Source organism: Pomacea canaliculata, linkage group LG7 (genome assembly GCF_003073045.1).
Source record: "Pomacea canaliculata isolate SZHN2017 linkage group LG7, ASM307304v1, whole genome shotgun sequence".
Classification (NCBI taxonomy): Eukaryota; Metazoa; Mollusca; class Gastropoda; order Architaenioglossa; family Ampullariidae; genus Pomacea; species Pomacea canaliculata.
Window position 1 is genome coordinate 26,223,351 of NC_037596.1, and position 54,302 is coordinate 26,277,652.

Below are 54,302 nucleotides of genomic sequence, written 5' to 3' on the forward strand. Positions count from 1 at the left end.
GGCGTCTTGGCAGAATTGTTTGTCCACTTTTACATGCATAGTGTTTATCAAACGACGTGACAAAAAGATTTTTTTTGAGTCTATCATCCGAATTAAAAAGGGTTATAGGGATGGTAGGAGAAGGTATCCTCTCGGAAAGATACGCCCTGACTAAAATGATATTGGGAGTTATATTCCACGACAAAGCCATAGATGAAACCAGCGAGGAAAACGTGGACAAGGATTACCCCGAGAAAATACAGTAATCTGTTTTATGGGGAAGACAGCAGCTGGAAATTCGAAGGAACAGCTCGAAGACTTCTGCAGGACGCTTCCTTCATCGAGTGTTGCACTCCAAGTTCTAAGATAGAAAAGCTGAGAAACAAGAAAAATCTCACGGAATAATTATTTTATTTTCTATATCTTACAATCAATAAAAGAAGCTTGGAGGAAATGTCTGCTAAAAGGAAAACAGGGAAAGAAGCGAGAACGACGATTGGCTGGATGATAATGTGAAGGAGACAGAGAAATAATAAAAAAAATAAAATAAGAGACCTTTTCGAACTTTCAGAAAGGATGGAGATTATGTGAAGGACAAGGTTGACCAGACAATTCTTTAAGATAGTGATACAGGCAGAAAAATGGGACTTGGATTAAATGTGTGGAAGAACTATTCACTTTATGCAGAAGGTCCTCAAGATAATTTTACAAGCGTGTCAAGGCAATGATACTGAGACAATTCAGTCATCGGCGACAAAGACTACAACCCATTGTATGAAGAAAACAAGATCGAGGAAAGAACATTTCAAGCAGCTCCTGAACCCAGTTATAGACCATCAACCTCAGCACCTCTTCATCCCAAAAATATCCCGAACAGGAGAAACTTACCATAACCGAATTACAGACCAGATAGGCGGTGCGACATATCCCTGAGAACAAGGCGTCAGTGGATGGAATCACTTCAATGGCAGTTCTAGCCAGTAAGAGGCTTCACATGTCAGACCAAGACCTTCCAGAAGGCCTGGAGAGACAAAATGGCAGATTGTCAGTTTTCAATGGTGTTTAATCATATATTGGGACCAAATCACTACAGAAGCAAGCCTTGACCTGGACATGCTGAGAAAATTGTTCTTTTTGCGACCAGTGGCAGGTGAATGAAGACAAACACAAGTTCGAGGTCTAAATAAAGCCTGCGAGCTCAATGGCATGCCAGTCAAAAGAAAAAGATGATTGTCGCGTGATAATAAATGTTACACCAGACACTTTAGACGTCGACATCAGTACAATTAGTATTGCACATCTCAAATTTCCCAGAACCTCATTGGAATATGTTGTCCTTTCGTGACGCATTTCCGCTCTCCGTGAAAATATCAACGTTACGGTCGCAGAGTCATTCTTTTCTTCCGATGATGTGAAACCTGGCAGAAAAGAAAGAAAGAAAGAAAGAAAGAAAGAAACAAACAAAGAAACAAACAAACAAACAAACAAACAAACAAACAAACAAACAGATCCCACCAAAAAAACCACCGTTAAACTATCTTTGCCTTTCATAACTGCATTCGCCTCTCTCCATCCTGTTCACTGCGCTGACGCTATAACCGTTAATTTCCGTTGGGATCTATACGCGGCGGCCTGACCGCGCTTCTGACGTCAACAGTATGTCCCCTGTGCTCGACCGAATAGATAAAATTGTTCGAGCTTTCCGGCGTCGAAGAACTGTGACCCCTTCCTCTCCGTCACCTCCTCCTCCTCCCACTCCTACCCCACTCCATTGACTCCCCGCCACCCTGACACCCACCCCTGCTCGTGTATGTTTTTTTCCAAGGCCACGCGATACGCTGATGGAGCTGCTGAAGGTGTGTGGACAAGCGAGACCGAGGCTGACTGTGTCTGGTTCCAGTCTGTCGAAAGCGTTGCGCAATGTGATATTCCACACTTATCTCTACCATCAAAACTCTGGTAATAATACTTCGTTGACGCAATGTCTGTTTGCGAATGCCTGGATCATTTGAAGGATAATTATTCGTTATTTTCCTCCTTCTCTCTCTCTCTCACACACACACACACAAACAAAACAAAAACCAGTGGTGTAGGAAAGTAAGAGATAACGGAAAGGAGATGAAAGAGAGAGGGAGAGAAAGGTAGGAAGTGATAGAAGGTGGAGTAGCTAAATGAGATCTTTCGCGCACTACTCCCTCGTCAGCTTCAAAAGACATTTTTTTCTAACTTAACTAGGTCGAGGGAAAAAAGATAAACCAAACCAAAAAACAAAACAAAACTAAAAACAAAAACAAAAACAAAAACAAAACAAAAACAACAAAAAATAAAAAATAAAAAAATAAAAAAAGCTAAAAACTAACAAACAAAACTCTCTGTTTCAAATAACACGGAATTTTAGGACACAAGTTCGCTCGAAACTAGAACGAGGATGTTCCTAATTTTCCAGGCAGATCAGGAGGTGATCATGAACCAATTATTTTGCAGGAAGGACTTTTCTCCCAGTAGACGGCACTCTTCTTCTTTTCCTTTCTTTTGTGGAGAAAGGGGTGGGGGCTTCTCTGTTATTTGTGAAACACATGGAGATCAGATACTGGGGCTCAAAGAAGATTGTATTGCTTCTTATTCAAATTTACATTCTTCCCGTCTGTGATTAGCAGTTAAGAAGTTCAGATTCATTGTGTTTATTTGCGGGGTTTAAGCGACCTTTATTAAACTGTCGATCTAAAGGTATGTGTAGAATACAAAAGCTTAGAATCGCCGGTGTGTGTGTGTATTTGAGAGAGAGAGAGAAAGAAAGAAAAGAGACTGATTCTTTATTTCTTCATAGCTTTACCAATGTCAATAAATATTATCTTATGTCAATAAATATTATCTTAGAACTGCTATAAACATAATCCAGTACTAAACAAAGCTAGTTACAATCGACTTGTATAAACACATATACCGAGAACTCTACATATACACACTCAACACCCTCTCTCCCTCTCAACACCATCACCCTAAAGCTAATAATTAAAAAATCATTTCATCTTGAAAGAGAAAAACATCCCCACGGTCATTGACCACCCCACAATACCCTTTCCCTCACACAGACCAGAGAGAGAGAGAAAAGGACCCAGGAGCACGAGACGGAAAGAGTAGGAGACAATGCATAGCTAGAACCTCAATGACAAACACACACACACACACGCACGCGCGCACGCACACACATTTGTCACCGTTTCAAACTCTTTGCCACAGTCGACATCGCCTGTAAGTGTCGCTAAAACAAGATCATAAATAATCCCCAAAACTTTTTTCTCCTTTTTTTTTTTAAGTTCCGTAGCTCTTATGCTTCTGACGTAGATGCCCGATTCCGTTGCCTTGTCTTCCAATCGATGCGACGCCTGGCGGCGAAAGGTTGGCAATGCGCATGTCCGCGGTGACGCGTCAGGCGGGCCGCCACGAGAGCGTCAGCCCGCAGTGGCAAAAAAAAAAAAAAACTGGCGAAAACTGGCATCGATCTCCCTCCGCGCGCCAGCAAACGACGTCAGAGCTGCAGCGTAGCACCAGCTGTATGACGTAACTGGCACGCAAAACTTCACGGGTTTGTGACTCGACAACGGGCAAACTACTTACAATTAAGAAAAAAAAAAAAAAAAAAGGCCAGATCGCACGCTTTCCATAATTGCCTGAACATTCAGTCGCTAGGCAGTGGTGACAGAAGCAGCGTGGAGTTCGGGTCTCCCTTTCTACTTCTACTCTTTTGCTGGAATTTAGAAAGTTTCTCTTAGACGGGTGTGCCGAGTGACATCCACCCGGATATCCGGTTTGGGGAGGCTGTTTCTTAATTTTTGTTTTATTATTTGTGCGTGTTTTTTTTTTTTTTATAGATTCTTGCACGACGAATTTTTAACTTTGATGAATTATTGAAGAACTTTATTGTGGAATGTTCGTTTCCTTCCGTCAGGGTGAGGAGTTCTGTAGAGTCTGCTGGCTCGGTGAGTGTTTCGTGATAAGTGGTGTGTGACCAGTGAAAAAAAAAAAAAAAAAGAAAAAAAAACTTTCTGCGAGTTTGGTTCGGTCGTGGATGCCGACTGTGGTGGAATTCCTCGACCGCGTCTTCGTCGTCGTGGTGTTGGTGTTGGTGGGTGAGATGGTGGTTTCGAAATCATGGCCAGATGCTCGTACGCCTTCGTCGCTGATCGGCCAAGTTCGGAGGAAGTTGCCGCTGGGGACGATCTTCCTTGTGACCCACCTGCTGCCCTCCCACCTCTCCGCGCATGGGGCTCCATCTTCCCTGCCCTCCGTGACCTCGACATTGGCTCGCCTACACCTGCGGCGGCCTCGGCTGCCACCCCTACTACACCTGGCCGGACCTCCGAGATACGCACGTAAGTCGCATCAGTCTGGTTATTGAGTCGAAGTTGTTCATACACCTATCACGTGGAACTATCAATTGCTTGTTGTAGCTCTGATGACAAGTGCCAGTTAAAGCACTCGTAAGGTTCAAATAGTTTTCTGACTAGGTACAGCTCAGTGTCAGATTCCTTTTTCCTATAATCTAGGTAAATACTTTCCCTCACTTCCTCTGTTCTTGAGATGCACAACACAAACATCACCAGAGATCAGCAGCATAGTTACAGGAATTATACGAAGATACATTTTTTCCAAAAATTTTAAGTTCTCGTTAATGGGACCACACTTTGATAAGCGCTTCGTAAGGTAAGGAGTATGAAATCTTTATGTGCATGGTAATGTTTGTATGGCGTGTATCTTGAGAACCTTGCCAAGAGTTAGGAAGATAATATCTTGTGATGAGCTGAATCACGTGATTAAAAAATTTTTACTTCACTCGACCTTTAAGGAGAAAAAAAAAATCTCATGGAAATGCAGCATTCAGTTTTCCTATCCATAGGTAGCTTTCCGATATGAACGATAAAATAAAGCTTCTGTGCCAGCAGTTACAAAGACACACAATTGGAAATTTGTATGGATTCTCCTATTACAATGCATGGTGGGCTTAAATTCCTTGTGCATGAGGTGGCGCAGCAGACAGTGACGAAGTTGACATATTCAGTAGACGATGGACTAGACTAAGGTACACATACCACGTGATCTTGAAAAATAGAATCAATAACATATTGATCATTTATTGCTCAGCAATTACAAAAATCCACCTACAGCCATTACAAGGGAGGAAAACGAAAGAGACAAAAATGAAAGTCAAAACTTGCGCAAAGGAAGACTGGGATTTGAACTCTAACTTGCACTTTCTAGGACCTTGTATTCATATTTTGTAGTTCTCAGACTTGCAAGGTAAGCTGGCTTTGTTGCAGTGACAGTTGCTAACTGCTAGATCAAGACATCCTCGCTTCTCACAATGACGGCCACAGTCGACGGAGTCCATTGTGATTGGACACATTCATGGAGTGTTGACCATTGTAGATTAACCCTCGAGGATTTCTATTTTTTAAATATTTTTTTCATGTCACTCAAGTCTGTCTTCTCTAAAAGGAAGAGACCATTTGTTTCTAGTTTAGTTCAACATCAACTTGTAAATTATTGATTAACGAAAAACACCTCCTGTCTGACGTCACCAAACAAGGGCTGCCCAAAACAACAGGATAGAGAAGCCTAGCTGTCGGCTTACAATGGCCGGGCTGCATGCCTCACTTTCCTTTATTTCTGATGCATGTATAGTCTGTGTTGCTAAGTGAAAGGTCAGCACACCGATTCCCATCTTCGGCTTTGTTACAGGAACTTGTTTTCCCATTTCTCTCTCTCTCACAGAGATACACACACACATGGCTCTTTTATTGTTACATTCTGCCCTGGGACATCAAGTTTAAAAAAAAAAAACAACTGTCTCATTCGAGGGCTCTGCTATTCTCTTCAGCTCGTGCTTCTAACCTTTGACCATTGCAGGTCAGTGCTACAGCCAACATACATATAATACAGAAGTCTGCGCTACAACCTCAAACAGTTATGGAAATCATCTTTCAAGCAGAGATGAAGCCAGAGAGTTGCCTGTGATTGAAGTATGTCTTAACGAATCAGAGGGCGAAGCTATACGTATACGTCATCATCTGCGACTGGTGACGTCAATAATGAGACTACAAAGCTTCCGGTTTATTCCCATTTCAGATTAACTACTAAAACGAGGCACGAGACTACAAAGCTTCCGGTTTATTCCCATTTCAGATTAACTACTAAATCGAGGCATGAGACTACAAAGCTTCCGGTTTAGTCACATTGTGTGTTTAGGCTCACCGAGACTTACAGCGGAGAACTTCACAAGAGGCTAAGCGTTGGTCTTGGCAGACAGACAGCAATCCACCTATACACGTCCATGCTCGTCCTTTACTGCTGACGTCTTCAGCCAGGGGGAAATTTACCTTGGATTTTCCATCCCCACCCCTTTGCACCGAGACCCTTCTACATCTAGGAGTAGTTTACGTTTTTGTACTTGAAACGAGAAGGGATGGCAGTTTGAACCCTTTGCCCCATTCCGCTGAAGGACAGCTTGAAATCTCGTCAGCTTCTCGCTGGGTCTATCAGACCACATGGCCTCCAAATGTGGAGACAAATGGGTATACAAAAAAGAAATAGGGGTTGGGGGTTTTCGTCTATTCCCCACCCTACCTTGTGACAGATTCCTCTCCATTACCTTCCCCAATGGCAGTTAACGATTTAGGCTTGAAACCTGGACGCATGCTGTGAAAAACGAGAAGATACCAAACACGAAATACTTTGTGAATCCTGCGTCTGGACTAGATTGCAAAATATGCCTCCATCCCCCATCCTGTTCAATCAAATCCCCCCACGGCCTTGTTGATGTGTCTCATGTTCTGGCGAGAGAATATTCACTTCTGACGATATCGTGACATAGTGAGAAAAATTTATTGCTTTAAATCCTGGTATAAAAAAAATATCATGAATTTTCCTCTTTTTTTTTTTTTTTTCTCTCCCGCTGTTGGGGGATGCGATTTGCTTTGAGATCGTTTGTTTTGGCGATGATACCGCTGGTCCGAAAATGACGGCCTCGAGTCTTTGAGATGACCCCAACGTGTTACCTGCCTAAAGCCTCAGACAGTTGTCTTCTCATGTCATACGCCAAGAATTCGGGCGATGCACGACTCCAGGTATCGAGAGATCAAAGCGGTGTTTCGTCTCTCCCTGCCATCGTCATTAAAGAAAGGATCAGTCTTCACACCTGTAGTAAATCCGCTTAATAGACACGCACAGTGTGTGTGTGTAGGTGAGGGAGGGGTGAGAGGTGAGGAGAGGGGCTAGATGTCGGACAGGAAAGTAACTGGCTCATTAACTTAAAGGACTCAGTTTATCATTTGTCAGTTTTAACATAAATGTTAGGAGAGGGAGGAGGGAGAGCGAGAACCAAAAGTAGGTCGAAATGCCTGATACCAGTCACCGAGTAGTACCTATCCTAGTGTTTACACTCTTCATGGAAAACGAGAGCAAGTCGAGCAAACTTGAGCTTTAGAGGTCACCGTAAGATGAGCAGCAGGTGAAAATCATAATGAGGCCGATTAAGGCCGACTCTTCTTTCACCTCGGCATTATGTTGGCATGATGGTCTCGAGGCCGCTTTATCTTCTGCTACGGAGCTAGCGTCTCCTGAGGTGGCCATACGGCTGGGGGAAGGTGATGAAACATGCAGAAAGAAGCACGTCTAATGAATAAACTATTGAAAAAACAAGACAGAGACTTAAAATGTTTTATTTATTTATTTTTTTGTTTTGTTTTCCCCACTGCTGACGAAGCTGCGGTGTTTGTACAGTGTCAGCCGGGTAGAGGGGGCACACAACAGTAGTTAATAGGAACCTACCAAAATCACCATATCCCTCGAACGTGCACATCTTTTGTGACTGCACAGATCTCTCAGCTGATTATTTTTGCCTGTAATATGCATTCGAGATTTGTTGGGTTTTTTGCTCACTGTAGAAATAAACTGGCTGAGTAATATGAGAAAAATCATACGTAACCGAATAAAACAGGATATTCTTTTTAAGTATTGAAACGCTCTTTTGATCTGTGGGTTGTGTTCAGGATGTTTGAGTTTAGTGAATGCAGGCATATACGTTTCTATAAGTTCTGCAAGGATAAAAATCGGACAGACAGGCAGACAGACATACAGGCAGACATACAGGCAGGCAGGCAGGCAGGCAGGCAGACAGATATATAGACTTTAACTGTTAATTTTGGTAACCGAGGCTTCCAACTACTCAAGTAGACTAACATATGTATTTATCGTCTTTCACAAATATATTTTTTCTCCATATAAGAGGAGGGCGAATAATTGCATGGGACAATGAAGTACACAAACTGCATGGATAAATCTGAAAGCATTAGGTCGACTATATGCCACGCAGGCATGTGGTTTGCATGCGCTGATTATCTCACCTGCTTTTGATTTTTTTTTTAACAGGACTGTCTGGTCTCTTCGTGACCTCTAATTCACTTATCTGTTTCAGCCGTCTCAATTAATGGGTTCAGAGTTCACACTGCACGAGTGCTGTCAGTTGAGCTCTATACCTGTTGGTTGCGGTCACTACTGCAAAGACTCGAGAAATGAACGAGAAGAATGTTAATTTATTCCGCTTTGTCTTGATATGCATGCTCTTGTTTATAAAGATGAAATTAATTGTTTGTTTGTTTGTATTTGAGCATCGGGCAGTCGTAAAGTATAGTATTAACCCCGTCAATGGGCGGCTCTGGTGCAGACAACAACATCCTCTTGCGGCGAACAAAATACTCTCTACTCCACCTTAGCGCGGTTTAGAAAGTCGCACTCAAACACTAAGAAAAAACTACAAAGGACTTATAATTTACTTGAAATTTATTTAAACATAGTTTGGATGCGTTTTCAAGCCGTTGTTATTTATTTTAGCATGCTATAAATTATACACTGATTTCTGTCGAAAGTTTGACATTTTGATATCGAGGCTACAGTGTATGCGTAACGTTATAGGGGTAAACAAGATGGCTGGCAGACTGGCAGGACGCAGTCACGGAGCTCTAGGTGTTGGAGGGCCTGTGCGGGTAGGATACTACGAAATGGAGTGCACAATCGGCAAAGGAAATTTTGCTGTTGTCAAGCTGGCTACCCATATCGTCACTAAAACAAAGGTAAGTAGTTTCAGCAAAAACTTTGACACAAATTCTGTGTTCTGTGTTACTTTCGGCTTAGAACTAGTCCTAGTCCAGTGTTACGAGCTGTTACTATTAGCTAAGTGGAGTCTTCCCTCTTGGTAGTTAACGTTGTCGCCTGCCTGTGTGAAAAGTTGTACCTTTCGTTATTTACGTGGGATAATTAATAATAAATATTAACTGGCACGTCAAGACCGAAAGATGGCCATACTCATATGTCTCAAAACTGCCTGAGTGTAAGTTCCTCCCTTCTATTTCTAGAGACAAGTTTAATATCTTCCAGCCTAGTAGAATGCGTTACTAGCAATCGCATCTGCATCGGTACTCATTGTGCTGAATGGTTGCTGTGAGACCATGACGTTTTCGCTCATCTTTTATGCTTTAGGCTTGGCAAGGTATTAAATGAATAGTAAATATTTGATACTCCATCTCACCATGGTGTGTTTTCAGAAGCACATTATTGAAGCTCCTACATAATAAAAAAGTACAGCAAAGTATAGTCATATAAAATAAAAGTAAAACTGTGGAAGATCTTATGGAAGGTCATCTTTAGTTTTTTCACACAAGTATTAGAAGGTTCTGTAAGGTCTAAGTAATCCATAACTTGGTTCTTGTTTTTCTTCCGATTAAAGAAGTAGTGGAGTGGATTTATTACAGAGACTGTTAGGTCTAGGCTTTCCCCCTTTAATTTACTTTATTTTAGTTTCTGAACATGAAGTATAAATTGAACGCTGTAAGATTCCGTAGAACAGGGATAAGAAGAAAGAGTATAAAAAAATTTCAATTATTGCAATTTTACTAAATTATTTTAATTGTTTGTCAAGTGTTATGTACAAATTTATTTTCTTTTATATAAGTTGCTGAAATTTCTTCACAGCATTTAGGTGTAAACTGTCAAAGAGCCAGGACAAGTGTAGCTGAATAAAATCCCCCTCAGTTGTTTATATTCTCACCTCTATTAGGAAGGCAGGATTTAAAGTGGAAAATATTTTGTAGCAAAGGCAGAGACATAAACTGCATCACAAACACTGCACTGGTTTAACATACCCTCTTTGAGTATACCTGTTGTATTAGAATAAAGTTATGTTTTCCAAAACTAAAGGAGTAATGAAAACCCTAAAAACAGTGTAGTTCAATATTTCCACCATTTAATAAATGAGTTATATATTTATCTATACCAAGGTGCATAGAGATAAGAAAATCAACAGAGCTAATAAAATATGAAATAATGATAATAATTTTTCAATATATTTTATTTAAAAGACATAGTTACTTGTGAACATCAGAAATGCATATACTTTAGATGTAATCATGTATGGGTCATTTATTACTTAGCTTTTTAAACTTGTTTACAACAGATACAAATGTCAAATGCAACAAGAAAACAAGTTTGTGGACTAGTTAGTAGTTTTGGTATAGGAGTCTGTGTAATTTATGATGCATGACATCTAAGGAGTAGTCATTATCTGTACTTTACATTTGTAGAGGCTTGAACTGTTTAAAATTTAAGGTCAGGATGAGTTTAGAAAACTTGAGCATGCACTCATTCTGAAATAGATTCCTTTGCCTTTATTGTTCCAAAGCAGGTAGCAGAATAGTGGCCCAGACTAGATTTCAGGATAGCTATTGTATCAGTCAGGGTTGAATGCTTTCCAGACAATTACATTGTCTGTTTTTTGTTATCATATTGTGCCTTGAAAATGCTATCTTGTTAATTATTGGAAGTAATGATTGCTTACTGTACTGTGAGAAGAAAGAAAGAGCAAATGTCGTGTATAATCTCAGCCTTAGAACATTAGAGTATTGGTTAAAGTCAAAAGTATTGGGATTCATATTTTACTGATAATAACACAATTCTTTCATTTTTGTAAGCTGTTACATGTCATAATCTTAATTCTGTCAGTAATATTGAAACCACAGAATTGTTTTCTTATTCTAATGTTAGAATTTGAAATGTTTTTTGTTTTGATCAAAAGTAGTCATAGGGTAATGGCTGCACCTAGTCTGAAATGTATTAAGAATAGAAAAAGGCACAAGACTTGGTCTTCTAGAGGTAGGCAGGCCATTGCAGAACTTTGACAGTAGAAAACTCAAGAAATTGTGGCGCGTGCAGAACCAAACATTAAAGGTTTTCCTGTCACGCTCTGTATTTGTCAGGGCCCCCTCCCATCCTCGGGTTCTTCCCATCTTGCACACATGCATGCACGCACACTGTCAAAGATTAGAAAGTGTAAAGGAAGCTATTATATATCTTGCTCATAAGTGTAAGCAATATTTTTTCTGCTCTTGTATTCAAGGCTCTTTAGCATTTACTAGTTTGGTGATGTAACATCCATTTAAGCATAGCATGAAGATAATCACCTCTTTGTGGTGAGTGTTGTCAACAAGGGAAGATACAAGGTTTATCAAGGAAGTGTAGGACCTTGACCTCATTTGCTGTGTCCTCATGGCACTTTGCGTAGAATATGAATGAACAACACTACTCGGGATGACAGATTGAAATAATCTTGCCTTCTCTTCCATAGTTTATGATGCATTAAGCAGCTTGCACTTCCAGTACACATAGAGCTAGCACAAAAGAAGAGATTGGTATCTTTATATCAGAGTAAAAAGAAACTAGATGAGAGACATGCAGATAAGGGCATGTTATTTTCCAGATAACATTTTGCTCCCTAGTAAGAAAATGTGGGAAGATACAAATGCTTTGTCTTGGTACATTTATCACTATTACTGTTAACTAATTAATATTGCTAATAAGATGCACGGTTCAAGTATAATGATTGCTTTCAACACTGTTAGTCAAATGTCACTAGACAGGATAATGACAGTAAAAATAACTGCAGGAGTTTAACTAAACAATTACACTCATGAGCAAAGTTTAAAAAAAATCAGGAGACAGGAAGAATTGTTGTTAAGAAGACACCAAAGTCTACCTACATTTAAACAAAATCTCTGTCCAGCTTGTAAGCCTTTTTATTTTTTGTTTAGATTAGCTTTAAATTTTGAAAATTATGTGTGACAGGATTTATTTGGAAGTTTCACCCACTCACACCTTTTGACAGTCATTTGTTTGTGGGGAGGGGTGTAGCTAGTTTGTTAATAATCTTTTGCATGTTTGGAGCAATGATTATGAACCTGATCATGTCATAGGTGGCAATAAAAATTATTGACAAGACCCAACTGACTGAAGATAACCTGACGAAGATATTCCGTGAGATACAGATCATGAAGCTTTTGAGGCATCCACACATCATCCGTTTATATCAAGTCATGGAGACAGAAAGGATGCTTTACCTTGTTACAGAGTATGCTAGTGGTGGAGAGATATTTGGTAAGTATATATTGTAACTGTCCTCCTCTGATCAATGACCTGTGCTGCTTCAGAAATGTCTATGCCTTTGACCCAAATTGAGTGTTATTAAAGCTTGTTTTATTAAAACCACAATGTGGCTGTGGTAGGCTGTTGCAGCCCTATTTCTGGCAGTGTGAAGCACCCTAATAAATGGTTTTGCTTCCTAAAGGGCCTCGTTAACTAGAAACATTGTTGAATATGTGTGACTTTGTTAATGAGGACCTGTAGGAATCAGGAAATATTGGAGACCAAGAGCACTGTACTTACTTGCAGACATATTGTTAAACTACATTTCTTCAAAAATCTGTAATTTTTTTAATTAAGAAATGACTGATATTTGGAGAAAGCAAAAGGAAAATATCTCTGACTTTTGACACAATTTAAATACAAAAATGTTCTGAGTTCTTTCTACAGTAACAATGCATTATTAACAGACCAGTAAAAGATGTTTTAAAATGTGTATATGTTTGTGTACCATAAATTTTGGTCTATTGAGTGCTATTCGGTCTATAAGCTGCACCCACTAAAGTTTTAAAAGAAGCTGCATTGAAGGCATTTCATCTCATTTTCGGCATGATGTGCTTCAGCAACTGATCTGAATACTTCAGTAGTATGCAGCTTTGATATAAAAATGTGAACAGTCAATACTTTAACAATGTTAACAGTTAACACTTTAACATGGAGCTCATTGAAAAATTAATCAGAATTGAAATCCTGAAAAATTTGGAAAAAAGCTGCATTGCTGTTTAAGCTACAGGGTTTAAAGCTGGAGAAAAAAGTTGTGGCTTATAATTCAAAATTTATGTTAAGTGTTGTATAAGCTCAAATGAGATTGTTGCTTTTGACTTCAGTGTATCTATGTTTACTGTCTGTTTTTAGTGAAAGCAGTATCTGAAATTTAGCTACACTTGTAAAATTAAACTCTTAGTGCTGTCCTTCCATTCCAAGCATTGACTACATGCATATGTAAAACTATGATTTTAGAGAACAAATGACCTTTTCAGCTACAACAGATAGTGGACCCAGATGCAATACTGTAAAACCTTAGCAGTGATGGTCATTGGCACTGGAACTATACACAGATCACTGTCTAAAGCTAACAATTTGTTTTTAGTCTTTACCATCTTAATTGATCTTTGGTTCTTACTTTAATGTATATGATGAAAAGAAAAAAGTCATGAAATTGATCAGTAGAGCAGAAAATTTGCAGAGTTGACGTGGAGCCTCTAATTGCATATCTATTGTGTGTATTACAGGTTGTGTTGCAGTATCCTTAAAATTGAGTTTTACACTTAAGGTGACAAACTATCCGCATATGAGGCAAACGTTACATATACTCACAAAAAACTTTAAGATGAATCCCTCAGGAGGGAGACAGTGGTTAAATGTCTGAGATGACCTTCTAAAGACCTGGCTTGTGTCACTGCTAAGACAGGGATGGTAATTCCGCACATTTTAAATTCATACAGGTTATCTCTCCATGTCTGATGGCTCCTTGTGTAGTTACATGGCATTTTTCAATGTCGTATGCCTGTGGCTGGAAAATGGTGAAAACAGTGATTTATGGTTGTCTTGTTTGTTTATGCTTAAAGCAACATGAAGGTGAAAGGTGAGGAACTAGTCAGAGCAGGCTAAATTGTCAACAACACCAGCACATCAGAGGGAGATATGCTGCAACCTTACAAATGGTTAATGGTAAACAAGGGAAAGTTCTTGAGCTGATGCAGCCGTTAAGCATCTCTGCTAGAGTTTTTGGTGAAATTGTAATTGTATAGGCACAAATCCATCTATTCATGGAGTGCTGTAGAAACGAAATACCACATTTAGCAATCTCTCTTCTGAAGAACAGGCAGATTTAGCAAAAGTAATATTCTTATTGTTAATGATCAGTATATTTACTATAGACAAGGCTCTTTCAAGGACCTTGTAGTCTCTAGCATTATGCTGCTGGCTTCTTAGGTTAGGTTCATAGCATCAAATTGTTTTACACTAGTTAAGGGTTTTCACATTCCTCTTGTGAGGATTTGTAGGCAGTATATTTTCTTTTTGGCAAAGTCTTTTGTAGTTTAAGAGTAATTTTCAACTTCCTGTTTTGTACTATGGTCGCAGTGATCAAAGCACTGAGTTAAAAGTCCAAAGCCTGTAGAAGGTAGGGGGGGATGATGCTGGCAAAAGTTGATCATGTCATAGACCTTCAACATTATGCCTGTTGTCTTTCTGCCATATATGCCCTACATGACCCAAATATTGCCACAACTCCTGTACATTTAAGTTTCTTTGTAAGAAGTCAATAGATCAATTTCTGGTTCCAGTATGGCTTCCCATACCAACCTGGTGTGAATTTTAACCCTTTAGAGCATTGGTGTCACAGTGTAGAAGGCTGCTGGCAGCACATTACTTGACAACATTTTCCTCCCAGTGTGAAGGTTGGAGATCATAGACAGTTGAACTACAGCATAAATGCAAAGGTCACAGGGCTTAATCCATAGTAGAGGATGAGTGGACTCTGGTAGTGGAATAACCTGGACTTGTGTTGCAATGTTCAGTAACACGTAAAATCAATCTGCTGCAGTGTGTTGTCAGATAGTAATATAAGAAAGGCAATATGGTATGTGTGTATTCAAAACAAAAAGTGGGAGATAGGTGTAGAGGTGATTTGTCCCCTCCTAATTTTGATTCTGTAGCTGAGAATAATCTGAATATGACTTCTCTACAGTGAGTGTTTTGTGGATGAAAAGGACTTGGTTCCTCTTAATATGCACGTAGACAAAGTTTTGTCTTGGAACCGGGGTGTCTGCCAAGCATTTTTGGGTCAGGTTAACAAAGACCAAATCTTTTTGTTCTCACGCCTCAGCCCACACTCCTTTTTTTATTCTTTGACAGTACATGTATTTAAATGCTTAAATGCTAATGTGTTGTGTTTGTACATTGCATAAAGACTAGTATTTAAACAGTTTTTGGTAAATTTTATACTGTGGGGCAAAGGAGAGGCATTAAGAAAAAAATTTCAGAAGGATTATGTAAGGTGGTGAGTTCAGATGTACTTGTTGTTTACATAGTGAACTCAAAATTCACATGCACAACATAGTTGTTGTGCGAGCTGTCAGATGTAGAGGGCACGACATTTGTTCACATTTACCTGAATAAGATTGACGAGCTGGTTTACCATTTCAGCTTAGCTCACCTTGCCATTCACCGGCAGGCTTCCTATTCATAAAGCATTAATTACTGGCCTGCTCTTGCCTGTTATTGGTCTGTCAAGCTGCTGTTGTCAAGAGATCACTGCTAAGTTCTGTTCCCGAGAAAAGTGCTGGCTTAAGTGTTATTTCCCATTATCATTTTTTTTATCATCAGGTAAATGCAGACACATTGTCATTTGCATTTTATGCTAGAAGACTAGCTGTGTGCATTTCTGCATGGGTTAAGGTTCTGAGTGTGGAACATTTTTGATGCACTATGGGGGAGGGGATCTGTGTTTTCAGAAAGGCTTCTTTGTTCTCTTATGATTGCCTTAGCCATTACTTAGAGACAGACCTCACAATATGGTAGTGCAATTTCGTTAAAATAAGCGTTAATCAAATTTGAGACTTGTGGCCTTTGTTGGCAGTAGTTGATTCATGGAAAAAAGCAATGCCTTCTTAAGGAGAAAAGCCCATTTACTCTCATATCTGTTATAAAGATATAAAATTATACATTCACACAATTTTTTATAGTAATACACATAAAAATTAATTTCATAGAATGGGTAAATGGTTAACAATTAACCATGCTCCCGAATTTCTTTTTCAGTTACCAAAAAAGTGACTTTTTAGGAAACTTTGAGACCATTCAGCAGTGTTCGTGATTCAGTGTATTTATAGTTACTTCAGTCATAGCAGTACACACAAATAGTGTTATTAAAAAGTGTTTTGGCATATATGGTGTATGCTTACCTGCAGCTGCAGAAGCTGCAGGCTTTTAGTAAAAGTGCTAATATAACCATGCATAAAACAGCATACGCATTATTTTCTACACTTCATCTAGGCTCTGAAATGGATTTCAATTCACTGAAACATAAATCTTAATTTAGGAATTTATGATCCTAAAAGTTATAAATATTAAAGATTAATTTATTCAGAAATTGATTATTAATAGATGTGTAAGATTTATTTTTGTGTTTCCAATGTGAGGAGAAATTACTTCCAGCTTAATTCAATGGGGTTTTCTGTGCTCGGCAGCTTATAATGGCTAAAGCAGTAAACACTCAGGACACAGCAGCTGTATCTCAAGGTAATACTGTCATTGGATCAGCATATAAAAATGTTTTAAGTAACAAGTAAGAGAAGAATGATTTTTGGATGCAGAACACTTCTTCGAGTCTTACGTGCCAACGTTTGTCAGAACGTCAGTAGGCTTTTAACTTGGAACTGAAGGGAAAGAAAAAAAGAACATGGTGTGTTACTGTTTTTGAGGTTTTGGAGGTTAGGTGTTAAGGAGGAGGAGGTTTAGGGATAGAGGGTTGAGGACGTGGCGGCCGTTGAGGAACTCGTTGTGAGAGTAGCAGCACGGTGCGAAGACAATGCTATGGCATTATTGACGCCATGCTGTTTATGGGGGAATTTATCAGACAGGACCTGTCTGCGTAAACAAAGTTGTTGAAGCGATCTGATTCACCCAAGGCATCTTCAGACAGGTGTGCGACTTCTCCTAGAGGCCTTACTGATAAAGAGCAGTACCCGGCTGTCCAGGACGGCAGCTACGATGCGAATTGTTAATTGAAATATGTTGCCAGGAAAATATGTTCAGTATGAATGACCGAATGAGCAAATGATATGCAACCGTTTTTCAGACGAAAGATTGCTGCTTGGGAAGCCCGAGAAGTTTCGAAAGTTCGAGTGTTTCATGTTATTTCGCAAGGTCTTTGGACCAGTATCTCAGCTCCTCCTTTCTTCTACATCATCATTCTGTCTTCTCTCTCTTCCTCATCTTCCCCTATCTCTGTCTTTCCCTCTTCATATTATTTACGGAACTTATTTATTTCGAAATGTATCGGCATATACAATGTCTCAGTTGCTGACGTGCCGTAAAAGACCATTCTTCTCCCCTCGCCCACATCACCAGAATATAAAATTTACATTTTTTTTCGGAGACAATATTTTTCAAGTGGTTTGGCCAGTCTGTGTAATATATCATACACGAACATAACACTGATAATGATGTGTAGAATTATACCACAGATCCTATTTGAACATTTACTTTATTGTATGCTTGCTGTTTGGGCGCGTCGTCGGTGAGCATTGATACTGAAGAAATAATCGTTTATCGCATGCACAACGATGCTGCTCGTTTCTTGCACCTCCAGCGATAAGATCAGCTCCCACGTCACACTTATCGCCACTTCGCGTGCAGTTGGAGAACTCGCCCTAATCCTATTTTCCTTTTCACCCCTCTGCCACTTCACCACCAGTGTCTACCCCCGCATCTCGAATCCTCCCCCACCCCCGGAAAAAATTGCCTCCCACGTCCCCTTGCCTCCCCTCCCCCACGTCCCCTTGCCTACCTTCTGTTTACCTGTCTCCCTCCTTACCTTCTTGTGCGCCTGCTTTGCCCCCTGTGTAGCGTGCGTCACAGTGATCAGGTATGCTGTCGTGATTGACAGCTGGTGGGCATCAGCACCTCCCTTTGACCGGCGCGCTAGCCCTACTGACCGGTATACCGTGCTCCGGTGACCTGCTCTCCCCCAGCCTCTTTCTAGGACAGGGTCAGGGAGAAAAGGCTGTTTGCTTGGGATTTTGCCTTCTGCATTTCTTTTTGGCAGACGGGAGGATAACTAGGATGGTATTACGTGCAGTTGGTTGCCTGGTTACTGACCGCGCATTTTTTTTTTTTCATTTTAAAGTTTGTTCCCCACATCTCAACCTACTCTTCACCACCTGCAGCACCCTATCGAAAAAAAGAAAAAAGACGAGCAAAAAGGGAGTTGAAAATGGAAGTGTGAACATTGAGAGATAATATCACCAACATCATTGAATCATTTTAGACAGTTTTGCGCGTTGTACAGTTGTGAGGCTGCTTGGCGATTAAAAGTATACCTTCCAAGTGCACAAAGGTGTGTTAGGCGCAAGATAAAAAAGTAGATGTGATGCACTGAAGGAAACCTTTTTCTCAGCGAAAAGCCCACTTTTAAAGTGGGACAACACGTCCTCTTGGCCTAGATCCAGTCGTGCATTCTTTTGCGAAGGGTTCGACTTTTGTTCAGAGCGAACGCTAAAAGAAGTTTTGAATCGTGCAATGTGCACACTGACAAGTCATGGAGACATCGAGTCGCTTTAAACTTTGTCAGAGGTAAAGTGTAGTATGTGACTCCTGAGAGAGAGAGATTGGTATTTTACGTGTAGCCAGCAGCTAAGGCTACATCACAGCAAAGCAGCCAGCCCTGTAAACAGCTACCATATACAGAGAAAGAACTGGAGGTCCATGACGAGATCTGAACCCATTACAGCCAAGAGAGACTGTTTAATTTGTAACGTTAACTGAAATAAAACTCAGCGGTCGGACATATTGCTCAGTGTTGATAATTTTAAATAGCATGATTTCACAAATCGCATGGTTTTAAACGTCTCTTTTATTAGACAGAGGGCCTGGCGTCTTGCAGTAGAATCGCACCTCTTTGGCGCGTACAGTTGTTGGTAGCTTGGGCTGGCGACAGGGAAAATTCCCCCCGCTTGCTTTCTTTCCCCAAACATCCCCCGCACACCTCATCAGCTACCTGGTTTATTGTAAGGTAAAAAGATGTGAAAGCGAGGGACTGGCGTTGCTTTCACCCCACTCCCGTGTCCTAGACAAGGTAAACCACTCAATAGATCATTGCCCTCCTCCCCACCTACGGCCTTTAGGCTTTGAGGGGCCTTTACTTTTATTAAACATCAAAAGCACCCAATACATTTTGTTAAAAACCATCGCAACATGCAACTCACTTTTACGACCTTGCTGATGACGTCATTGCACCATCGCAACTCACTTTTACGACCTCGCTAATGACGTCATTGCACCACGCAACTCACTTTTAGGACCTTGCAAACGACGTCATTGCATCGCGCAAGTTGCTTTTTGAGACCCTGCCAGGGACGTCACCGCGATTGATAATATTGATTCGGTAGAGTGGACACTTCACTCGTTGATATGGATTTCGCTACACTAGAACTTGATCATTATTACTTCAGAGGTTGGCCGCTGTTGCTGCAGACACTCGAAATCGCGACTATGCAAAGGCCGAGCGGAAGGCTTGAGCATCGAAGAGTGAAAACTGTTACTCTCGACCGTCGGGCAAAGTTGGACCAAGCTTTGCCGACGTTTTGCAGAGTGTTTACTTGTCGGTTTTGCAACAACACCCACACACACAAAGTTTGGCGAAGTGTTCACGTATAGGTTCTGTAAAAACTGTCAAAGTTTGGCAAAAGTTAGTATTTGTTGGATTAAGAATGTCTTAGTCTTTTAGTCTTTATTTACTCTTAAAATTTTAGTCTTGAACTACAATATTCATTGACTTAGGGGAAGTGACGTAGGCATTACATTGTTTTATTCTGTACTTCAGACACCCATTGCGTTACCTGTAGGATTCAGACCAATGCGTCTTGATAAATATACGCACTTGAAATTTTGTTGAATATGAATCGTATTGAACTATTCAGCATATCGCTATTTATTATCAGGCCCGCAAATCGCATACAAACGCCGTGCAAAGGACAAGTATGTAAGACTGTGTGATTGCATACATGTATGTAATGTATAAGTCCACCCTTTGCGATATACGCTAATGACCTCAGGTATTGCTTCATTTGTTCGTTCTGTTTTGAGCGCTGTCGAGATGACCCTCAGGCAAAGAGGCATTAGCAGCAAACGAAATTTAGAACAGGACAAATATACGTGTGTGGGAAGAGTACTTTAGGTTCTTGAACAGGATATTATTAGCGTGTACTAGTGTCTTGAAAACGTCACACAGACAGACATAGCTGGAGGTCGCAGACTCGGCCTCGGAGTCAAGTGTCGTAGTATTGCCGGCGATCCGCATTAAAGGCCATCCCAAGGGGAAAAAAAATGTTTCGAATAAGGGGTTTTCGTTCATTAAAGGTTAATAGTTCCAGAAATGAGTGAACAACTTGTTTCCTTCGCGAGGTACATTGTAGTTTTCAGTGAGGTTTTGGAAAGAGTGAGCTTATTTCCAGTGACATTACAGATGTCTCAGTGATTGGACAACGTCCTGTTAGCACAGACCTGGGCAAACGCCGGCCCGCGGGCCGGATCCGGCCCACCTCCTGTCTCTGACCGGCCCGCCCGCTGGCCCGGCCGCCAGTATATATACTATGTATACAGTATTGGGTAAAACTGAGTTAACTATATTAGTCCGGCCCTCTAAAACCATCCCAGTTTCTCATGCGGCCCCTTGGGAAAATTAATTGCCCACCCCTGTGTTAGCATATACTCAAGCGCTTTCATTGGTTGCGACCATCAATGACGCCAAAAGTATACATGTAGGTAAATTCACTTTTTTTTAAAAAAAAAGCAATGTAGTAACTGGTTTATTTGTGAACTGTAGAGTTTCTTCGGCTTCAGAGTTCAAAGCATTGGAAGCAAGGGCTTTGAAGGTTGAAGGAAAAAAAAACTATTGAAAATTGTATACGTGTTTTTGTATCAGTCTTACAGCTGCTGAATGTTATGTTAACTTGCTAGCAACATGGCGTTTAATTTCATGTTTGGCTCTGGTTAGCCTTTAACAAGTGACTACATCCACCATGGCGCTGGGCTTGGCACAGCGGGGCTTGGCAACAACAAAGCGGTGTCAGGCAGTGCAGCCTGTCTGGTATCTGCTTCAGTGCACCGCTAGGAGAGTTGTCCAAGAAATCTCTCCCATGGTCAGGAGACAGGAATGAGCCACACTAGACGTCCTGGTTTCCCCTCCTTATAGCCAACTCATATCTTTATCCTCCTGGACCTGCTTGTTCTTCGTCCCATGTAAAATGCTAACCGGTGTTCGGTTGTCAGGCCATCTTGGGCCAGCGTCAGCAGAGAGCAGATCGGATTTTGCTCGACGTAACGTTGACGTCAGCAAACTGGCTTATCTTCTGAAGAGTTCTTCCGAGATACTGGCAGAAGAATTCAGGCAGACAAGCAGCATTTAATACATATTGCGTAGAAGAGGAAAATACGATCCAAGGGCTTATGTTGGCGGGGAGGAGAGTCATTGTAACAATCGGGTTTTCCGTGATATCGCTTCTTATCCAGGTCGTTCACTTAAAAAAAAAAAAACATCTCCCCACTAAACAAAACAAAAAACCAGACAAACTTTGAGACAATTTATTAGATTGTAGCAGTAGAGTTAAGATTTCTTCCCCATTTTAGGAGGGCCTGCAGTTCTGCAGTGCTGTGCTCCGCAGTCTGTTCTTCAGGCGAAGCATACTTGGGCGGCACGAGGTGAGGCTTCCAGTTTTGCTGGTGCCCTGCCCTGAATTGGAAAATGACCGTCTGGTCGAGTCTCGTGACAAATGTCTGATGGCTGAGTTGGTCTGAACAAAGCTTTAAGGACCATTTTATCTCTGAGACGCGAACGTTTGTCTCTTTCAGCTCAACCCACATTTTTGCCATTCTGTCCGCTTGCTCATTGCCTTCAGTGCCAAAGTGTGATGGTATCCACTGCTGAACAGGTATTTAATATTTTAGGGTGCTGCTTTCAGTTCAGGCTGACTATTATTATAAGCAACCTGCAGCATGAACAGTGCATGTTAGAAAATGGCACATATCAGGGCTTCATCATCGGCACATTTTTAATGATCATTGTGGGAAAGTTTGCCAAACGTGGTCGTATATTCAACAACGCGCTTGGTTAGGAGGGCCATTGGGTGGGTTAGAAAAATAATACTAGTAGTTCAGGTATATAGCAGTAAGAAATTATTATGTGGGTATCGAATGGAAAGAGAACACTACCGGACACAAAAATTAAGAAAGTGATTTATTGCAACTGTTTTACCCCATCTAACAAGATCAAATTGCAATTCATTTGTAAAATTTGTTGTCTTAAAAACGCCCCATGCCCGCTTTCACTCCTGAACATCTTTAGAGCAGGCTTTGTGGACGAACGTTTAACAACGTTTAGCAGAGTTTTCATGACCGTTGTGTACCAGACTCGGTCAGATTTGCTCAAAAGTTCGCCGATATGTGTCAGATTAAAAGGGGCCTTTCACCTTTGGTAAATTGTTAAAAATGTGAAAATGATCGGCTAATGTTTATGTGACAGTCATGTATAAATCAACGTTTTGGAACATGCATGTGGAAATGAGATAAGTTGTGAGTATGGCTCGGGTTAAGAAAGTCCCTTTACTTCGTCAGCAAAACGAAAACAAACAAAGAACAAAAACAAAACAGAAACAAAAAGAAAACGGGGGGTCATTTGACAGTCAAAAGCCAGAACAAGATTTGAACCGCGCTCGACTAATCATGGAAGACAAGAACTGTTGGGATCCTCAGGACACACGGGTAGGTGTCGTGAAGTCTAGCTGCACAGCGGTAAATGAACTTTGACAACACGCAGGACGTGAAGTCTTCCGCATCACGCGCTGAACTACCGTCACCCAGGTTCACGCGCATGCGCAGAGTGTACGTGCGGGCGGGCGGACACGTGACCGCCGCGATCTTCTCTCGGATCAAGTGACGCGAGGTGAAATTGCCGGTAGCATCGGGATAACTGGTAGTAAGGTTTGGGGGGGAGGCTGTCGCACGCGCGCCCTTTCGGAAAAGGTCGAGAGAAAAGTGCACAGCATGTGAAGCTAATTATACCGAGTAGCTGTCACTGTTAATTGATATTTTCCCCTACAAGTGAAACATGTCTTTTAATCTGTCATAAACTACAGAAACTGAGTAAATCGACGGAAACTCGTTATCCATTTTTCCGACCCTTTTCTCCACAGCGATACCTCCAAAAACAAAACAAAAATAAACCAACAACAAAAAGGCTAGGAAAGTCCTTTTTTTCTTTTTTTTTTTTTTTCTTAAAAGAGCTTTAATACCACGTTTTAAATCCAGGAAACGTCTGTAATACTGAGAAACGCGGTTACAGCCCCTATAAACTAAAAGTTTCTTCGTTGCAATAATCTGCTGTAAAGAAAACGGTGAACTGTCTGTTGCGTGGACGATGAAAATGTAATGGTTTGCACATCTGCAATGGTAAGGTAAAGGTATAGTGTTGGACACCTTGATGGTCGCACGGCAGTAAGCTGTGACGTGTACATTGGGATTCGCAGGTGGGAGGCAAAGCTCGTCGCTCCCCTTCCTCCGACCTGATAGACCAGACAACTCATTTACTCGTGATGAGGGAGTATTCTTCTAGTCAAAGGCCCAGGCGAGCTTTGAACTGGCTAACTTTTGTCGGAAGCAGAGAAGAATTAACAGAGGAGGAGAAGTAGTCTCGGAAGTAGCTCTTATTTCAAGTAACCTGAGAGGAAGCAGACGTCTGTTATGAGCGGAACGTGTCTTCCTCGTGAGGTAAGTAATTCTCATCGTGAGTGTGTAGTCTCCTTCGTAAACGCGCAGTAACGGTATGGTTTTAGAACGCTCACGGTGTTCACGAGCTGCATCTCCGTTGGGCAAGAGAAACCGTTAACACTTAAAGATCTACTGGCGGTTTTTTCTCCATTAATGACTGGGTAATGTTTAGTGCAAGATATTTTTTTTTCTAACTTCTATTTTCGAGATACTTGCCTACAGACATCTTGCGCAGTGACGTCAGGTTTGTGCGCAGATATGATGAAGAAACATTGTTTAATGATTTATAATAGTTTAAAAGCAGCGAGTAAGTCGACAGTTGTATCTTTTTCTATTTTATTAAGCACAGAGGACTCAAGAGTTTTGTTAAATGCAAGCTACTAAATGCTGAACAGATTTACAAAAAAGAATACACTCGAACTCGTCTGTTCAGGACCCAAACTAGAAAATAACTCAAATATTTCTCTCTCTCTCGCATACACTTCCTCTTTTTCATTGTCTCAAAGGTTTCTGCTGTCTTACTTGCCCAGCAACCCCCTCACCCCATCCCATTCACCCACCAGCAGATACTCCCCTCCCCGCCTACACCCGAACGAACGAACGAACGACGCACGCACACACACACGCACGCACGCACGCACGCTCCGAACAGACTAGAGAAAGAAGTGACGCGAATTTTGCGTAGCAGTCTACATGCCGTCGCCAAGCACGGATTGTTATCGCCTCTGTCTCGGTCACCGAGGGTTTGCCAGTCCCGTATCTGGACCACCGTCGTTTCCTCAATGCACTCGCTTCGCCGAATGACGCAAACCGAACCCCACTGAGCGGGGGCTGGGTAACCAGGCCGGTAACTAGGGCCACTTGTCTGACGTGGCAATGCGATCTGCGGCGAGTGAGCGAGAAAGGAGTCCGTCCATCTCTGTGTTGGCCCTAGCGTCCCGTAGTCAGTTTACCTGCAGTGACCTGGCCACATCAGTTTTTTTTGTCGGCATGCCGCAACCTGACTTTTTTTTTTCCCCCTTCTCCATAAATTCTCTTTTCAAATTCTTCCCATCCTGTCTCGAGAAATCAATTTTGTTGTGTGTAAGGTCAATCGCTCTCGTAAAGACTGTCCTGTCTTGCAAACGCCGACAACCACTGCGTCATCGTCTCCAGCAGGGAGTTGCTGATAGAGATCGCTGCACACTGTTTGCGTCATCGTCTCCTACCGGGAGTTGCTGCTGGAGATCGCTGTACACTGGCCAACGTACCGCTGCCTCCCCCTTTTCTGTGAAAGAAGAGCGTGAAGAGAGTAGGGTGTTGGTTCGCTTTCTTTAGAAACAGTTTGCTCGTTCATTCATTGATTTAAATTCTGCTATTGAATTGTAGAGAACTGAAATGTTGTTAGTTTAAAAATGGAACGGCGACTAGGCTTTCTGTCTCTGTGTGAGAACGAGATAGTTGGGGGAAAGAGGGGCTTGTCTACTTGTAGACTGTAGAGGCTGGTACGACAAGTCAACAAGTTAAGGTGTGTCAAGGTGAGCTAGTCCACTCTCTTCTGAAGTGGCAGGTCTGAGGCGGGATCTGAACACTAAGTCCGTGATCCTCGCAGTCTCAGTGATAAGCGCCTTACAGCGGCGCCAGTTGGCCTCCTTCAAAATAGTCAGAAAAGAAAGTTGTGAGAAAGAGGAAGAAAACAAAAAACGAACTACGGGCATACTGCTTATTTGGAACTTTCGGACCAACGACCGACCGCATATAATATAATGATCATGTAAGGTTATAATGGCACTCAACAAAGCCTATCGCCTAGTGAGGCTGGTCCTAGTAGATTATAATGGAGTCATAGACGTGTGTCAGTGGATTCCTGTCTGTCTGCCGAGACTAACGTGAAGTTCTCTGCTGTCAGTCTCGGCGAATGAATGTGACTAAACCGGAAGCTTTGTACACACCTGCCTCGTTTTAGTTGTTAACTGGAAAAAAAATCGTATGCCAGCAGTGTAGTCATACAAGTTCGTGATGGAACTGAGCAGTGCCTATTGCTCGGTGACGTGCATGTAACTATCGTGATGTCATAGCCGTTGTGACGTCCTAGCGCGAGGCCTTACACACCTGTGTGGGGGGATTCCGGGTCTGTACAAACCTACTGCACTGCAGGTCATATAAATCATAACATACAGTTATGTACAGTACATAGTAGTTGATAATGGCTGTACACTCGACGATATTTGCTTGACGACGGCATCATCTAACGACGTATTTCTCACAACTTATCTCCGTCACTAAACGATCCGCGACCGTAATCTAGGGTCACCACTCACCTTTTTTTGGTGGGGGGGGGGGAGGGGGAAGAAGCTTTTAAGTCGGTGAGAAGGTGCAATAGTTAAAAGTACTTGTCACCAATTCAGGAGGATCCGGTGTTCTGGATTCATTTCTCGCCTCAGGCATATATGATATCATTTAAATGTGTGTGTCAGGTGTCGGCTGCTTTGTCATAGTTGAAAAACCAACACCATCATTTCTCCCCACTCCTACTCCACCCCACCCTTGTCCCCTCTCGCCTAAGTTTCACGATCTCGCCACGCGCTAATTACAGTTGATGCTGTGGCAGCGATTTACTCCCAGCCTGTTTGGAACCGACGCACGTTCCTTTTCCACAGAGAGTCCGCCGCAAAATGTCACCAGTGCCCTCGCCAAAGGTCAGGGAATTGACAGTCAGTTGGCTCGGGCCGCCGACGAGAGCCACGTGGTGTGGTGGGTGGTTGTGGTGGGGTGGTGTGGGAGGGAGATGGCGACCACTGCGGCTTTGACGTAGAGACATCTAGATGCAAACCCCGCTGACCTGGTCGATAGCAGTTGTGTCACAGGCAAGCAGGATGCACTTGGAGGAAGTGTGAGTATGTTTACTGCTGGGCTTGCTGTGCGCCGGGATCCTCGGTGCTTGTGTACCCCGTCCAGGGCGCTGGGAGTAACTTTACTAATCAGCAGGTCCGCACGGCTTGTCACACAGACGGCTTCTGTCTTTTTCACCGCCACAGGTACATAATCTATATTTACACCGGCAGCGTGATAAGCGCGGTGTAGAAACAAACAAACACGTCAGGAAGTCAGTTTTATTTATTATTGTGTTCGTAAATACGCAGCGAGGACTCAAACAAGCCCTTCTTTGTTACAATAAAATCATTCAAAAACCCTTTTGTTAAAAATAGAAGCAGTTAATTTTCTGTCCTGCTCCAAAAAGACAGAAAACGTGAAACAAAAAAAAAAAAAATGGACGAAAGGGGTCTAGACGAAGGGAATTAAGAAATGGAGTGTTCTATTAACGTTGGCATTAGGCGAACCACCAAAGTAAATGTTTTGCATCCGTTGCTGCTGCGGAATTTCGCGATGATGTAACCTTGCCGGCGGTTTGATCTTGCTGACTGCTCTGTCAAAGCTTCCTGTGATAACTGTGATAGCGGGAGGCAGGAGAGCCCGTTGGTTTACCGAACAGAGAGCAGCAAAGAACTAAAAGTGTAGGAATGTACACTACACTGCAACTGCCAAGAGGCGAACACAAACAAATAAACTAAAAGGTGTCAAGTCAAAGCAGCCCAAGTTTTACAGTTCCCTGTGAAAGTCAACAAAAGGCGTTGTGGGAGGTTGGACTGCGATGGCGAGCTTGCTTCAAGTGGTTCCTTCCTTCTCTTCCTCTTCATATGACCGCGTAGGTTGGAGGATTATAGGGACCAGAGTACTTCGTGTATTCTGTGAAAATATTGTTGATGGCGATGAGGCGGCTCTGTTATACTAACAGCGGTTAGTCGTGTAATAACGGCAGGGACGTCGGACCGTTTTTCTTGCTTTACTCGGCTTGAAATAAAATGTCCCAGAGACGGTTGGTGCCGTCTGTGGCATGCAAGGTTGTCATAGCTACGGTTAGAAATGCCTGTTGCCAGGAGGTTAGCGACACGAACGCAGTGCACACGGGGTCAGATCCTGTGGGTGGAGGGCCAAGGACAGGAATGCGTGATGGGGAAAGTGTGTATGAGGTTGGGGGGAAGGAGTGAATTGCAACAGGATGCTGGATGCATGCTTCGAGACCATCGATAATGCTGGGAACGAGGACACAACAAATAAAGACGATGATCATCATCATGACCGTGACAACAAAAATAATGATCATGATGATGGTGATGCATGTTTCGGTGGCAATCAGTTCGGAGCTATCTTCATTCACTGATAGTTGAAGTTGGAAAATTGTGAAGCCTTATGAACCCGGCGTCTTATTGTGTCGAAATTCTTTATCTCATATTTGTTTAAAAAAAACAAACACTATAAAGCAAAAATTGCAATAAAACAAAAACTTGTACCTTAAAAAAAGCCAAAAGAAACCACAAGAAAACAAAAACACTTGAGAAAAATAGCAGAAAACCCGATAAACAAAATACCAATAATGCGCAGAAACAACAAAAACTGAGCAAAAAAAAAAAACAAAAAAAACCAACTAAAAAACCAAAAAAACCCAAAACAACAAAAACAAAAGAAAACTAACGAAATGATGAAACTGTGTACGGCGGATTGTTACGGGTATGTATTTGCACTCTTATGTAGCGTCAGAGAACGTAGTGTCTTTTGACCGCTGATCGTGTGTGTGAGAGAGAGAGCAAGGACACAGCTGAGGTGTCAGACTGCTGACATTTTGCTAACGACTATTCCCCACTACCACCACCTCTCCCTCCCCTATACCCACCCGTGGGGAACACGAGTCGTCACTAGCGCCACTTCTAAGGCAAGGGGACGAGGGACAGTCGTGGTGGGGACACGTTGCGTGATTATGCGACTGATGTTCCGAGTGGCCGAAATCCATTCCAAGCTGTCAACTCCCCCACCCTGTGACCTCCCACCCTTCCCCTCCCCCTTCCAGAAAAAATCCGCCTTTGAGGTCTAGACAACTGGGCGTTGGGCTAAACCGTCTGTGGGCGGTGCGCGGCGACTGTAAGCCGGTTTGCCTATGGAAAGGTGTGGCGGGTCAGAGGCAGGTAAAGGTTAGCTATGGCCAGAGGGTTAGAAGAGGGATATGGCTTTGTTTGAAGTGACTGATGATTTTTAATGAAGAGAGAAAAGGTTGGGGTGACGTAGGGGAGAGAATGTGCTAGAAGCAAGCGTTTCCGAGTGTGTGCACGCACATGCGTCTTGTGCTTGTCCTTGCGCCTCACTCCATTTGTACACCCTAAGACTTGTCAAAGACATGTCAAAGTCACGATTCAGATTGACAAGGCAGCAAGATCTGTCTGCACCTTTTTCTTTACTTCTCCTCAAGTTGGTTTATGCATCAGACCCCAAAATATTACATATAATTAATAATATTTACTAGAAAAACATTAGAAGTTATGAGATGATACATGTAAATGTACATAAGCAATCCTACCTTCTCCAATTAGTCAATTTCAAGAAATCGTTAGGAAAAGAGAATATGTTAGATTGTATTTTCTAAAGGACAAATCTTAGCTTGCACACCATTTAAAATCTGATTTCCACCTGTGTGTCCTTTACCAATCAACTTTTGTGTCTTTACTGGTTACCTGGTATGTGTGCATGTGCCCTTACAGATCACCAGTGGTTGAGTGTTTAAAGATTACCCATGTTGGTGATGACAGATGACATTTGCTTTTCAGTTGTGTGCATACCTTGCAGATCATTGATATATTTATTTATATGTTTTTTTGTGTGTGTGCACATTTACAGATCACCTTGTGGCGCATGGGCGCATGAATGAACGGGAGGCACGGCGTAAGTTCCGTCAGATTGTGTCTGCCGTGAGCTACTGCCACAGCCATCATGTTGTGCACCGTGACCTCAAGGCTGAGAACCTGCTGCTGGATGCCAATCTCAACATCAAAATTGCAGGTAAGTCCCTCTGCCACTGCCACCGGTCCATCCTTAGATGGCATGTACCATCCTTGCATGACATGTGCCATCCTCCAGTGATAGTGTGCCATCCATGACACATGCATCCTTTCTAGGTGTTAATTGACAGCATGCCTGAAAGCTGATATTAGGGTTAGGCATTTATCTTCGATGTGACAAAGACAAGAAAACTTATGAAGCAGCTTGAGAGTAACCTTACTTTCAAATAACTCATAACACGAGACCAGTGAATAACAGTTATCAGTTCTAGAAATGTGATGAAAGATAACTCCTCTGTTCATATGACACAAGTCTTTAAGAGTCACGATTCTTACCTTCAATTTTGGAAAATGGGACACAATAAACAAATACTGGAATTTTGATATGATGAGAGTTCAGAGTCCAGCTTTGCTCTGTTGATAATGATTATCCTTTTTTGACTAGTGCAGTGGCATAATCTTTGCCGTGCTCTTGCACCAACTTGGTTTAGAATTAGTGTTTGTGAAACCATTGATCTGGGAAATAAAAGAGATTAGTTTTATCAATAGTCACAGCTTGCCGCTCAAACTATCCCATTTTTTGATGATAGGGATTAAATTCCAAACCCAGAAAACCACATCCGACATGGTTTATTACCATGGCTTTTACCCGTAGAGAGTAACCAGGGATGTAGAGGGCTTAGCTGTGCAGGAGGGAAAGTTCATGTGATTAAAAAAAAAAAATAATGCTTGCATACCTTGATAATAAGCACTGCTGTGGGACAAATGATAAAACATTTTTCAAGTGAGAGATGGAGAAGTAACTCTTAAGGGTGTATTTTTGGGTGATTTAAAAAGTGAGTTCATTTAAGCCTGATTGCACAGAAATAAAATAGTTCATTCATTTTATTTTGTCCACACCTTCCTGTTTAGTATTGCATCTGTGATGTTGGTTTTTTTTTCAATTTTTGACTGGCTGCAGATTTTGGCTTCAGCAACTTCTTCACGCCAAACTCTCCTCTGAAGACATGGTGTGGCAGTCCGCCATATGCAGCCCCGGAGTTATTTGAAGGTCGGGAGTATGATGCGCCCAAAGTTGATATATGGGTAAGGTTTACTAACAACCAAGAGATATGCATTCTTCTCTCCCTTTCTGTCTCTTACTCTGCTGCACATGCAGATTCATGCACTGATGCATGTTTGCACATGTACACAGGCACTCATTTGAAGCATTTTATGTATTTACTTAATTTTACATGTCTAGAATTATAAGCAGTCTCAGACTGTTTAACATGATGTCTTTGAGATGTGGGTATGCCTGCACATGCATACATGGATGCACACATGAGCATGCCTGTGTGTGCATTTGTGTATAGAGAGTGCAGGACAGAAGAACCAGGGATGAAGAAGGGAATCTTAGCACTGCAATAATATAAGTATATACTGACATCAATTTATGATGCAGGTGTAGGGGCCAGACAGTCATGCAGTTTACAAGCTGTCTGTTCATGTCAGCTTGAACCACTTAATAAGAGAGAGAGTAAATGCACACTCATGTATACAGCAAAATACAGCATTAAACTTTGACCGACAATGATTAGACATGCTAAAAAACGTCTTTTGACATGACCTGATGTTGGATGATCACTTGTTCTCCCATTTTCTGGTACTCTGCTTCTTTCTAGCATGTTGTCTGCTATTTTTTGCCACCTTTTGTCTTTGTTTTAGAATGCTGTCAGAATGATGAAACAAGTAAAAATGTAATCAGTTATTGTCACATTCTGAATTTCTGTGGTTTAGAGCCTCGGTGTCGTGCTGTACGTGTTGGTGTGTGGTGCTCTTCCATTTGATGGCACCACGCTACAGTCTTTACGAAGCCGCGTTCTTAGTGGGAAATTTAGAATCCCATTCTTCATGTCCACAGGTGAGGACGTCACTGCTTGTGGTGTCAGTTTTATTTTCTTTCATCAACAGATTTCATCAAGGTAACCTCATTTGACATGCACAGCAAGAGGAAAGTACAAGATGTAACATGAGATTTTAGACACGACAAACGGAGACAGGGAGGCCTTGCATTATCGTGACCTGTAATAAAAAAGGCTAGGATGTGACATTGAGAAGGCAACTTCCTTTATCTGATCTCTCAACCCCCTTATTACCTTGCTGTACCTGAGCACGATAACTTCATGCATTCAATGTGTTTAACAGTTATGCATGAATTGAGTGCAGGGTCTTGAGCAGCACTTTTCCCTCTAAAAGAGTAGCAAAAAGTGCAGATTTGAAAAAAGCTTAGATTAAAAAAAAATTCAGTGTTGCACAAGAAATTGCAGAGATTAAAAAAATCTGGGCGTTTTATAATTGAAAAAAAACATCAAGAAAGAGGCATAGACACTGCGATTGAAGCTTGACATTGGGAGTGGAGAGTATAGTTTCATTGTTGGATGCATTCTTAGAATTATTTTTAAAATATACTGAAAGTACATCTGCAGCCCAAATACCCATATTTCTGGATTGGTATGTATCGGAGTTTATCATATTCTGGGGTGGGGGGGGTTAGTGAGTGTAAAAAGTCCCACTCCTTCCCTGCCTTTACCTCCCCTAGACATCAGGCATCCGTTTCTGCTGGGTAGGGGAAGGTTTCCAGGCAGAGGCTCAAACAAGCACAAAAGTTATTCCCATCCATAGATGTTCCTTATTGTTAGCTCCACTTTAGTGAAGCACTGTCACCAAATGTACTGACAACAACAAAAAGTCTCACGTGACTAGAGTGATAGTGTTCGTAAAATTTATGTTAAATAGTGTAGTTGACTCGTGTTTCCTAGTTTCCACATTATTGTTGATATTTTGTGTATCTTTTGTTGCATTTCATAAGATTTTCTCTCTTTATGTAATATACAAATTTTCATGTATCCAAAACTGTCTTGATAATACTTTAAACATGACAGCACTATCGTATGTTTGCGCTTTGTTTCATTATCTTAGCACACAAACTCATTCCACGAAAATTTGACGAAGCTAGCAATGCAGTTCATTGTTTCTGTACCATATGGTTTTTATTTTTATTTTTGTTTTGTTTTTGGCTTTTGATTGATATGCTGTACCATTTGCTTCAGAGTGTGAGGACCTAATACGTAGCATGTTGGTCGTGGATGGAAAACACCGCATCACCATGGAGCAGATCATCAACCACAAGTGGATGCACCCAGTTGGAGAGGAGGAGGAAGACCGGCAGTTTCAGGCCCTACTCCGGCAATACTGCGCTGACCCCTCCCAGTCACCGGGCGTGGGCAATGCAGAGGAGGAGGTGGAGGAGGCACTGCAAGAGCAGGTGCTGGGCTTCATGACCAACCTCGGGCTAGACAGAAAACACACCCTGGAGGTAACCTTTTTGCTACTTTGTCTGTGTTGTGAAAAAATCTTTCGTTCATCTTGAATTATTAGCTGAAATTAAGAATAGCTGATTGAGAATGTTGGGAACTGTTGGCTGGTCTGGATTTTTCTTTTCCAAACCAGCATAATTTTAATTACCATCATCACAGAACATATTTGAATTGCAATGAAAATCTTAATGACCTAAACCAGAAACTGCTTTCTAGTATGCCATTAAATGTTGTTTTTAATGCTGCCATGATCAATCTGGGTTTTTGTGGTTGGTATTGGGGCTGCTTAATTCAGTCAAGTTTTATTTGACATGCCACAGTTATTCCTCCTATGCCTGCATCATTGTCATTGCAAATCATTGTTGTCATTACAGGCACCAGATCAGAACTTTATTTAAAAGAAGCAATGTGGATATCGCTAACATTGTACTAGTATGATACCTGATTGCCCCAGCATTTTTGATTACCTGCTTTTTTTTTTTTTTTTTAGTCTGTCCAGGCAGACAAGTATGATCACCACAGCGCCACCTATCACCTTTTGTTGGACAAATGCCGGAAGCATCCACGTGCTCTCACACACAAACTGGCTACAGCTAGTATCCACCCCTTACCAGAGCTACCCCTGGTCATGCGAACAGAGAGGAGGTCTAGCATTACAACTGGTGTTGGTCAGCATTGTTTTCTTTTCATGTCTTCGTTCCCTTTGATCCTCCTGCCTTTGTTATTGTGATGAAAGCCTTGTGTCTGTGTGTGCAGAGTTGATCCTTTAAATGTGAAATTTAAAGCTGTTTTTGTGATACTCTGTTGCCAGTTACAGATAGCAGGAATTTCTGGATAGACAGATTTTGCTGATGAGGCAAAAATAAAGTTGATAGCAAATTATTTTTATTACTTTAGAATTTAACAAACTTATCTTTCTGGATGTCTAACAGGCATGTATATGTTTGAAATGCATAATTCAGTTGCAGTTAGATTAACTCAGTGATGATGCCCTGAAACATCAATAGCAGTAGCCTTTGCCTTTTGAAAATTGTCTGAATGCCACAATTAGCAGATTTTTATGCTCTAGAAAGGGATGTCATGGTTGAGATAGCAATCAAAACAATAGTTGATTTATTCAATTTTTGTGTAACAGAATGTTTAACGAAATTTGAGTGTTTCTCCAAACACAGTAGCTTAACCACAAAGAGCAAGCTTGGGCTGCCTGTGAAAAAGTTCTGTTGTTTGTGTTCAGTGGAGCGTGTCGAGGTGCCAGTGGAGATACATAATCCTTCGGCAGCCATGATGGCTGGTCACTTACCTGTCAGAAGCCAAGTCCAGTATGGAGATGCACATGCCTTGGTTAGTTTTCATGTTATACTTAATATTTGTAGAAAGCATGTTTCCAGATTTCATTGTTATTTCTGCTCGTAAGTTCTGGCATTAAAAAAAGTGAATATGTTAGAAACTGTATACATATGCATACACAGGATTCTGTTCTAGTAGCCCTGAAATGCTTGATGAAAGCATCTTGCAATCGTCAGGTTTAAAATAAGTGCTACAGAAAAAATATTTTCAAAGTAACTTGATACTTGTGTGACATGAAAGCCTGGTGGTAGCCAGCATGTGGGATGGATTTTACCTGGTTTTACATGCCTGAATTTTTTGAATGAATGCCTCAGCTGGATGTTATCATAGAAAATAACATTGTACTGGACTTCCTTAATTACAATGAAACTTCACCTAGTTAGATATGGTTCTTGATTAGTAGGTTCCTTCAAGGTAGCAGAGTGATTAAAAAAGAATGCTGCACTTAGAGTATTGATGTATATTGATATATATATTACACTTGCCACTGGTTTAGCAAGGCTGTTGTTTACTGTTATTTTGGTGTGATCAGATTGAAGACAGCAATCAGTCAGACTCTGATGAAGAGCCATCACCTGAAGCTCTAGCACGGTACCTGGCAATGCGGCGACATACTGTTGGAGTGGGTGACCCACGGCACGAGTCACCGGAAGATGCTCGTGTAAAACTTGCACATCATCAGCCCCTAATTGCCAACCCTCACCTACCCGTCCTTGGATTGCCTCCCTTCGGTCAGCTGCCTGAAACCAACCTGCCCCAGCACATTCCAGTTGCCGCAGCAGCCATACCACAATATATGATGGCCATGTATGACCAGAACCTGCTGCATCCACCAACAGCACTTGCACATTGTGAGTTCTGCAGGAGATTGGAGTGGCCAAGGAAATAAGCTGCTTGCACATTCCAGTTGCCAGTTTTCTTCTCTTGCTTATTCGTTGATTTAAAATATTTTCATTTCTTCTAGGTAAAAGATTTCTTCTAGGTAAAACTTTGGACATTCTCTTAAGTGTGGTTTAAAAAAATTTCCAAGCATTTCAGCATATATAAGCAGCATGCTTGTGTACACCTAACCCTTGCTTTAAAGAGGGGAAATACTTGAGGAAAATAAAAGAATAAATTTATGAAACATTGAGAAGGTGAAGATGTAGATGACAGTCTTGGTGCTTTTAATACCTAAATCGGAGGGGAGCAGATGTTGAGCAAGGAGTAGAGGAAATTATGGCCTTGCCCCATACTTTGGTAGTTCTAGGAATGAAGTTCAAAGGTCATTTAGGATTGCATTCTTATCAAACCTACCTGCATTTTTGTGCAATGCAGCCCTTCTATGCCCTTTCAGATTCCTATCTCGGCCGACGAGCGTCAGATGGTGGCGCTAACATCCAGCTATTTTCCCAGCACTTCCAGCGCCTCACGTATGACAGCCAACATGGTAGCTGTGAAGGATTGCACCTTAACCAGGTATATTAGCTCAATAATGTCACCTCCCTTTCAGACAAGATGTTTCCATTAGTTGCCCCATTTTGGCTGTTTTTTCAAAATATAAAATATATAAAGGTTTCAGTTGCTGTTTTTATATTTATAAATCTTAAGTAGCCAGAATGTAGTGTTTCAGGTTAAACTCTTTCAACATAATAAAATGGAAATTGAATCCTGCATGTTGGGACCACCTTCTGGCTATATACTGTATATCTTTCATCTCATCTGGCATTCTTCTTTGTTCTGTGCATCCATGTAGGTCTGTCTGAGTCTTTTTTTTCTGTAAAGCACCATGAGCCTGCCACATGACCGAGATATGTTCACTGTATTATTTCTTCTGTTTTCAGTCCAACCTGTCCCCTACAGGCATTCCACTGCCAACGCCTTCCCTCCACACTTCCATCACCGTTGAAGAGGCAGAAGATGGAAGTTCTGACCAGGAGCCTGACCCGGATGCTGTTCAAAGGTCACTAGCTTTTAATTATCAGCAGACTTTTTTTCATTTTTGTTTTTTTGCACAAGATATTGATATGCAGAACATTGCTTATGGATTTGCTATAGGATTATCCCTAACCATATGATTTAATGAGGAACACACTGATGTGAGCATTCATGTCAGGTCTGTAATGGACAACAGTGAACAATTTTTATTCACAGATATCTTACAATGCGTGGCTATGGTAAGCGGCACACCTTAGCAGTTGCTAATCCCATCTGTGAAATACCAGAAGAATTACAGCAAAAACTTTCTCTGCATCCTATCCGCAATCGCCGTGGAGGTTTGTTATCACCAGCAGAGCGTACGCCAGGTGAGAGAGAATGACAGACAGGCAGATAGAGTGTGTGTGTTAGAGAGAGAGAGAGTGTGTTCCAATGTATAAATATATATAGAGAGAAAATGAGAATATTGTTTTAATTTGTCTGCTTTCCTTTTAAAGTCATTATATAAGTCATCAGAATGCAGTCTTAGGAATATAAATAAAAGACTCCTGTGTTTACTGTTTGACTTTGTAGTAATGCTTTTAGGCACTTTGTTTGGTCTGCTTTTTAAGAGGATAGACTATTTCAAATAAGTGTTGATGTAATATTTGTTTTTAGATTTTTGCTCTTCTCCTTTAGGAAGTGAATTCAGTTTTTGTTTCATCACATTTAAAACAAAATTTCTTTTTTTTTCCCAAACAAAGCACGCGACTCTTTCAAGGACCTTCACTCTTTGCACCTCCCATCGGAGCGATTTTCTCCTGTCCGACGAGCCAGCGATGGGGTGGCAGGACTACAGAAACACCAGGCACATCTGGAGAAGATTTACAACCAAACCATTTCAAGTACTGCACCTAGTCCTGCAGGTGGCGGAGGAGGAGGAGGGCCTTCGTCACGCCACAGCAGCCACAGCAGCTTAAAACAGCTGCAGCTGGAGCACCAGGAGCTGCAGGTATATCTGACAGTAGTTGTGGTGGTAAAAATTGTGGTTGAGATGCATGCCACCAGACCATGTAAAGGGAGACAACTAGAGGCTGCTGATATCAGGGTCTTGTAAGCAGTTGGATATGCCTCTGAGTTCACACAATCTCTGATTTAGACAAAAGTAGTTTTGTGTATCTTGATGGAATTTTTGAAGTTTTCTAGAGGAAAAGCTTGTTGGAAAGTTTTGTTGGATTAATTAACTCTTTGACTGCCAGACACTAATGAGGAATGTGCACATGCCTGTGCCAGGGAATTTTGATGATTTTTCGGTCATCATTTTAAAAAAAATCTGGAGCAGGTTCATCTCAACGGTTCATGTAGTTCATTCACACGTCACAAGCATTGTCATACACAAAAGTTTGTGCGTTACATTCTGCTGCTCTGAATCCCTTGCTGGGCCATTACATTGTACTTTCTTTGAAATTAAATTACTTTCGCTGCTATCCCATTTCTGATCCAGGGAATTCTGCTGACTGTTACACAGCCATCGCTCTAGTTTCTCTTTTAAAAATAGAACATTCCACCGACCAAATATTCGGTCGGTGGGCACACAAACGCATAGGTGAGGCAGCCAGAGGGTTAATACTCCATAGAAGCTGAATTGCACTACCTTTAAAATATTTCTAGGATTGCAGGGAAATTCTAAGCAGCTGAAGTGTGACTTGAAGAATGTCTCTTACATAGTTATACATTAACACTGATTATAGTGGCTGCGCTATGTGTAATTTTTTATAGGATGGCTTGACGTCATCATAGATCTGCAGAGGGCAATGGTAAAGAGCTAAAAGTTTTAAATCTCTTTGCAGCTGTGCAGAGTAAATAATGGAATATTGAACTTAAGCAAGCCCATTAGAGGGAGTTTGATGATGGTGGTAGCTGGTTGGGGGAGAGGAGTTTAAAAAAGAAGGTTATTTAAATTTTTAGAAAATCATGTATCTGGGCAATTTACAGATGCAGGTGTCAAACATGGCAGCTGAGAGGCAGGCTGAACTTCAACAACAGCACACATTGCACCGCCTACAGACATCTTTACAGGTTAGAGACGTGTGTGTGTCTTAACTAATCTTTATTCCAGTTCAATCATCTAAGAGCAGATTCTGCAACAGTCAGATTATATCGAACTGAATTCCATTTCCTTTATACTTTTTCCTGTTTTTTTTTCTTCACATTCACTTTTCTCCTTCTTCTCTATCTAGTTTTTAATGCTTCTTTCACACACTGTTTCTCCCTCTTACATGTTGTCCTTTTGTTTGGTATCACTTCCTGTCCCCCCCCCCCCCCCCAAAAAAAAACAAAAAACCAAACAAATTCTCATTTTCTAAGAAGTTAATTTATCTTTTTAGTGCAGACTTTGATAACACAAAATTTCATGCTTATAGGTTTAGCTGATAGAGAGGCAGAAAGGAAAATTGAAATGCTAAGCTAGACTTTCATGTTAAATTATATATTGAGATATTTAGCATAAGTAACCTTTTCTAATGCTTGTACATTAGGGGATAGTAATATGTGTTATTATCCTACTTCTGCTTTTTGTTTGCTTTTTATATTTTAATAATTAACACATTTTTTTCCCGTGTTGAAAATGTTTCTCTTATTTGAGAGAGAGACAATTTGACATTTGAGTTTTTCAGCTTGTTCAGATTGCAGTGTTGGCTTAAGATATTTTAAAGAGTAGTATCGGTGTATAGTCATTTCACTAGCTGCTTTTTTGTTACCTGGATGCTTAGGCTGCTATTAGTACTAAGAATGCTTAGGCCTCATGCTTTCATTTCATTAGTCCAGATTTGATTCTCTAACACAATGCTTGGTTGCTATACTGTATTGTGTTGATAGTGACATGGCACGTGTAGCATATACCTTATTAATGAAGAAGTTAAAGCTTGATTTGTTGACTTGTGCTGTTGTTGTTGCCTTATGCATTGCAGTAAGTTGTCACTCTTTGGATTTTCCCTTCAGTCTTTTCTGGATGTAGCAGTTCGTTGTAATCAACAACTCATTTGGTGGTCTGTAGCAATTAACTGTCAGTTGTGTGTTAGGACACAGATTTATTGGAAATGGTCCGCACCGGTACATTACCTCTTGGTGGTGGCAAACTGCTCTGTACTGTCACTGTGAATATTGCATCTTTGTCAGGCATTGCATAATATGTTATGGGAAAGATAGGACTAGACATTCAGGAAGAACTTAAAATATACCACAAAATATTGCAGCACAAAAATAGGGTCACCTTTGAAGGTAACTAGGGACTTCTGTTCAAGTCAGTGAGATATTACTCTTTGGAATAATATAAGATCATATGGTAGTTGATCTAAGAAAGTTGAGGTCTGTCTTCTGTTACAATTTTTAAAAAATCTGAAAATCTGTTCTTAAAAGCATGTACCTAAGAAATTGTGGATGTCCCCAGCAGCAGAATAATTTGATAAAACTTGTTGGGTGTATGTTGTCAGGTGTCGCTAAAGCCTTTTGAGTGTCTGATGATATGTAGCAAGATGTAGTACCATCTTCTAATATGACCATTCCTAATTTACATGATTAATTTCTTGTTTCTTTATGTTGGAAATGTGCACCTGTGCGTGTGTGAGAAAAAAAAAAAAAGAGAAATAATGAGGGAGAAATTTGGGATGAAAGAGAGAAAGGAAGCAGCTTAGATAATTTATATCTTGGGAGTCCATGCTTTGTTGGGGCAAGGAAACTCATCGATGTCTTGATCATTGACACATACATTGAGTTTCTTTTTAAATAAAATGCCTCCTATGCCTTATTATGTTTGGTTAGAAACAGCCACTTACAGGCAGCTGGGTAGTGTTTATTTATTATTAGTGTTTATCGAACAGTGAATCATTATCCATTGCTTATACAGTTGGCTGCATCATCACTGCTGCTAGCTCAAGGCTAGTTGCAACGGCTGCAAGTGTTCTTTGCCCACAGCTCTTGTCTCCGGTATTCTTTTTGATGATGTTGATGTTTCTAAGGCAGCGAAGACACACTGACGTGGCTGATGGTGTTTCAGTCAAATAAGGCCGAGCCACCTCTGGCCATCTTCAGCTTCCTCCCCAGCACCACTAGCTGATTGCTGCACACCACACAACAGTGCTCACTGCTGCTCAGTGCAGGTTTTTATCTTATTCTCTCCCCTTCATGCTCTCTTCTGCTCTGCTGAGTACAGGAAAGGCCTTTAAAAAGGGTGAGGAGTCCCTTTTTCACCAAATAATTTTTCAGTATCACTTTGAGATCACAGCTGAGTGTGAGAAGATTTTTAAAAAGGTGCACTTTATCACCAAATGTATATTGCTAACTGTAATCTGCATGTAATGCGGATGCTTCCATGCAAAGTCATGGTCATAGAATTATTAAATACTGACACTAGAAATGACAAGAGTATTGCTACTATTTCTGATTTGGAGACCATAAGGATGTAGTATATTATTTTACTGTCTTTATGACTTATTTTCTACTTTGCTAATTGTAACATTTCTTGTGATCTCCCTTCCCTGCAAGAAAAGAAAACCAAGCAAAAACTGTAGAGTGTTCCACAATTATCTTTAATAAACCATTTTACAAAATCAGTTTGCATGAAAAACATATTGAAGGCCTTTCCTGCAGTTTTGTAGAAAGCCTAATGTGCATTTGATAACAACCATAATGTCAGGTACAGTGGCAGTGAACACAATTACTGACACTGTGGCAAACTGTGGCAAACATCTCTTATCTGTCCACATATACACTACCTGCTTTGGGTGCTGTAGAGCCAGAATGCTTTTGACTAGACAGAAAAAAACAAGCTTATATACAGTACAATGGGTTGACTCCTTTAACAGCAGTCATTTTGGGTTTGTTCATGTCTTGGAAGGTGTTTGAAAGTGGGCTAATTCTCTGAAAACAAGAGTTCTTCAGGTGATCTCACGTGTTTTTTTTTTTCTTTTTGTCAAAATGTGGATGGGTTGCTGATGTCTTATATTCATCTACTCATACACTGACAAGTGTAACGTAAATCTGAAGAGGGTTTCTGTCTTGTTTTTAATATCGTGAAGTATTCTGTTTCTTTACTTCACCACATTATCCTCCCCTCAGCCTTCTCAACCATCCAAGCTGTGTATCCATTTCATATAACACCATTTTTTTTCTCACTAGCTTTTCCCCATTTACCACCATAGTTAATGCATGCTCATCACTATAACTTAACCATGAAGATCATTCACATTTTACCAAAATGCACGAAGGTTCAATGGAAAAAGGCAAAATGAGATATATTGAGAATAAACTAAGAGAGAAAATGTACACGTTTTAATTTTGAGAACAGGTGTGGCTCTGTTCCACTGTTGTAAAAATATTCCTTGGGTAAGACCTACGGATCATGTCTGAGTGGACGTTGACTTGCAACTTATGCTGATATGACTGTCAGTGTTTATAATTCTTGTTATAATGAATGCTTACCAGGGGTAAGCCAACCAAGAGATTACTGGATTAATTACCATGTGAACTGTTCCTGAGTGTGGGAGAAGTCTAGACTGCTGCTGACACTATTATTGCTGTCTGCACGTGAGAGAAAATACTTTTGTGCGTGTTTGCATGCAGATAAATTATAAATTGTGTATTTTGTACACTTGTGTTTTTATTAAATATCTCAGCTGTATGAGATAAGGTACATATTCAAAGAATTCCATTAAATTCACGTTTAGACTGATAATAAAGTTGTGAATAGTGAAAGTAGTGAGTACAAAATCATATTATGCAACAGTGTGGTGAGGTAAAACCAATTTCCAAATTTATAGTTTTTCTTGCTGTTACCTTTAGTGCTATTTCCCTGTTTGCTTTTAATAACCTTTTTTTTATGAGCCAATTGTAAGGTCATTTGTAGATTATTGCTATGCTGATTTAGCTGTCACATTTGTTTTTAAAAGCCTTTTGTATGATTTATTGTTAGTTTAGATTAACAGCAGCTTATTAAATTTAATTCATTGATTATGTTTAGAACTGTGAGTATCATGCAATGTTGAAGAGACCTTTTTTTCTGTCTGCATTATCATTCAATCAAGCTGTTTATGGATGATATATCTCCAGCTTCTGAAGTTTAATTCATAGATTTGCTCAGAATTCTATTAATCAGGTTTCTTTGGTCCTGCCTTGAAGTTTTTTTATTCTCTATAATCATCTGCATTTTCCATAGCATGTAAATATGGTGTTTTTCAGTTCCCAAGAAAAAAAAGACATTCCCCCAATCCCCACCAGAAAGGGTGGTCCAGTGGCCCAACTGTTAGCGCTTGTCACCAATACATTGAGGGTTGGCTGTCCTGGGTTCAGCTCTTGTCTCAGGAACGCTGTTTTTCTTCATGTGGAATCTGTTTATAGGGCTGACTGCCCTGCTTAGTGCTGGCTTGGCATAAAACACAAATTCCCCTCCCTCCCTCCCCTTAAAAAAAAAGTGCCGCAGCAAAAATTAAGATATGGTGTATTGTGAAGTTTGTAACGCAACTGTCAAAACACTGTTTTCATTGTTCATGTTATTTTCTGACAGCAGAGATTTCACAACAGCTAGCTTAGTGTGTTTCCTGCAGTCAAACCAAAATAGAGCTGGTTATTCTTTTGAGGCATCATGTAGTTAAATGAGGGTGATACAGAGGGTGAGCTAGAGAATTACTTGACTAACATGGTCTATTGATCAATTGATTTATTCAAGGCCATTGCACCCTTGATTGCACAAAAACCAGTAATTATACCATATTTAAAGTCAATGGAATGTAACAATACTAACCGTACAAATAGAAAATAATTCATACCTGCAAAAGTATTTATAAATTAAAAATGTGTGACAAAATTATAATGCATGATTTTTCAAAGCAGATTAAGTTTTTATAGGGGCTGATGGTTTTTGGTTGATTCCATTACTTGGGGAAAGTTGGGAGAGAGAGCACCAGTGTGCACCAATTCATTGAACAATGTATTAGAACACATTTTATATCACCCTGTACATTTTCATGTTTTTCTCCTAGCTTTGTAAGGAGATTAATAAATGAGCTTCCAGCAGGAACTAGAGGATTCATTTTCTAGTTCTTTGTATACAGTGTGCTTTGCATCAGAAAAAGTTACAGTCAAGTAATGATAGATGGTGTTTTTTTTTTGTTTTTGTTTTTGTTTGTTTTTTGTTGCATTGCATTTGTTGCTGTAAAGTAATTGTGCCATATGCTCAAAAATATCTGCTTGTTTCTAGGTATACTGGTTTACATGGTTGAAGGTTGTTCTTAAAGAATGAGTGGCTAGAGTTAAAAAGGACTTTGTTTAAATTTTAGATTTTTTTTTTTGGCAGGGAGTGGTTGTGGAGTGAAGATTTTACGTCTTCATTTTGTGCTGATTATAAGGAATAGTCATGATTAGAAGTTGTTTTTAATGCTTATTGCCTGTCATTTTCAGGGTGGAAGCATACCTGTTTCTCCTGTTCCATCCCCACCGCAGCCATCCTCACCCAGCTATGGGAGGGGAGGTGTGTTGTCAGGTACCAACAGTAGCCCCATGACACCTCTCGACCTTGCCACACAGTCAGCAATTCTGCAACAGCAGCTGCAGCGACTACAGCTTCAGCACCAGCACCACCATCACCACCACCATCACCACCACAATATACACACCATGCACCATCAAGGAGGGCACACATCTGGAGTGGTCTCTGGTTCCCCCTCACCCTCACCACCCCACCTTGCCATGTCCCTTCATTCTTCTGGCTCACAAAGGGCTGAGTCACCACCAGGAGGTTTTTCTCACTTGCTGCATTCCAGGCCAGCCAGTCTGCAACGATCTTCTCCACCGCCAGCATTCCAGAACCTCACCTCCATCAGAGAGGATGCTGGGGATATGGCTGACCATGCTGACGTTGGTGGAGAAGACACAGAGATGGAGGATGAACAACAGGTGTCCGCCGACTGCAACTCTAGCAAAAGAGAGGCTGAAAAGCAGGGCAGCAGGGGTCATGAGTTGTCTCCCACTATGAAAAGGTCTTCACACTGCAATATGCCCAGTCAGGAGGTGCGACATCGAAGCTTTGTGGGCAACCCCCAGATCAGCATCACCGACACACAGGGTCATGTGACAGATGTGGACACCACCAGCGATGATGGGGGGCGTGACTCTGTTTCTCCCACCAGTCCTGCCACACATCATGGTGATGTGCCATTGAACAGACATAGTGGGCTGCCGTGCACCGTGGCCTCCATGGCAGCAGCTCCTGGGGGCATCAGTTCCTATCCGTACTCTTTCCTCCAGGGCTTTGGACTTATCAACACAAACCTAGCCAGCATCCCACCATACATTTCCAATACAGACACATTCTTGCAGTCAGCCTGCTTCAAAGCGCCACAGTCAATCAGCAGTGGTTCCATCGTCCGGCCTCAATCTGTCACAAAGTCACATTCCCACGCCACATCGCCAACCCACCAATCTGCTACCCACCGTGCCCAGCAAGGACGATCACGCCGCTTCAATGCTTTCCAGGAGACCCGTGATGTGTTTCCCAGTTACTATGCAGCATTGGCCAGTGCTACTCCAATTATGGATGTTGCGTCGCTGAGCTGCCCTGGCAGCGGTAATGGGAGCAGCGCAGGTATCGTGACAACCATGTCCTTAGAAACTGCTGCACTGGCACAGGCTCAGCACTGTGTGTTTGCTTTCCCATCGTTGCCCCCAACAACTTTGTCGTCCTCGTGCCCAAATACCTCCCCAAACTCTTATGGTTCACCTCTTCCTGGTACCTTCCCATCCCCATTATCACCATCAGATCACCCCATACCATCTCCTCCTGTACCCGATAACTCTCCGTCATCATCCATGTCACCATTAAATGGGTGCTATGCTGCTTCATTCCTTAGACAGCCCATCATTGCGACCAGTCCATCAGACTCTCAGTTGTTTAATTCCAGAGCATTGTCTCATCGGGATTCAGGTGATCCCATGGCAAGGGGACTAAACTGCTCAGACTCTCATCTTTTTGAAAAGGCTTCTTCTACAGATGGTGCTGTGGACTTTACAGGGGATTCCCATTCATTCCAGATGAGCAGTGCAGGGGTCGGAGAAGGCAGCATGTCTCGACTTTTTGAACTGGAGCCAGCAGGAACGAGGACTGTCGATGATGTGCTGCGGGCTATCAAAGATGCACTCGACACTCGCTGCCCGGAAGTGGCATACGAGTGTCTTGAAAAGCGATTCAGGCTACAGCAGGCCGATCTAGAGATGGAGGTGGAAGTGTTTGATGGCGAAGGGAAGATGCCACAAGGTTTGCACGTGCGCAAGCTGTCAGGGGACTACACTCACTATGCTGCTCTCTGCCACCACCTCTTGTCCTGTGTGAACAGCTGTGCCACCGCTTAGTGTGCAGTCTAGGTAACCAGTGCCTGATATCCCCTCTTCGCCGCTTTACGATATATATTTATATTACTTGTGGTAAGCGCTTATGGAATTTTGTGCCACGAAGAGGGGAAGGTGTGCTTGACATTTTCCAGAATGAGTTGTCAGATGATTTCAGGGTAGCAGCTGAAATGAGAGGTGTCAATTTTTGTGTTTGTGCGAAGATTGTTTGTGCTTTTCTGCCGTTTTTATGAGTTCTGGGCATTCCCCAGGGAAATTTTCCCTAACCTGTTGACTTGCTTGCCCTTTCATGCAGACTGGTACTGTTGTTGGGTCTGCCGGAATTCCTCTCAGAGGGGAAAAAAGATAGTGTGTATGTGTCTGTACATGTGTGCACTCATGCATTTGCATATGTGCGCATGCATATTTGTTGATACATGTGTTTGAACATGAACATTTGTGGTATGTGGTTCATGTTTTGGCAAGCACAAAATTTGCCCACAGAGATCTATGTTTTGACTTGGGTGCCTGTTTCCAATCTGAGTCAAGCAACAGATGGATTATTTTTAAGCAGTATGCTGCATTTAGTGTATGCTTTAATTTAGCTGGATTATATCCCATGGAAGTGATCATATTTGGTTACACCTTTGGGTAGAGGGCAAGGTACTCTGCATAATTGATGCATCTGCCTACTGTAGTATGATCAAAAATCTAAATAGAAGAGGAGTAGAAATGCTAAAAGGCATCAGGCATAGCAGGTCAACATTAATGATGTATTAATGATACCAGAAAATTACTGTTGATCTTGAGCATAGCACACCACATTCTGCATGCATCCCTCCCCTTTAATCACAGTTAAAACACCATAGGTCACAGCAAGCAACAGACCATTTTAAGTTGGCACTGCTGAGAATATGCACTTAGTGATAGGATAGGACGTAACAGTGAACAAATGTATATCTGCATTCACTCATTAGTATTCTCATCCAGTCCTTCATTTGGGCTCAGTAGTTAGAGACAGAGGGCATGTAAGCTCTTGACTGAAGCTGCTATACTCTCATCACTCTTGTGGACATCTCCACTAGAAGCTCTTGCAACTGCTTTCTAGGGAGAGTGTTTTGCAGCTACTTAATCTGTAAATCCTAACCCAAAGATCTTTCATAGAACCCCTGGTCAGTGTACAGGTTTGCCTGTTTTGCAGACATCTCTCATTAATGAGGTGGAATGCATGCTGCTTTGTATTATTTACTATTTGGCATTCTTGAAAATGAATTTTTTTTTTTTTAATATAAAGGGCTGGATGGGTTAGGGCTCGGATACTTCTTTTTAACAAAATAGGTGTTGGCTTTGGAATGATGAAAAGTCAAACACAAGCATTTGAAAGATTTGAAGTAGGTGTGAAACAAATGTTAGTTGATTCACTTTATATAATTTAGTTTTATCAAATGTAAGAGAACAGTTTCTGTAGCCAAGTGTCTCTAGCCTTTTTAGATGTTTTTTTTTTTCTGAGAGCTATTTCTTGTCATTTTACTTGAAAAGAATACAATATTGCTCAGTCTGTAAGGTAAATGTTTTTGTGAGTAAAAGAATTGAGAGACATATGGAATTAGCATCGTTTGCTTTGTGCAAGCAAACAGTACAGCAATATGGTTGTGTTAACTGATGAATTCACTGGAATGTTGCACTTATTGTTCAGATGTGATAAATGCTAATGTTTCATATACTGTGTATATCACAATTGCAATACTTACCTGTTTTTCCAGGAGTTTATTAAACTAGCAATGGGATTTTAAAATCTGTACTTACCAGTCATTAGAGCTTTGTTTTTCTAGTTCACTCTTTGATGACGTTTTTCCACTTTATCATTTCTCTTTTTTTTTTTGTTTTTTTGTTTTGCCCACATAAATTCACACTCATTTCTTCTTACAATGCTGAGATGCCCAAATATTTTACTTTGTGGAAATTTTAATAGGGATATTTCATTACCTAAAAATAAATTTAGCATCAATTAAATTAAAACATATCGAATTAACAGATGGCATTAGTTTGCTATTAGTCACTTAATGGTAGTCTCTTGCATACATTCAATTCTTTATTCATGGTATTTATTAATAGTCTTCCACAATTTCAGTCATCACATATGACTGCTCACAAACTGTGTACTTCCAAACATAGCTTAGCTGGCTGCATTTACACTACAAAAGCAGAAATACTAGTAAGTTTTCTAATGGAAGTAAAATTTGATTCACATGAAGCTGTGACAATATTGACAGAAATCTGTGAAAGGTTTGCTATCTTGAAAAGTTTTTTTTTTTCGGGGGGAAAGGGGATGTAGGTAATCGTGGTTCTTAGAAATTTGAGATTTGTTACAAAAGTCTATTTGAAAATGATATTTTATTTAACTGTCTGTTTAAATTTTATCAGGATTGTTTATTCATTTGCTTAAAACAAAACCAAAATTTGGACCTTTAAAAAACTGCAGGCATTTGCTGTCACTTAGATTCACTGACATGTTTATTCATCCACACAGAGGCCGACAATGCATCTTTGTTCTGAAAGAAAATGCTAGTACAAAATATGCCCGCAGCTTGTTCACCAAAACTCTTGATCAGGAATTTGTACATTTCTTGACTGCCATAGTCCCCAAGCTCTTGTTAGTGTGTGTTTTGTTTAACCTTCTTCAACACTAGAGTTGCTTAAACGGAGTGATAATCTGCATTGTGTTTTCATGTTGTTTCTGTCTACTGTGTGTGTGTATATATATAAAATATAATTTGCATGTTATTGATATTCTTCCTCTAGCCCTCTTCAAGGAAAATATTCAAGGCTGTTATGAATGATGGCATGATTTTTATGCTTGAACTTGACGCACATCAGGAAACTTGTGTATGTTGTTGGAAAATGCTACTTATATACCTTATCCTGCAAGTTCAGATGTGTGTTGTAATCTTCAGGAAAAAAAAATGTGCAAGTCATTGCTGTGGTCACTTTGTATGAAAGTTTTGTTGTTGTTTTTGTTCTTGTTGGGTTTTTTCTCTCTCTCAATCTGTGATATCCAGATATGAAATTGTATAAAGTTTATTGATTTGCTGTTGGTTGAAGCCAAGGATGACAAGGCGCAATCGATCTTGATTGGTACGATCAGCCTTGACAGGTTGGGATGTGTTAATATGTGTCGCCTGACTTGCTCAGCCGCACATGGTTAAGCCATCCTCCATCTACCTGTAATTTGGGCGCATGCTTAAGTCCCTTAAGTAATGACCCTTAAAGATTTACTATTTATTTTTCTGTATACACATAATCAAAAGAAGCAGTGGCTTATTTTCTGGAAACAAGCTATTTTGCTTACTACATATGGCTGTATGTTAACCCTAAAAAAAAATTTACTTGGTTGATATTGTACATTGTATAGTTCTTTCCACTATTTTCTTGTATGTGTTAGATAAATCTACATGATCGACTGCATTGCATTTCTGTCTGAAACAAAATTATTTGTGTTTCTTAAGTAATGTTGCTGTTACTGCACTGAATTTATTTTGCCTCTTTTATTTCTCAAGTGCAGAAGCTTGAGAGACTATCAGTTCAACACATAAACGATGGCTTACTAAGCTCACAGGTATACAGACCTCACTGAAGTTTCAGTCTTTGCACAAATGTGAACATTTTTTTTTTACACAGCGGGTAGCTTGATGAAGCATGATTACAGCAATAAATAATGTCTTGCTGCTGTATCAGATTTGAAAAAGTGTGGTAGATATGCCTAGCTTTATTATATTTTGCATTTGGAAAAAGAGACTGAAATGTTACTATTCACAGCACTGCCTTTCTGGAACTAGTGTAGGTTGTACATGACTAGCTGAAGTGCATCTGGTAAGTTTAACTGTTTGCTACTTGTTGTTTAAAGTTACTCCCTTGAGGTCAGTGAAGTATTGAGTACTTTCACAGGTGTGGGCACATAGGAATGAAAAGCTGGTCATCAAGTCTTGTATACAAATGTTTTTGAGCTTAGAGAACAGAAGGAGAAAACTGTTTTAAATAATGTCATTGACCATGACATATCTTTGGAATATAATCTGAAATTGATTCTAGATATATTGCAGAAACAGTTGAGGAGGATAATCATTGATATATTCATCAGGAATAGTGTAAAATGTAATAATCTCTCTCAATTTCTCTTCATATAGGTGTGTGCCCAGAATGTATGTGTATCTTTGGTAATAAAAGACAGTAGAAGTAAACAAGCAGAAATTCACAGTTAACCGAAACTGGAAAGATCCTTTGTGTATGAATTCTATTCATTTGTGGTATGATAATGACCTGACTTAAAACAGCATGACAGATGTCTTTTAAGAATTATAAGAAGGATTGAAAAGAAATACACTCTGAAGAATCTTTGGTATCATACAGAATATCAGATGTACAAATTTTCTGGGGCTGTATTTCTTCTCTTGCCTGTATCTCATTAACACTTTTGCAAGTGGACTATCTGATATATGAAGTCTGCTTAACGTATGTGGAAATAATAATGCATTGCTTTTGATCCACTGTTCAAACGAAGATAGTGTTTTCCCATGCATGGGTTATTAAAATATGTCACTAAGAGAAGAGCAAATTTTTGTACGGAAGCTGTCTCTGCAGAGTAACATTGCTTCACTGCTGTCTTGAATGGAGGCTGGACAGATATTTCTAGAATGGGCTGACTTATACTGTGGGAGATGGAAAAGGTTAAACTGTGTTGTAATTAAGCTATACTTCAGTCACATTTCACTGTGATTGTTTTTTAAACTATCGTTCTTTTGCAATAATATTCTACTCTCTAGGAGAAAGGAAAAGAAACTGTTTGGGCCTTTTTAAAAGACAAAAATAGCATGTTGAGATAAAAGAAATCTATGAAGTCTATTGAACCAAGATGGTGTGTGTGAGAGAGAGAGAGCTAGTAGGGAGAGATGCACAGTTTAAAATTTGTGAGTCTTCCTGTTGGACTTAATTTTATACTTTGAGATTTTCTTCCACTGTCCTTCACTCCGCCTGCACTGAGCCTCTTGAACTGCATGGTATGCATAGAGTTTGTTGTTCTTGTATGCGCTGTTGTGTCCTGCCATCCCAAGAATCCATGCTGGAGTTCGGTATGTGTGCCTATGCATGTGTGTGCGTGCACATGTAAAGTTCTGTTTCCTTCCTCTAAACAGCAAGCAGATTAAGAAAGAAGTTTTTTTGCACGTGGATATGTATTTGGCATGAATGACATGAACTAACTTCCAATACAGGGGTGCACTGGCCAGTGTATGTGCTTAAAGTGATTGTGCAGCTGTTGTCTTTATATTTTAATGTTCTTGTTTCATGCTCATATGTTTCCCTGGAACTCTTAGTCTTGTAGCAGATGTGATTTACTTTGCTTTTCATAAACTTTGTCGGCTTATGGAAAACATTTGTATGGTGGTTACATTTACCTCTTTCAGATCCCAGTGCTTTGGAACTTAAGGAAAACTGTTACTCTCTGTGTTTATTTTCTGATGATGATGGGACGTAAGGGGTATTTCAACAATAGGAAAGAATGTTAACACCTAGAGGTTGGAAGGACTTTTGTGTTTTGTGTATTATCAGATGTTTGTCAGAAATATTTGAATCTGTGAACACTCTTTTATGATCATGACTGTAACTTGTAAACAAAGGCCAGGATACAAAATTTTCACATATAACCAAGGTAAAGATCATGAGAGAAAAAAAAAAATTCCAGGACAACAGAATGCGGACCCTTAATTTTATGATGATGTTTACTCACTGTAGAGACTGAGCAACAGAGAGAAATGAAAGATGAAGAAAGAAGTGGCTGTTGACCTGAGAGAGAGAGAGATAGTTAACTGGAGGTCAAAAAAAAGAAAGAATTCCAAACTGTGTGGCTTTGCTTTTATTATTATTCTTTTTCTCTCTGATGCGAGTTTCTTGGATTTGGCCATTATTTGACTTGACCTCTTGAATTTTAGTCTTGTTTTATGCTTTATTTTACCTTCTGTCTTTGATTGCACTTCTCTAGATGACTGCTGTGTTCTGGAAGCCACTGAGCTGACCAGTAAACTTGTATATTTCTCTATGCCAGGCGCAAGCCTTTGTCTTTGTTTTTGTGTGTGTGTTTGTGTCTGCGTGTGCATTCATAAATGCGTGCATGCTTTTGTATGCACATGCACACTTGTCCAAATGCTTGTATGACATATGCATGCATTTGTAGGCAACTTTGTATGAATATATATATGTGTGGAAAGATTGGGGAATCCATGATTGCAAAATGTTGCTTTTAAAGTTTTGTGCAAACACCATGGGAGTCCATGTACATGTAGCAAAAATTTTGGCAAGCTCTTCTTTGATGCAAACTACTCTTACATAACATGACTGATAAATGGCTTGATTTCAAAAGCATAATTTAGTGTTTCAAAGAAAGAGAAACAGTTTTTTTTGTTATTTTAAAAAAACGCTTAACAGATGGTTTTGGCTACAATTGGAATATGGGGAGCGCCATCCGATAGTCGGAAGTTCCCACTCCAAATACATGAACAAATAAATGTTTTATTTAATTACTTTCAGCTAAACTGTGAGAGTTTCAAGGAGTAATCATTAAAATGTGCCACAGAAAAGTCCTTGTAGATACGCAGCAGTGTTGATGAGCCTTTGTACATAAAAGTGCCTGTAAATCCCCTTCAACCTTCAAAATTATGTGCACTTACATGAAATTACAGACACTTATGAATGGAAATGAGATACAAACACTCATGCAAACCAGCCCAAGAAGGATCCTTAACCCAAAGTGCTAGTTCATTTTTTAAGTGAAACTCCCCTGTAATTGCAGAGTGGGTAGGTAAAATCTATCTGGTGAATCCTTCACAAATAATGAACTAGCATCAGAAAAAAACGAGCATATCCAAGTTAGGTAATTCATGAGGGGAATGATTAAAATAAAATGTCAAAATTGGCAGCATGGAAGCTTGTCTGGCCTTGCAACATGGCACAACACTTCAGGGTACCTCTGAGGGAGCTGACACTAAGGTCAACAGAGAAACAAACAAACCATTGAACATCAGTGCAAAGACCTTGTGCTGGGCCTGCTTGATAATTGCTGTAGCCAAAGGTTCCCAGAATTTCCCGAATGAGCGGCACAGTTCGGAATCGACAATGAGGATGATAATTTCTTGTACAGTGCAATATATCAGTAGTAAATGACATTACATGAAGTTAGAAGCTAGAAATTGTCCCTACCAGCCTCATAAAACATACAAGTAAGCACACAAACCCACAGGCATGCATGTACACTCACAAACTAGTAATCTGAAAAGAGGAACAAGTGTGTTTGAAACATCCAACTTGAATCAGTCAAAGGTGGGCACGCTTTACAGCTACACTGGGAAATGCTGTATGATGGACAACTAATTATGTGGTCGAAACCCTTCAGATTTATTTTGCGACTGAATGCAACATTGTTGTGTACTTATGCTCAAGAGACTTTTGAAATCATTGAAAGCTCTTTGCATGTGGCATCTCATTACAGGCTAGCTGCTTTGCTGTGGTATAGCCTTGTAGTTGCTGCATGGCTTGGAGTAAAACACCCATCCCCCAACCCACCCACCTCATTGAAAGCTGGAGTGAGCATAATTAAAGTATCAACACTCCATAACGAGTGAGTGACACACCAAACAAGTGAAACTAAGTGGGCGAGAGAGAAGTTTCTAGTGTTCGAGAGGCGGTTTTATTCAAATGTCAGTATTGAAGCGGTGTCCCAGGAAGTCTCCTATTAAATTATTTCCATCAGGCTGCACATATGCACATCCTTTTGCGCCTGTCATGATGATCAAGCATGCTGTCAATGCCATGGTCATAAGTCAGATACACACTTAAGTATATCCTAATTTATATTGATTAAAGTGTTTAGCTTTAATTTAAGAAATGAGGAAGAACATTATCTGCTTAATGTTTCTTTGAAGGCCATTTCCTTACAGAGATAAGTGAATGTGATGACTTCATGCTGGTGGCACGTTTCGAAAACTTAAAACTTTCAAGGAAATAAATTTATAAATGAGTTTTATTTTCAAAATTGTATATAAATGCGTTTCAGAAAAATATGCTGACCGAAACAAAAGTCTTGTTTAAACAGTCTTATATAATTAAAAACAATTTAGCTTGAAAAAGTTTGAAAATTGTGTTTTCTGTTTCTAAAAGCCTGATTATCTAACCAGATTTGAGGTCTAAGAAGTGTTTACAATTTAGAAATGTGTTGTGCAGCTGGCCCCAGGACTAAATGCAGGATGCTTTGACATTAGAGAGCTAGGTACAGCTAGGACACGAGGCGGAAAGAATTCGAGATCAGGATATGTTGATGACCCAGGAAGGGTGTTAGATGCTTAGCAGGGTGAAATATTTGTATAATGGCTGGGTGCAGCTCATGGTAAGAGTTTCCCCATAAATCAAATGTGTCTGT

At 40.6% G+C, this 54,302-nt stretch overlaps 1 protein-coding gene across 1 annotated transcript; it reads left to right on the plus strand.

Moving 5' to 3' along the window:
• The first annotated feature begins 4,021 nt into the window (after positions 1–4,021).
• On the plus strand, positions 4,022–51,929 carry LOC112567903 (serine/threonine-protein kinase SIK3-like). The gene is made up of 16 exons (XM_025244778.1): positions 4,022–4,352; positions 8,950–9,107; positions 12,279–12,459; positions 29,701–29,862; positions 30,823–30,947; positions 31,641–31,764; positions 32,954–33,219; positions 33,711–33,888; positions 34,455–34,561; positions 35,100–35,418; positions 35,904–36,025; positions 36,391–36,509; positions 36,701–36,852; positions 37,228–37,475; positions 38,459–38,542; positions 43,916–51,929. Exons 1-16 carry the CDS (start codon positions 4,049–4,051, stop codon positions 45,860–45,862), a joined length of 4,596 nt encoding a protein of 1,531 aa, XP_025100563.1. The 5' UTR covers positions 4,022–4,048; the 3' UTR covers positions 45,863–51,929.
• Positions 51,930–54,302: the final 2,373 nt, after the last annotated feature.

Coding starts and splice junctions, on each gene's coding strand:
- LOC112567903 (XM_025244778.1), top strand. CDS start 4,049: ATGCCGACTGTGGTGGAATTCCTCGACCGCGTCTTCGTCGTCGTGGTG. Junction 9,108..12,278: donor ATATCGTCACTAAAACAAAG/GTAAGTAGTTTC, acceptor ATCATGTCATAG/GTGGCAATAAAAATTATTGA. Junction 36,853..37,227: donor ACCAGCAGAGCGTACGCCAG/GTGAGAGAGAAT, acceptor TCCCAAACAAAG/CACGCGACTCTTTCAAGGAC.